The sequence below is a fragment of the Micromys minutus genome, assembly GCF_963924665.1.
Source record: "Micromys minutus genome assembly, chromosome: 16".
Classification (NCBI taxonomy): domain Eukaryota; kingdom Metazoa; phylum Chordata; class Mammalia; order Rodentia; family Muridae; genus Micromys; species Micromys minutus.
The window spans coordinates 44,966,770-45,038,858 of NC_137985.1; the positions used below are offsets into that span (position 1 = coordinate 44,966,770).

Consider the following 72,089-nt stretch of genomic DNA (forward strand, 5'->3'; position numbering starts at 1 on the left):
AGTCAGGACTGGAACTCAAGCAGGTCAGGAAACAAGAGCTGATGCAGAGGCCATGGAGGGATGTCACTTACTGGCTTGCTTCCCCTGGCTTGCTCAGCCTGCTTTCTTATAGAACCCAGGTCTACCAGCCCAGGGATGGCACCACCCACAATGGGCTGGGCCCTCCCCCCTTGATCACTAGTTGATAAAATGCCTTACAGCTGGATCTCATGGAGGCATTTCCTCATCTGAGGCTCCTTTCTCTGTGATGGCTCCAGCTTGTGTCAAGTTGACACAAAACCAGCCAGTACAGAAGAGGGTTTAACTTTTTTTTTTTTCTTTTTAAGTGCATGTGTGTTTGTGCACATGGAATATATGCTCACATGAGTGAGTGTGCAGGTGTGTGTGCTTGTGTGGAAACCTGTAGAACCCAGGACAGGATGCCAGATGTCTTCATCTTTGCTCTCTGTGCTGCTGCTTTGAGGCAGGGTCTCTTGCTGAAACCAGGAGCTTACCATTCAGCTAGGATAGCTGGCCAGTGAGTCCTTGGGATCCACCTGTCTCCAACCACTGATGCTGGGTTACCAACATGCATATGGCTTTTTATGTGGGTTCTGGGTGTTCAAACTCACATCCTTACACTGTGGAACCCGATCAGCCATCTCTGTGTCCCCCCCCTTTTCCCTCTTCTGAATTTAATCTTAGTTTCTTTTATCTTTGCTATACTTCCCAAATTGTCATGAATTTTCATCTACGGCTTGTCCCGAAAGCATAACACAGTCTTAGGTATCTAGATCCAAAAATAGATTTGATCTGTGATCTTTCTCTGACTTCTTTCCTTACCATGTCTGCTGGGTCTCTGTGAAGCCTTCCAGGGATATAAACGGGTGACATAATGCCCACTAGTGTGTCTGTAAGCTGCAGCATCCCGGAGGCTGTGCCGGATCAGCGGGGCAGGACGAGCGCATTATTAATGAAGAGAGCACAGTGCTGATGGTCTCCCATGTTTCTTTGTTTACGGATATTCCCTGTAGCATCTGACCTGAGCACGACCCAGCCAACACTCTGCAAGCCCCTCCTGCTCAGGCTTCCCACCAGGAAGCAGGAAGAAAGAAGGCAGCTTCCTTCCCCAGGGAGAGGGAGGTCAGGAGAAAAGAGCTTAGGATGCTGTCACCACTGTTTCCAAATCAAAGCAGCGAATTTCCCAACTTTGATTCCCAGGTGAATACTGAGAAAATGAAACTCTATTTGTAGGGATGAATTTACCTTGTAGGGATCTGACTGAGGAACATTAACATTCTACAAGGCCTGAGCATCTATGCGTGTTTACGATTCACCAGAACCCCAGGGCAGCAGGGTAGAGTTTTAAGTGGAGGGTATAGAAGCTAGAAGTCTTGACTTAGAGCCTTGGAGTTGAAGGTTTAGCTTAACCTTCTTCATCCTCATCCCCTTTCTCCTCTTCCCTTCCTTCTCTTCCTCTTCTCTTTCCAATTTTAGATCCTGAGATATAGGATATCACTCTGTAACCCAGGCTGGCCTGGAACTTGGGATTCTCTTACATCACCCTTCTCAGGTATCAGGGTTACGGGTGTTCACCACCATGCCTCGCTCATTTCCTTCCCTTTCTTGAGTCCTTTGGCACTTTGTTGAAATATTATAAGCCTGCCTGTCAGGAAAAGCAGTGGAGGCAGTGATGGAGAGTTAGCTCAGAGATTAAACCATATGATAATTGACGGCGCTCTGATACCTTTTCCTGACATCCGCAGGCACCAAGCGTGTACGTGGCACACATACATTCATGCAGGCAGGACACATATAAAATAAAATAAATAAAGTTAGTAATTTTGAAAAGGAAGGGAAGAAAAGCAAGCAAGGTAGCAAACAAAAGCCACCCGACTTCAGATGCTCGCTAGGAGCTGCAGCCATACAGGATCAAGGCTAGCAGGGTCCTGTAGTAGGGTCTGGACTATTGACACTGGAGCTCACCAAATGCTAGCATTAGAAATGGAATGCATTTCTAATAATGGTAGAACCTTTCTCCAGGGCTTGATGTTGCACTTGGTTCTGCTTTTCTGCCCCGTCTCTGAATTAGAGCATTGACTGATGGTGCTCCCAGGAGAGCTGCAGGCAGTGGTTTAGCAGAGTATGTATTACTGCACCTCGGGTTCTTCCATGATGCTCTGGACTCACTGGGCTAAGACTTTCTGCTTTCCATCTTCTCTACCTTTTCCCTGTTTTCTCCAGAACCCTCTATTTCTTCCACCCACACCCAACCAACTCTGGTCCCATCTTCACACCTATTCAGTCAGGCCTCTTATGTTTGCAGATTAGTAGAGCTTGTGCCATGGAGTTTGATTTTCAGATTTCATTTCCCATCATGCTTTGGGCCCAGTCATTGGAATTGAAATTCTCAACTAAGACAAAACCCATACCTCTGATGGGCACGCAGGATCCCATGATGCACTTCTGTTCAAGCAAGGAAACAAAGAGATGATGGACTTGTATCTGCAGCACTGAGCTATGAGTAGGGAACTTTTATTTCTATTTGTCTTTTGGTCTACTTTGGTCATGTAACACCTCTGTTTCCTTAAACTGCCTTAGTTTAGCCTGTCATACTAAAGAAGTCAACAGCATCCTCCCTACCTTCCTCTCTCTCCCTCTCTGTTCCCCTCCCCCTCTCTGCCTCTCTCTGTCTCTGTCTGTCTCTGATTCCCCCTTCCTCCCTCCCCCCTTGCTCCCCCACCCTCCATTCTCTGATTTGAAGGATATATTGTAAAACCACCCTGCCCTGTCTTTGGAATGATGCCTATCTAAGCTTCTTTTCAGATATAGACAAGATGATGGATAACCAGGCAAATGGTTTTCACTACGGCATGATAACAAGAACTGTGAGAAAAAAAAAAAAAATCCAGCCCGAGGCTCAAGTTTCAGGAACGATACTTCAAGGAGTATTTTTCATGGCCCTCCTGTAGTGCAAACCAGAGTGTTGTAAAAATCATATATCAAGCAGTGTTTTGGAAACCTTGAAAGAAGTATGCTACACAATTTACATTTTATGCGGTCAGGGCTTGCTCGGCGGAATAAACATGAACACGCTAAAAATACTCTAGGGAAACACATCCACACATAGCATCACAAGTCTCTGCTGCTTTTGAAGCCTCCTTTTCTTTTTCTCACCTTGCTCTGGGTTACTGGGTAGAATGCATCTCCCACAATGAGGTGTGAACAAGAAAGCTAATACATTGAGGGAGCTGGCAGAGACTGCTCATCCTAAAACCATGCAGCCATATTTAGAAAGGATTGGAATGCTACCAAGGAACCAGGAGGGAATGTCTTAGCTTTGTAACATCAGCTGTCTCTACCAGAGCAGAAGAACTTGAGCTAAGTATCACATGCTGTCAAAGTACACTGCTGATATAGTCCTACACTAGATAGGAAGAGGCAGTGACCAGATGTAGTTGGCAAAGTCTGCCCAGCAGTGGAGCCATCTGCAGGTGCAAGAATTGTGTTGCTCCAGGACGCAGAGAGAAAGGATGGCACGGTCCTAGAATGGGGAAATCCCACTAAGCAACCCCAGGCAGCTGAGGGGATTTAAATAGCAGATGCCTTGCAGTAATCAAGTCAGATTTTATAGGAAGTAACGAAGAACCGAAGTAAGATGTAAGGCATGGTGATACACGCCTTAATCCTGGTGCTTTGGTGTTGGAGACAGGTTATTATATGAATTCCAGACATTATATGAATAGACAATGTAGTCTACACAGTGAGTCACAGGTCAGGCAGGGCTACATAATGGGATGCATTCAAGTTAAAGAAAGTTTAAAAATAGTTTATTCATTAAAGTACCATCACGTGGATTGCTGTCCATATGCAGATGAGGGCAGACACAAGATAAGGTGAGATCCTGTTATCCGGCAGTGGGTTGAGAGTTTTAGAGTCAGGAGAGACAGGAACACACATAGAGGAGAAAGATGGAGAAGGAGAAGGGATGGAATAATATAGAACAGTTTGTCCAATCTAGGTGGGCAGCTCACATCAGTATCAATTGGCTCTGAGTTCATCGTGTGGGCATTGTGTGGGTTGAGAATTTACTGATCTAAATCTAACTGATATATTGCAAGCCTCTAGAATTTTGATTTTACCGGGCTACGGGGATTTGTGACAGCTAAGTGCAGGGGGCAGAGAGCTGGGAATGAGTACAGGATCCACAACAAGAGAAGGGCAAGTTGGTTGGCCACCGCCACATGGAGAGCATGGGGACCTTGGGTGCGGGGAAACCGCGTTACTGGAGCATAGCTAGCACCAGCGTGGGTGTGTTTTTAATGTTTCACACAACAACATCCGACCTAAAGATTAAGGAAATCTCTCAGCCGTAACACATTTTGAATTACACCTGGCTGCTCCGAAAGGCAGTAATTTATAAACGGTTCCTTGTCTTTGCATATCTACAGAGGACAAAGACATTAGAATGAAGCCCACTCTCCATTACTGTAGAATGATGTGCAATTTATTCATATACTGACAGTTAGGCAGTACTCAAATTTTATTTAAATAAGCAAGTGATTACACAAACATCTAATAATACTAAAATCGATAGTCCCAAAGTATAAAATACCACGGGTATGAAATACCATGGTAAATACTATTCAACAGACTACAATCATAATTCCAAACTAAATCATATGTTGAAGGAGATGATTCCCAGTAGTTTGAGGATGAGTTTTGTTTTTCTTCTTCCAAGCAACTTCTTCTGTTGATAGAAGGATGCCAATTTCAAGAAATATTGCATGATACCAGTGCTTAGGGTCCTGTGTTGTAACACATCTTCTTGCAAAATTTTAAAAATATTTCCCCTCAAGATAGAAACAAACCAGTCATCAATCAATCCCTTAAGCCAGGATAGTCAGATCTGGGGAGTGCTAAGAACTAAGTCTGGGTTCAGCAGGAGTCAGGTAGTGAGAAACCCTTTGCAGCCTTGGAAAGATATGGCTTCTTTTCTGGGACTCTGAGCATCACAGACATATTTAGACATCCAAGCCATGAAGTGATGGGAAGATAATAGTTTTCTATCCTGATGACTACGACACAGTTGGAACTGTGGATAAGCTAGGCTACAGTTCTGCAGGATTTCACACAAGGATGGCTCCTATCTAAGCTAATTTCTTAGAGCCTCATTACATTCTGGTGAAGTGCAGTTATATGTGCAAGGAAGAGTTTGGCTTATCATGTGTCTGTATTATTTTAAAGTCTTATACTTTACCCGAATGAGGTCCAAGCATGAGCCCAGCATGAGCAGCTAGCAGCAGCCTTCATGAAACATTTTAATAAATATGAACACGGAACGAGATTCAGCTAACTCTCTTACATACAAATTACAGCTAGAGATTATTACACATCTTTAATATTGAATGATGAGGGGGGAGAAAAAAATCTAAAAAAATAGAAAAGTTTCTTCATACCTGGGTGCCAAGGACAGATGTTAACACTGCACAATGCCACAATATGAGCAGTCACTGGAGGGTAGATACTCCAGAAATAGTGATATTTGGGGGGGAAATCTTGGAATAATGACCAAGAGATGAAAATACTGTACCAAAAGGCATGCATATATATAGACATATATGTATATATACATATATATGTCTATATATGTATGTATATATGTATATGTCTATATATGTATGTATGTATGTATATATATATATATATATATATATATATATATATATATATATATATATAAATCACTTATGTGCATTAGGTGTGTGAGCTGTCACCTAAGCAGAGATCTAAGATGACAATGAGGCAGTGTTCTGGGGTATCCATTGAGAACAGTGTGGGCACTACATGTTGATTAAACCTTCAGATGCAGCAAAATGTGGGCACAGCGCCATATCTGGGTTCTGCAGCTGTTTTATGATCCTCTTGCGGAATTTCTCCCGCACACGATTAAATTCCATTATGTCCATGGGGTCCTCTTCAATCCAAAACTTGTGAAACTCGTGCATCAAATAGCCTGTTAGGGACAAGACAGTGATAAGTCTTTAGCCACATTCCAAACCACAGTGGATGAATTAGACCAGAGCAACAGTCTCCACGGAGGTCACAGAGAACTCTAAGTTTTAGTAAGATCAGTGGAGTGGAAGCTACCAAGATGCCTATAAGTTTCTTCTTTTGCAGCTAGTATTAGAGAAAAGTTTTACCCCACAAAGCAGGAGAATAAAACAATTTTGTTACCTCTTAAATATGAATCACATTGGAAACATTCTCTTTGCTTAATTAAAAAAATCTTTAAATGTTTATGGATATTTGCCTATTATGTGTGTGCACTACCTGGTGTGGTGTTCCTTGGAGGCTGGAAGAGGGCATTGCATCCCCTGGAACTGGAGTTATGTCTGTGAGCTGCTATGTGGGTGCTGGAAAATGAAATGAGATCCTCTGGAAGGGCAGACAGAACTCTTAACCCCTGAGCAGTCTTTCTAGCTCAACCTTGATTTTTGGTGTTCTGTTTCTCATTCTCTGGGTCTGTGTCTGTGTCTGTCTGTCTGTCTGTCTGTCTGTCTGTCTGTCTGTCTCTCTCTCTCTCTCTCTCTCTCTCTCTCTCTCATAGCAAGGTCTCTGGCTGGCCTGGAACTTGTCTGTCTGTCTGTCTGTCTGTCTGTCTGTCTCTCTCTCTCTCTCTCTCTCTCTCTCTCTCTCTCTCTCATAGCAAGGTCTCTGGCTGGCCTGGAACTTGCTCTATAAATCAGGTTGACCTCAACTCACAGAGTTCCACTTGCCCCTGCCTCCCCCCATGTGCTTGGATTAAAGGCATGCACTACCATTACATTTATTTGTATATGTGTGTTTCCAGGCACGTGTGCATGTGTGTGTGTGTGTGTGTGTGTGTGTGTGTGCGCATGTGTGTGCATGTTCATGTTTGTGTGTGCTTGTGGAGGCCAGGGGACAATAGGTGTCTTCTCCATCTTCTATGTCAAGGTGAAGACTCTCATTTGAACCCAGAGATTGCCACTTCAGTCGGTCTAGCTGGCTCATTCTGGGGATGCCACACTCTATGTCTTCTGAGCACTGGGGCAGCAAATGGGTCACTATGCCCACCCTGTGTTTATATGGGTTCTGGGGATCTGAACTCTGGTCTTTGTGTTGGCAAGGCAAGTGATCTATGCACTAATCCACCTCCCTAAACCCCAAGTACTCCAAAAGGTGGACAGCAACTCCTTCATCCTTCTCATTCCAACTAAACTAACACAGCGGGTCAGCCTTTCAGAATTACTCCACTCTGCCTTTCTTTTTCCCTCTCCATATTCGATTCAACCGCAGTATCAAATTACTCAGACACATCAAACAGGGCTATGTAACCACATTAAGGCAGTAAGGATTGTAAATCAAGTCTGAGCTGCAGAGTCCTTATTCGATTCCAAATTCAAATGCTTTTGTCTTTCAAAGCTCTTATCTATGAACACTCTGGGATGGAAACTTCTGGGGGAATAAAGTCCAAGTATTTGAATCTGTTTATTGTTTCTTTCTCACCCTTCTTTCTGTCCCATTGCATGCTTTCATATGCATCTAGAACACTAAAATGTGAATACTTCCTTTAAAAGTCAATATTATATATTTGTATGTATGGAACCCAAATGCAACTGTAGGCTTTTCTCTAAAATAATAAATACATAGTAAATAGAAAATAATAAGAAAGTAATCTCAGTTCAAAAAAAGAGAAAGTAGACACTATAAAGTTGTTCTTGGTTTTAATTTTAGAAGGTACAAAGAAACAGAATCAGAACCCTGGAGAGGAAGCTGGTTGGAATCCCCATTCTTTTACATCTACATAGAAAAAGAAACTGGGAGGAAGGAGCAGGGGAGGGAGTGGGGGAATAGGAAGAGAACACAGAACAAACATACTCAACTGAATACCAGAGGGAAATCAATAGCCCTTCCCAAGTAACTGACAATGCTTACAGATACTCTCAACATAATCCTACAAACAGTTTTAAAACTCCATTGATTCCAGTCTCACCGCACAGCATTTGAGGTGTCCTTCTCTAATATACATCTTGATGGCGACTCGCTGCGTGTCTAGGCACATTCACACATTTTAAAGAACTCGTTCACTAAAGCGTAGGAGAGATGGTTGAGGGAGAAATTATTTTATACTTATTTTGAGTTGCTTATTCTGTTCCATTTCTTCTTCCTTTTTCTTTCTTTCTTTCTTTTGGCAAGGTCTCTTGCAGGTCCGCCTGACCCTGAACTCACTAAGTTGCAGAAGATCTTGGATGCTTGCTTGATTCTCCTGTCTGCACCTTCCCAGTGCATTATCACGCCTGGGTTTATGTAGTACTGAGGATCGAACCTAGGGTCATGTGTTCTAGGAGAACACTCTATCAGGCAAACTACATCTCCAGCCCCATTCCACTTCCTACAGGCCAGTGGAAACTACTGTTTATTAACGTTTCTAAGGGACCTTGAGGCTACACCTAAGCTGACTACCAGGAAAACGGTGAACCAAGTCCACCATCTTGCATCGGACTCATCCCAGGATTTGTCTTATATGATCTGGCCCAAGGCTGCTTCCAGGTTTGGGCATCTCTAGGAACAACACTGACAGTCACACAGACGAGGGGATCATTTGGTTTTTCTATTTCCTTAAAAGGCCCCAGCTAGACTTTAATTTGTAATCCTCCTGCTTCATCCCAAGATTCCTAGAGGGCTGTTGGCCTGTGCTTCACGGAACAAATCTAGCCCCTTGCTGACCCTTGCAGTGTGCTTTGTGCTGGGCGTTCACGCATCTCTCAGGTTCTGGCCCTCCCATCATGGCGCATGCGCGGTGAGTGGGTGATGAAGACGCTCCCATCATGGCGCATGTGTGGTGAGTGGGCGATGGAGACTCTGTCCCATTTGTTTCAGCACTGCTCCTTCTGATTCTTGCATCTTACCCATCCCAGAGAACTCAATCCTTCTTCCACTCCAGCGAGTGGCAAAGGCCCTCAAATATCTCACGAATCGCCTGGAGCAATTTGTTAAACGTGTAGCTCTGTCCAGATTCAGACTGATGAGTCACCTGTCACTGAAGTTTAAAAACTTTAGGTCTGGAAGATCTTTTTACATCCCCCACCCAGACATCTTTCTAGGAATGTTTCAATGGATATGGTTAAAAAAGAAATGAACGGGAATTCAAAATTTCTTCTTTCCTTAATATATTAAAAAGCACATGTACTTTCCCCAGGATCTTTGAGCTCAAATAAACATACTTGAGCCATTCTCGCTAGGAGAGTCGGGTTGCTTTCTCTTCCTGTTTATTTATTTTTTCTCATCTATAACAACCAACCACAGTTTGCCCCCTCCTCTTCTCCCAGCCCCTCCCCACAGCCCCCCTTCTCTCATATCCACTTCTTCTCTGTTTCTCTTTAGATAAGAGTAGGCTTCTCAGGGATGCCAACCAAACAGCATCGCACCTTGCAATAAACCCAGGCATAGGGCTAGATGACGCAACCCGGTAGGAGGGAATGGTCCCGAATGCAGTCAAAAGAGTCCGAGACAGCCCCCACTCCCACTGTTGGGAGTCCCACAATAACACCAATACACAACCGAAACATATGTGCAGAGGACCTGGTGCTGATCTATACGAGCTCCCTGATTGTAGGCCCCGTCTCTGTGAGCCCCTATGAGCCTGCTTAGGCGATTCTGCAGGCACTGTCCTTGTGGTGTCCTTGTTCCCTCTGGCATCTACAATCCTCCCCCACCCCCAAGATTCCTCACGTTCCGTCTGCCTAATGTTCAGCTGTGGCTGAGAGTCAGACCTCTAATACTGAAAATTAAAATCACCCATGACGAATCCACTTCATTAGCATACTCAAGTTGACAGTGATAAAAACAAATATTGCAAAAAAGCAACTTTTTAATTTGATTTTTTTTTTTACTCTATTTATATGGTACAATGTGATAATTTGATGCCCGAGTATGATGCGGGCTATCAAATCAGAATATGTAGCATCTCTATCTCCTTTTAATGACTAATTTACTTTTTCTATAGTGCACATAAGGATGCCCACTTTTCTACACTGTGCAGACACCCATCTTACTCTTAAGGGGATGAAATACACTGTGTAGTTCTAGAAGAACTCAAACACGGTTGTTTCTCCCATTTTTCTCTTACGCACAGAACTAGAGAAGACCATCTCCGAGAATGATGGTGCCTCATAGTCTGACACCATTTTCATAATACTTTCTCCATAAGTACAAATGTGAACTGTAAACCCTCTAGAAAGATTCCCCGAGACTTTCCCTATGTTACTAGGAGAATGAAGAGAGACCACAGAACACAATCATAAGAAGAGACAGGGATGGTGACCCGGCTCCCAAAGTGCACATCACTCTACTCCTGTATCATTACACAGCATTCAAAGATGGTCTGGCCAATTGTCTGTACCAGTTATGCATGTAACATATATACTATTAGGCACTGAAGATGAAGAGAAAGGTAGAGTTCTCATGTTTCCTGATTCTCTGTCTTTTGGAGCGAAAGAGATGGGTATTCCATTTCTGACAATGATTTGTTGTTACCTGAGAAAGCTAACAAAGGAGTGTGGAAAGGGGGTGGGGAGAAAACAGAGTCAATCTTGTGGCTTCTAGTTTTCAATTTCAGCCGGGAGTTGTCCTAGAAGATTATATATCCCTGTCTTACAGATGTGGGCACTGGGTTCAGTCAGGAGGCTGAACAGTGTATAGTCACACCGTGACCAGCAGGACGCTGGGGCTGACGCAGGCTTGTCATCCCCTCAGCACAGGCTGCCTCTCCCGGTGTCTCCTGGTCCTCAGGCTCTTATTTCTGTGGAACAGTTCCTTCTCATGAAGGTCAGAGAAAAGATAATCCCCTTCCTCCTCTGCGCTTGTCCTTTCCCCAGATCACCACACCTAGCCTAACCCCATTAGAGTCGGGCTCTGTGTTCAGTGGAGCTTTAGATTGGGTGTCACTTTTACAACACAGCGCCTCGGCAGCGCAGCTTTCGCCAAGGCTCCAAAGTCAGGACGGTAGAGCCATTACATTCTTATTTCCCTTCCTCTAGATGAAATACTTGTTGTGAATCCTAATTTGCCTCGCCATCTGAAGCCTGCTGCATATTTATTGCCACTTAAGTGTGTCTTGGCTTTACTTCGCTGCATCCTTCCTGTTAGTAGAAAGCAAAGGCACGTGCAAGGACACAGATAACTGGAGGGATATGACAGAGGAGATGTGCACAAGCCACCATGCCCGATGTAGGGGCAATGAATCCAGGGCACGGTGTGCCTCTTCGAACGATGCCAATTCTCTCTGTCCATAGCCCAGTCTGTTAGGGACAGCTGCTCTTTCTACAACCCGAAGAGCATCCTGGAAAATCAGATTCTGCTTTATGCTTACTTGTCTGGGCTAGGATTCTTTTGAAACAAAACGAAACAAAACAAACCAAAACCAAAAACAAAACCTATCAATTGGGTAATGCTAATACAGTTCCATATCAGTTACACCCTCTTTTCCCCTGAAAAGAGGATCATTCACTATTGTAGAATATTATCTGTCTGTCCATCCATCCATCCATCCATCCACCCACCTATATAGTTACCAAACATTCTACTAGGCTGATCATATACCAATGAACAAAACATCTGCTTCTACCCTTAAATGCAAGTTTTCCCCCAGGAGATGTTTGCTGTGTGGCTCTGATTTTTAACTCCAAACAGATGAATTAAAAGTCTGTAGGCAGATCCCATCAAACCCATCAGGGCTCTGCGGAATCTCATAGAAATGTCCATTTCCTATCCCTGAATAGAATTCCCCAGAGGAACTTGCCTTCGGTTTGCCTCGATTAAACTCATGTTATTTTCCCTTACAAGAGCTTCCACTATTTCCCGAAGAAAGATGGAGAGTATAGAATAGGGGAACTTACAAAAAGCTAAGGAAACACAGTGCAAGACTTTTTTTTTTTAAATCATTAGTAGCTATGCTTATGTGCCCCAACATGGCTCAAAGTTCGTTAGAGTCCACTTTGAATTCTTTTACATTTCATGTATCATATCTAATCAATACTGCCTTTTCTACTATACTGCTTAGTCCTGCTATTCCTTCCCACTTTGTGGCCCGAGTCCTTGGCACCGTTCTGGGTGGACCACTCAGCATCCATCACATTACTTTAGGGAGCACTCTCCACCTCTCAGACTGGGTGGGAGATGGCAGTACTATACCCTTGCAATGCTTTAAAACAGTATCTTAACTTCCCTGGTCAAGCAAAAATACTGAAGACCTACATGATGCACTGACCTGTGTGTTAGTGCATATGTAGAAAGCACAACTTGTAAGAGTTGGTTCTCACCTTCTATCATGTTGGTCTTGGGGATCAAACTCAGATCTTCAGGCTTAGCAGCAAGTGTCTTCACCCACAAAGCTGCCCTGATTTTTTTTTCCTTCTTCTTTTTTTTTAACTTCTCATAAAAAACTCCTTTCTATCTACATTCTAGGCAAGTCTTTAAAGATTACTTTCTAATCTTGTCTATTTCCTTTCTGTCAAAACATAGGACCTGGTAGTCGACTCAGGTTGTTTTTGGAGTTGCATTCTTCTGAAGCCATGTTAGATCAGAGGGAGACAGACAAAAGTCAGACCCAAAGTTGACACATTGTATATCATATAAGAGCTGAGGAGAAAGAAACACCCAGGATGCCCAGAAGTATAAGCAGAGTTGTTTCAAAGAGGGCCTAAGGTAGCTCCTCCACAGCGACCTCTCAGCTTTGACCCTTGTCTGGAGTGCTCTATAGAAAGCCACACTCACAATTAAACGATAGATACTTACAGAATGTTTGTTGGAAGTGAGACAGTGTTGGAGCTTCGGGGGCGATGTTGTAGAAATGTGTTTTTAGAGCGCCGCTCACGAGCAGGTTGTATGCTAGGTCCGTGATATTGATGCCCACAATTGCAAAGGAGTACCTGCAGGTAGGATCCACAGAATCCAAAAGTGTTGCAACATGGGTAGAAGCACTTCAGAAACTGATACCTGAGATCTAAATCTTCAGAGTGGCAAACCACCCGGTCTTCTCTGCTGTTTCCAGTCCTGTCTTTTAAACTCTATCACAAAGTTTCAGTAGCATGTGCTAAAAACATAGAGAGTTTACATGCCTTGACTTGGTAGTTCCATTTCCAAACTTGTGGTAGGTCAGTGTCCAAAGTTGTCAAACCTTTAGATATAAGACTATTTATTATAGCACCTATATTATATATTATAGATAATATAGATTATATATTATCATGGTGGGACACAGACACCACTCAAATATGCTAAAAAAAGAGTCCTCAAGATATTTTTAGTGCTAACTAAATTATGATATTTTACAGTAAGCCAAAATTGGATTTTTAGAGACTTTAAAGCAAGACACGTGCGTGAAATGTGGAGATTTAGTGTCGGTGCACATTTGTGGATGGATAAATGGCTAAGTACTATGGATATGCGAAAGTGATAAGATAGGCTGAGTTCTGGTCAATATACCTCTGTTTTTTTAAATGTAAAGTTTTATGTGAGAAAGATTTAACTTATCTGTCCCCCTTCTACAGGAAGGGAAGAGAAGACAAATTCTCTCTGTTGTTATAAATCCAGCATAAAAATAATCCTAATGAAATAGGCCATTAATAAGAGTGATTAATTTGTTTGTGTGAACATGTGATCCTATGTGCCATGGTGTGTGTGTGTGTGTGTGTGTGTGTGTGTGTGTGTGTGTGTGTAGGTCAGGAGACAATTTGAGTGTCCTTTCCTTCTACTTATAGGTTCCAGGAATCAAACTGAGATTATCAGGCTCAGTGGCAAATACCTTTGCTGTTAAGCCATATTGCTAGGTACCTAAAGTACAAATTTAAGATAATTTTCAAAATTTGCTTTATTATTTTTATTACCATTAGTGTTGTCTGTATGTATATCTGTAAGCCATGTGAATGCCTTTTCCCAAGGGGCCAAGTATAGGGCATAAGGTCTCCTGGAAGTGGAGTTATAGACAGTTGTGAATTACTATGTGGATGCTGTCTCTGGGCCTGGGCTGAAGGTTTTCATGTACAATCCCACACTTACCCGATTGCTTTATCCATCTTTTTCTTTTCCCATTCTGTTTTGCTGAATTTGCTGAAAGAAAGAACAAATAAACAAATTGACATTTAATATATTTAATTTATTCTTGCTCCCTTTAAGTGCTCATATTAAAATGTTAACTACACATAGAGATATATGTAACCCTATTATCACACTGTCTGAATATATCACTGCTAAGAGCAACAGTATAAGCTATGTATGGTGACACACACATCTGTAATCCCATTTACCTTCATTTACATTGTTGCTTTTAGAGTTGATATATTCAAACTGACCAGTTTTAGCTAATGCAGAGTTTTAATGTCAACATAACATAACATAGAAGGATTTAGAATTCTAGGTTGGTCTGGGCTACATAGTAAGACCTTGTTCCCAAAACAAACTTTAGTATTAGAGTTACATGCAATTTTTAAATCCATCCAAGCAGGAAAAGGGAGAATTTTCTAGAGCAAATGGCACACTGCAAACACTCGTGTAATAACATAACACACAAAGTGTGTGGGAGAGAGAGAGAAAGAGAGAGAGAGAGAGAGAGAGAGAGAGAGAGAGAGAGAGAGAGAGAGAGAGAGAGAGAGAGAGAGAGAGATGTGTTTTCTACTCTGAATGTTTAGGTATGATGCCAAATCACTGCTGGAATTTATGTTAAAATATTCCTAATTTAAAAGTATGGTTTCTAACCAACAAACTAAAGAGGCACCAGTAAAGTTTTAGTTCTAAAAAAGATTCATCGTCAAACTGAATTGAATTGCATGTGAGATTTAAAAAATTGCTAACTATCCACTTTCTCTTCAACAAAGTTTTCAAAGTCCACAGTGCATCTATAAATCTTGTCTCTACATTTGTTAAATGAAATCTTTGCATTTGAAATGCAAGAAAAAGTTAAGTAGCTCCCACTTATTTGACTACTCAGAAGGTATTTCTCAGATAAACAAATAAAAATCAACTGGCATAATTCTCCTCTTAAAATTGTATCTACCTTTACCCATCAAGTTACTTTAAGACTCTAGGAATAGTCCCAAAGGCAACAATGTATCATGCTTCCTGAAGGGGATCTTGGAACATATTCTTAGTACATATATTTCTGTTTTACTCTTGAATACCTGAAATATTTAGGGTCTGATAGATGCTATGATGCCATAATTGGTCAAAATATACCTTTCAGGCAACTATATAAGAAATATATTAGCATTTTCAGACCCTTCAGATTCACATTTGGTGACCTTCATCATCAGCTTGAAGCAACGGATACAAAAGCCTCTTTCTCTTTGGATTGTAGCTTGAGGGATAAACTAAGTTCCTACATAGCACATATACAGTCTTAAGAGTTGTCCACAGTTTCTCCAGCCACAAAGAGCCACACTGTGGAGCCCCTGTCTACCCTCCCCTTGCTTGAGGATGGCTCACTGATGAAGTTAATCTCCCTCCAATGGTTTTTCAAAAAAAAAAAAAAAAAAAAAAATTAAGTTTATTATTACTTCCCCAGATCACAGACCATCTGTGGCTTCTGGTTCTGATCCAGAAACACTACTTGGAAAGACACACAGACTCTCGGCCAACTTTAATTACAGGGAGTTCAGAGGCTCCACAATGTAGAACTATGCAGTCCATAAGATATAGTTTAAAAGCCAAAATAGCATGAGTTTGATCATGTCATCTCTCAAGAAACAGCTAGCTGATGTTAATGTTTCTCTAAAAACAAATAAAAGTACAGAAAATAAATATTTAATCTTATCAAAGGCTATAAATGTAAGTTTGGGAAAGTAATGTAATTTTTAATGAACCTTAGCCAAATGGAGCCAGGAGGAAAATAATAGTAACATCAGGGAAATAAACCCAAGTCAACCGGTTCCTGAATTTCCAGACTGCTATAATAAAACCTTGTTTAGTCAGTATTAAGTGATATCAGGTGGAGGACAAAATAAAACCTTATGGGACCTGGTAAAATAGAAGGATCTCTTATGAGAAGAGCTACTCTTCAGAATGATCGGAATGATCAAGGCCAGGAGTGGTGGGGCACACCCTTAATCCCAGCACTCGGGAGACAAAGACAGGTGGATTTCTGTGTGTTTGAGGCTAGCCTGGTCTACACAGTTTTTCACTATGCAAATAATTTTCCAAGTAAAATGTCTCTTGAGGGGATTAGGCCATGTGTGTGGGCTGTTCATCTTTTCAAAAGAAGGGATTAAATGTCCTTCTGGCCAGTTTTAGTTCTGGCTTCTTGACCCTTTCCTTAGGTTAGATCAGTTTGGCTTTTAGCTTATAAAAATGCAGTCCACAAATTATAAACTACATCAGAGTGAAAGTTGGTAACGTTTGCCTTTGTTTTCCATGAATCTACTTATCTTAGAAATCCTCAATGCATTCGCTCTAAAGTAGAATAAAAACAAAACACAAAAACAAAGAAAAATACCTTAATTCTTCCTTAGTGATATCCCTTCACGTATTCAGTCAAAGAAAAAAGAAGTCAAGTAAATGAAATGAAAATACAGTTCCGAACTTTAAAACAGAACAGCCGTTGTAAATCCTTTCTCTGCTGGTCTTTGACCTCACGATTCCCATTTCCCTGGATGTCCACACCACACTCCCTTGTCTCTGAATTCTTTCCTCTGTGCATGTTCCTCCATGCTCACCTTTGACTTTTCCTAGACACCCTTGACACACACTTCCCTGAGGGACACCACGCTACATTCTAAATTCTGAAATGTGCATCTGAAGTATTAACCTTCTTGTTTAATACCTGTCAAAGGGGCTATCGAGGGCACTTTAAGCTTGGCTTCCAGTGAGCTGGCTCTTCTGATACTCTTCTCTACAGATCCATGTGAGAAATGATATTTACTAACCCCAAAGCCCTAATCCATCTTTTATTTTGAACAATTACCTGCATTTTGGATGGACAGAGTCGGAGAGAACCTGCTGGGCCACGGTGGCATCCCGTTCTGCGAAATATCTGCAGGCAGAGAGGAAGGAACGCCATGACTGCACTGTGTGAGGTAGCCACTTTCACATGGGACTGCTGAGGGGCACTTGGCACTCACAGATAGACATTGGCATGAGACTACCACTCTTCTGGAGCCAACAGACTGGAAAACTTAGTCATGAACTTCGTTCCTACCCTGGGAGCCCCGTGGATAGCTGAACGGTATAGTTCAGGTGACTGAACAGAGTGAAGACCCCCCCCCCCAGACAAAAGATGGAGAGAAGCAACATGACAAAGGGTCCATGGTCCCTTGGTCCCTTTCTTCCCCTTCTCTCTCCTTCTCTCTCCTTCCCTTTCCTTTCCTTTCCTTTCCTTCCCTTTCCTTTCTTTCCCTTCCCTTCCCTTCCCTTTCCTTTCCTTTCCTTCCTTCTCCTCCTGCCCCTTCCCTTCCCTTTCCCCTCCCCTTTCTGCTCTCCCCCCATTCCCCTTCCTTCCCCTTCCTCCTCCCCTCCTGTCTCTCTCCCCTCCCACACCTCTCCTCCTCTCCCCTCCCTTTCCCCTCCCCTTCCCTTCCCCTTTTCTTATCCTTCTGTACACACTCTCTCTTTCTCTCTCTGCCTTCCTTTCTCCTTCTGTCCTTTCTTTGTTTTGCTTTTTGTTTCCTTACACAGTGCCTGTGCAGCTCAGGTTGGCACTGACCCATTAGACAGCCAAGGATGAGCCCCGAACCCCTCCATCCTTCTCCCAAGAGTTCGGATTACAGGTGGGAGCCATGGTGCCCAGATGAAATGCATCTTTCTTAGAAAGCAGTCACACTGTATTTGAATTCTTGACGACTAGAAAACATCTCATAGGACTTAGGGATGTTAATCAACAACTAAATTTTTGCCTCGGGGAGGAAAATCAGCCACGAGCTTTCATAAGACACACAGAAACCTCGAAAGTACTACATAAAGTATTTAACAAGGCAATAATAAAGCTTTAGCAAAATTACTAATGCAAACCTATATAATCTATTATAGAAATCTAAAGGGGTACAGGGAAATTCAAAGCAACCATTTGACATTTATTTATTTGTTTTGAATGTCTGTGCACATGTGGAAGTCAGAGGGCAACTTAATGGTCAGCTCTCTCCTGCCATGTAGGGTCCCAGTTTCAAGCTCAGGTCACTGGATAAGGCAGCCTGCAATTTCCCCTGCTGAAGCATTTCAAGGCCCAGGATTGATATTTTTAGAGGTTTGTATTGAAATATGAGATGTGAAATGACAAATGGTCTAGGACTTTCATTAACTTTTTTTTTTTTTGGGTCTAAAACTAATGTTGCAATTTTTGAATTTAGATCATAACGTAAGAGGTTGTGTTTTTGCATGTGGTTTAACATTTTTCATAATAAAAAATTCTAAAAGTACATGTCTAAGAGCAGCTTTAAGCATTTCTATGAGGTCTGCTGAGAGACAGGCAAGGTGCTGGCAAGTTTGAAAATTGTAGGGACCCTATTCTCTCTTCAGAGGCTACGCATATTCTTCTGACATCTCCTGGGACTCGACTTTTGAAAGTGACAACCCCTCTTTGCAATGTCAGCCCCAGCAGACCAGCACATTGCTTTAATGCTCAACTATTCTTTATTTTACTCACTGCAAATTGTAAAGTCCCAGCAGACCCATTCCTCGAAAATCTGTCTTCGGGTCATCACCTTGGAAGCCAATCTCACACCACTGCTTAGAAATCCGAGACTCCAGTGGAGTGTTGGGTTTCAGGAACTCCCACAGCTGGAGAGAGAAGAAAGAGAACCATCCTGAGATGTGCACACACAGGCGCCCTGTCTTATTGGCGCAGATGCTGTGACCTGTATTCAGGCTAGGAGATCTTTAAAGGTGGATATATGCACATATATTATGATAGCAGCTCTCAAAGGTGACTCAACACCTATCTGGGTTGGATAATTAAAAAAGAAAGCAAAAAATGTTATTTCACAAGAAGAGCAAGACGGTATAGGCCTTCACTCTCATCCCAAGAGTGAGCTGTAAAATGCTGTTGTGGAGTTGTTGCTTCGAAGACAACAGAATGCCTACACGTATAGTCTAGTGTTTTAAACCTTTATATTTTTGGTCCTAATTACATGAGGTGAAGAGACAAGCAATAGCTCACAGAAATGCTTTTCGGGGCGGGGCCTCTGAGATGAAATCTACAAGGAGAAAGGAGATTGGAAAGTGATGAGGTCACCTGCTGTCAGATCCAAAGGATCCTTTTTCTAACTTTACACCAGTATGCTTAGCACGAGTACCATCAGTGCAAACAGTAGTGGACTGGCTTGCAGTCTTAGGTCTCACTCTGACATGTGTAAAAGCAAATATCACACAGCCAGATAAAGAAACATCAGCATCGTTTGTTCGTGAGCCTCAAAACACATTAACATCTTGAAGAGTTGGCTAAAATAACTCCATTCAAAATCGACTATATTTTCCAGTGGAAAATCCAAATTTGGAACATTACACTCTTCACTGCATTTTAAATTTATTTTCCTGGTTTTCTGTGGAAAACTAGGTTTAGCAGACACATCATGGTGATAGAGATAGGTCAGCGGAGAACGGCCATATTGACGTTCACAGTTCTCTATAAGTGTGTAATGCTCAGACGTGAATGCAGCTCTGAGACTCCTGTTGTAGGTGCTGGGAATTGAGTTTGGGTCCTGTGGAAGAGCAAGGAGTGCTCTTAACTGCTGAGCAATCTCTCCAGTTCCACAAATACTATATAAATTAAAATTATTATATTTTATTTCTTTGTGCGTGTATGTGATGGTTATGTGTTAGTGTGTGGTGTGTGTGTTAGTGTATACACATCACACACAGCTGTTCACTTGAGTGGGGTCAGAAGTTGGTATTGTCTTCCTCAATTAGTCTTTACTAATTGTTGTTTTGATACAAGGACTCTCAGTGAACCTGGTGCTCACCGATTCAGCTACACTAGATGGCCAATGAGCTTCAAGGAGCTTTTGCAGGCTGCAGATGTAAGTTGCAGATCCTCATTCTTGTACAATGAACACCTTGCTGAGTACAGTAAACTCTTTCTCCAGTCTGAGATCGATTCCCAAAATTCTGTTCAAAAGCTTGGGGCGATGGCTCAGGCTTATAATTCTAATTCTGGGGAGGTGGCACTCCGGAATTTGCTAGAAACACTGTCTGGAAAAGCAAAGTGAGTGACTTCTGAGGAGTGACATCCAAGGTTGATCTCTCAACTCCATGATCACAAATTGATGACCACAAATGTTCACATGCACTCACAGTTGTGTATGAGCACACACACACACACACACACACACACACACACACACACACTGCAGTTCACTTCCATGTGCAGTGGTTTTTATAGAAGCAATGCTAATATTAATTTGTCGTAGTAAGATACAACATTTACGCTGGTGTCACAGCACAGCAGTTCAACTTATCCAAAGGCACAGAAATATCAGGTATGGTGGTGCATGGCAGGTAGAGGCAGGAGGGTGGATCAGAGTTCAAGGTCAGTCTTGGTTTCACAGAGAATTAAAGGCCAGTCCTGGGTTAGCTGAGCTCTAAACTGGGTGAGCAAACCCTGTACATGATCTTGATAGTAACTTCGGGCAAGGAGCTGTGTGGACCCTGCTGTAACTGCTCTCTTTTGTCTTTGTAGTAGAATAGCAACGACAACAGAAACACTCCCACATGACCTAACATGAAGTAGGAAGTAGGAAGTAGGAAGTGAAGTAGGAAGCAGGGGTGTCATGGCCCATTTTAAAAACCAAACTTGAACTAGGGCAATTATATGCCAACATCGGCCAGGTTCTGCAGATACAAGAGTAGAGCAGGCATGGTTTCCTCTGAAGAAACAGTGTATAGCTGGGAGCATTTCTAATGGTGTGAGCTCGCACAGCTACTAACTGCTCAACCTTAGTTTCCTCTGCCCCATCTCCAAATGATGATAAGAACAGCATACCAGTACAGAACCATTGTGAGAATTAACATGGAGCCCAAAGCTGTTACACGGAGAACTTGGTGCAGAATTTACTGCAGTGATCGTAACTCAGCAAACATTCAACGATTGTTTCAATATTATGACTTTGTCGCCTTTATACTTGGAATTCAAAAACCCAGAAGGGCAGAACAAAGAGCCCACTGGCAGGTGTGTTGGGGGGGGGAAAAGACTCTTTCAAATTCTAGTAAGATAAGAGTATTAAAAGCCCGGTGGTTCCTTCTTGAGAATAATGAATATAATGTAGGAACAATGAACAGATTCCCGGCCTCTTGGTATGCTATGGTAAAAGGCTCTGTGTCCTATGGGTGAGGATGCAGAAGATGGAGCTCAGAGAGATATTGGGGAGGAGCTGAAGGACGGCTCTGAGAATAAGGCCTCTCTACAACAGTACATAGGAAGTCTGAAGATGATTTATTTTGTTTTGTTTGAGAAAGAATCCTTCATGCAGCCCTGACTGAACTTCAAGCCCTGGTCGTCTTTGGCCTCCCCACTGCTGTAGAGGTGTGTAGAGATTAAGATGTCTCACAAAAGCCTCTCTGTCAGTATTTAGAAGATGGAAGGAAAGAGTCCAGTGGCCAGAGTGTCTCACGCTTATAACCTCAGCATTTTGGAAGTGTAGGCAGGAGGATTGCCACGAATTCAAGGACAGACTTGGCCATAGTTGGTAAGCCACACTAATGAACATCTATATATTCATTGTTAGTTCTGCTAGTTAATAGAATCCTGACTAATACTCCAAGGAACTACAGTAAGTCATGCATTCATCCGTTCATTTCTCTCTCTCTCTCTCTCTCTCTCTCTCTCTCTCTCTCTCTCTCTCTCTCTCTCTTTCTCAGCCCACATCAGCAGACACACACATGCCATTAGCTAATATCTCAACCATTGAGAAGCATTTTAGACACGGATAACCAGGCAGTTAATTACGGTGACTCATTTCATTTTCATTCACCTTGATTCTGGCTGTCACACCATTTTGTCGAGCTTGACAACCTCCATCAGAAAACGGTCAGGAGGATGGGCAATAGGAGAAGGTAGCTACAATGAACAGGGGAGAGAGTGGAGAAGGAATGCTATCGCCAGGAATGAAGTCTCTTCAGTAGAGATGAATGGATCACCAGCCTGAGGGCTTACATGCAGAAAAACATGTACTCTTCCACACAAAAATACAGGGTACATTAAAAAAGGTCACATTTGTTGATATTTTCTAAGCACGATGAAAATGCTTCCTTCTAGTTTTCTTTTGAGATTCGGTTTTGATTGCGTCCATGTGTGCATCTGTGTATGACTACACACACGCATGAGTGTAGTGCCTGAAGAGGCCAGAAGAGGGCACCGGTTCCCCCTGGAGCTCGAGCCACCCTGCTGTGGGTACAGGGAACCCAACTTTAAGCCCCAAACTCTCTTGACTGCTAAGCAGTCTCTCTGGTCCCTCCCTACGCTTTGTCACTTCCTGTTTGAATTTGAGGAAAAGACAGAGAAGCACTCCTTGACAGAAGAGCGTCTATTTTTAGAAGTTCATGTCTAAAACATTTAAATCTAATCAGTAGTTCCAAGTGTTGCTAGGAATGTTCTTGTTTGGACTTTGATTACCTTGCATTTCGGTGTTTTGTGGAAAGTTTTACTGCAGGCTGATGAGGCTGCAGTTCCGGCCCCCGTGCGATTTTGCAAGGGGTACTTACAAGTCCACACTACTTCGCTTGGCAGTTTTAATGTACCAAGCATAAACCTTCACCTCCTCTTTGAATATTTGCCAAGCCACATGAATAAATAATCAGCACAAGGATCTTGGGTAATTTCCCCAGAGGGCTATTGGTAAAGCCGAAATCAACCTCATTGTCTTTGATGTGTATTAAAGTCGTAAGTAAAATCCCCATGACACTTGGACAAATGCCTCCTCATTTTTTTTTTCTACAGCTTTCAACACATTTGAAACAATCCACACTTGAGCCAAGTGTGAGACGCCCCTCCCCCATAAAAACACCTCAGATGTTTGCTCTGGTTATAAAAGTCGACTGACAGGCATTAAGGCTGATTTCTCATATGAATTTTCTGACGAAAACTATAGGTCCAACCAGGAAGAGAACTCAGCCCCGCCCATCTGTTACGACACCCACGTCCTATTTATTTTTTGTGCTTCCAATGCACAGATGAATGGCTGGTCTGCGTTCTTGGCAGCCATTTGCAGATAGTAGCAAAGGACTCACCTTCAGAAGCATCTCTTCATGCTGGGGGTTGTCGGAATCATAGGGTTCTCTGCGCAGTTTTTCCACATCCGCAATGAGGTTTCTGTAACCCACAATTTGCAGAAGGCAAGCCTGGAGAGAGATTCCCAACCTAAAGTATAGAAGAACCAAGCATAAGGGGGGGGGGGGAATGAACCCATATGCTTTTGGCATCTGTTCACTCGATACTTATATAATAGAACTTTTAATGTAAATATCTTTATGTATATATTCATGTAAATATATAAATATATATTTACTATCCCTTTTCAAAATTATTTTTGTTTATTTTCTCCAGGCAGGATCTCATGCTGCAGTCGAGGCTGGCCTAGAACTCACTCCATAGGCTAGGCTAGCCTAGAACTCACTCCATAGGCTAGGCTGGCCTAGAACTCACTCCATAGGCTAGGCTGGCCTAGAACTCACTCCATAGGCTAGGCTAGCCTAGAACTCACTCCATAGGCTAGGCTGGCCTAGAACTCACTTCATAGGCTAGGCTGGCCTAGAACTCACTTCATAGGCTAGGCTGGCCTCACAGTCATAGCAATCTTCCTGTCTCAGCTTCCAGTCAGGCCTGCCTAGAAGCACAATTCTTGCTGGACTGTGAAAATCTTTTCCCCCTCATTTTAGCTTTTTTGTAAGTTCAACTGTTGGGGAAAAACAAAAACAAACAAACAAACAAAACCAAACCAAACAACAACAACAACAAAACCCCAGAACTCAAAAACCAAACCAAACCCCAAGGGAGGCTTTCAGGAAGGTGGTTTGCAGTAAGATCTGAAGGCAGAGCAGACAGGAGATTCTGAGGAACCATTTAGGTATGGGGTATGGCTTTTGATGCTGTATAATGGTACACATTCTGCTGCGAATGCACAGCAGATTGGATTTATATATTTATGCATACATATATGTGACAATAATAATTTTTTAAAAAAGGAGCCATGAATTTGAGGGAGAAGAGGGGACAGGGCATGGGAAGGGTGGGAGGGTAAGGGGGACATGATGTAATTATATTTTTAATTGAAGTGTTCTCTAAAATTAATAAAGATTTAGAGTGTGTGTGCAAATGAATTTTTTATGTGCACCATGTGTATTCAGAAGCCAGAAGGGGGTGTCAGATACTTTGGAGTTGGAGTTATAAGTGGCTATGAGACCCTATGTGAGTCCTGGGAACCAAACTCAGGTTTTCTCTGCAAGGCATTAAGTGTTCCTAACTGTGAGGTCATCTCTCCAGCCCAAGAGAAGATTTTAAAACTAGTTACTATGTAGTTAAACCAACTTTAAGGTCTGAATGAGGGAAAGGTACAGCTTACTAGCTCACAGGACTACAGAGAGATTGTAGAGACTAGGAGGGGATGGAGTTTTTCTGGTTGAACATCCAGACAAATCAAGACACTGCCTAGCATACTCTACATTTTCTTCAGCTCTGTCTCCTTCTTGGTTAATTAATAGTCTTTCTCAGCAGTGACAGCTGAAGTCATGTACACAGATCTAAGAGACAGTTTGATTGTTACCTACCTCAAAGTATCTCTAAATATACCTGCCTTTAGAATTTATTCAATCTAATGCCTTTAAGGTCGACATTTTACTGAAAAGAAATTGCTGCACCCAATGGAAAATATAAAGCTAAATTCAAATGTCACGAACATTGCCAAGTGCATTTTAATACTTCCAAGATGAGAGGAATAAATTACAAAGTTCTAAAATATTCATATAAAAACCATCTCTTCCTCCCACACGTGCCTGTCTTCTTGACAAGCAGGTAGGAACTGTCTCTAAGATTATCAGCCCAGTATGATGGAATATTCATGAGGGAACTGGAGGAACATTTTAGATGGAACAGAATCAGCTTAAGCGCATTATGATTTGAACATGTGCAATGTGAATCAGGGACACCAAGCAGTGGCCTGCTGATTTATAGGCTTCCTTAATCTCATATTTTAATATCAGCTTGCACACTCCCTTTTTCCATTCATGGTAACAGACCGTAAGCTCACAAACCAGAAGCCTACAGCTACTGCCCTTTAAGAATAGGAAAAGCCCCTCCCATTTTTATTCATAATTCATCTGAAAGGCAAGACACTACAGATAATTATTTTAAAGAGAAAGGGGAGAGGGAGAGGGAAAGGAGTAGCCACGTTCTGTATGTCTCACACATAGGTCCAATTCTTACTGTGGATTGATGTCTGGGTTGATTTTCTTCAATTCCATGATGTCATCGATCGTCTTTTCGATAGCATCAGGATGAACACTCACTGACGTCTGCAACAGCTGAGAAACATCTTTCGGTCATTTCATTAGCGCCAATGGCTTCATTAATACCACTTGGGGTGGAGGCTTCAAGTGCTACAGTTCTGTGTGAAAGCAGGCGCTTGAATCCCAATGCTTCCCGGCTTCCACAGTTGGGGGAGCGCCATTTTCCTGGTTACACTACTTGGCTTACAGAAGGCACATAGGTTTGTATTTTGCTTCATTTTTCACCATTATCGATTGTGTAAAGCTATATATATATTACACCAATCTGTGTCCCTTTTCATCTGATAAACGAAGGGCTCTGGGGACATTGTCTAAAGCAGCAGTTCTCAGCCTCTCTAGGGCTGCGACCCTTAATACACAGTTCCTCATGTGCTGACCCCAACCATAAAATTATTTTATTGCTACTTCATAACTATAATTTTGCCACTGTTATGAATCATAATGTAAATATCTGTGCTTTCTGATGGTCTGAGGTCACCCCTGTGAAAGGGTCATTTAACCCCATGCAGGACGAGAACCACTGGTCTAAAGATTGCCAACGTTCAAGAAGATAAGATGAAATTACCAAAATTCTTGCAAAATAAAGCACCCCCTGTAGATAGTCCATTGTGTGATTGTTTTTTTTAAATATGTATTTTATATGTATGAGTGTTTTGCCTGAGTATGTCTGTGCACCATGTGTGTGAAGTGCGCTTGAAAGTCCAAAGACAGTGACTGGCAGCTTTGAGCCCTCTGGGTGCTGGGAATCCACCTTGGGTCCTCCGAAGAGCTTCTAATCAATGAGCTCTGTCTCCAGCCCTGTGTGTTATTTTTATAATCGATATAGTGGCTTCTCTGATTTCACTGAAAAACCTCAAGTGTAAAGTTAAGTGGTTCGATTACTGTGGAAATATTAGATAGCTAATGTCGTCATTACGTTCTTATGATTTAAGAGGGAGTATCACATAGAGTTAATTCAATCCTAAATTAAGCTTTACAAGTCTGCCTAGAAAGTGTCATATATATAAAAGTGTGTGTTAGCAATGAGCCAACCACTTTGCTTACATTAGCTTTAAGTCAGAGATAACGTTTTTTGCTCTTAAAATTTTTATTTTAGTTTTTGTTGTTTTTAAAGATTTTTTTTAAAATTACATTGTGTATATGTCTGTGTGAGGTGCACACTCTACACAGTATGAATAGAAGTCGGAGGACAAACTCTTCCATGTGGGACCTGGGCATCGAAGGACCTTCACAGGCTGAGCCATCTCACCATTCCACAATTTTTATGTTTTATGATAGATGTAAGCCACTCAGTGAAAAGTTATTGAAAAGCAAAAAAAAAAAAAAAATTTACCTTGCTTTTTGAATCTCTCAGTGACGTTTCTGTTAAGGCAATTACACAACAAAATGTCATTAGAAATGATGCTTTATGAGTGTGTGAATATTACTTAGTGAAATATACATTACAGCCTCAATCCCGCCAACTCAGAATCCCGCCCTCCCCTCTGCTCGGAGCTCACCAATTTTCATGGTTCTCGAAGCTCCAGGTTTGGTGCCGTAGCAAATCCTTTGCAGCTCACACCTTCCTGTGAGCTTCCGCATCATAAACTTCATGCAGCGCCACAAAAATTTACAGTAAAAATATAGGCACACCTGGATCAGCATCCTGTGGGGAACAAAAGACAGCACCCTTCCGATAGAAAGCTGGGAGAGAAAAGAAGCAGCCGCCACCAGCAGGAAAAGAAGCCGGGAAGAAAACCAGCCATTAGATTTTCATGTCCACGGGTGTTCATGACTCCACTCCGGAGAGTGACAGTTACTATGGCTACACGAAGCCAAGAAGCTGAGAGCAAAACCCTGAGATTCTTCTACCATCTCTGTCTAAAGTCTTTTGGAACTCGGTCGGTGCTAATATTGCCTCTGCCTGATTCATGGGGTGGGGTGTGCCTCCTATTGCTTAGATGAAGGGTTGTTGAGCTCCCCAAACTGGCCCCACCCCACCCCTACCACCCTCTCCAGCCATTCCTTAAGGCCCTGTATTTACTGCTGGCAATCTCTCCTTTCCCCTCTCTCTCTCACCCTTTCCTGTCTCCCCGTGTCCCCTCTGGTGATTTCCTTTGGCTGCATGGTACTGACCCATCCGATCCCAGCATTCACTGCTCCTGCCCTAGAGCTTCCCCATCCCCATCAGTTTGTGGAGGAGGGGGAGGGGGAGGGGGGGAAGGAGGAGGAGGAGGAGGGGGAGGAGGAGGAGGAGGGGGGGGAGGAGGAGGCACTTTTGATCTAGTACTACTCTTCCTCCCCCAGGACAGTGTTCTCTGGTTTAAACTTTCCAGAGACACCTCAGCGAACCATCTCCAAGCATACAAGTATTAAATGAACTTGGGACTTTGGTTTTTATGTAGATTTTCTATTTAAAAATGGAAGTGCCGGTTCGGTTCCTTTGTGCTATTGTCCCAAATCTCACAGTACCTCTTGCTTTAGAGACAATGACAACCTGTCACTCAGACTGTTATGTTCAGCCCATCTTGTCACATTGTGTTCCTAGGAGACAGAATTATTTCTATTACTCCCCACTGGTGTCGTTTCTAAAAGATTTGGATGTTCTCTGATTTTCTCTAGTTCCAAAATGAGATGTTTAGGGTTATTCAGATACGTTACAGTGGTTAACATTCTTAACAATGATTAATTAGTCAACCAATTACTTGGTGATAATCATGCATTTGAATTGTTCAGGTCCAAATATCATCAACAACCTTGTATTAAAAGTTTAAAGCCTAATGTGTACAAAGGCACAGGCTTTTGAGCTTATAAACACACACACGCACACTCACGAGCACACACACACACACAATGGTGACAAGAAAGAGCCAGTATCCAAGCTGCTCCACAAAAGGAAATAATGGAAGAAAATCACACCCTAGGAAGCTAGTAACATGAAAATGCTCACAATATTTACTAGATTTCACAAAAATTCACATGCAACGACTTACGTTTTCTCTAAGAAATAAAACCATTTTAATAGTGATTTATTGTTAATTATTGGAGTCATCAGCAGTGATTTATTTTCTTGATTTACTAAGTGCATTTTCTTTTTTCTATATTTTATTTTAAAAACCTCTAGAATGATAAATACCCTAAGGTATATAAAATGATCACCAAAAGTCATAATAGAATATGCTTTTTCCGTGCACAGCCAGTTACTATGAAACCAATTGGACGCTACACTTACTACATTCCAAAGTCTGACATTTCAGTGTTCAAGTCAAATATATTCTAAGCTCTGGTAGGATTCGGATTAACAGGTTTCAAAAAAAAGTTATCCTAAAAATAAATTTAGTAGAACATTTTGATTAGGCAAGTGAAAAGGTTATAAAAACCTCAATGTGTTCATTCGGAAAAGGAATGTTATTTTGTAACTATTGAATGACTATTGGGGTAGGGGGGTGGGGGGGAGATTGAGTTACATTTGTTGACTGGTCACAAGCCAACAGGGATAGAAATCCTGCGAAGTATTACTTGCATTATAATGTAAGGGAGGGAAGTTAGCACATCTGTTGTGTTTTGGCTTACTATCACAAATGGCCTCAGCCTGAGGTGTCCAAACACAGCCCCCTTTCAAGTCTGTCTGTTTATCAGGACTCCAGACCACACATCTCTGGGTCTTTGTAGCACCAAATCCCGAGAGAGCCAAAAGGCTCTGAAAATCGCTCACGGACTGCTAATGTTTAGAACTTGAATGTCCTCCATGTGTCAAAGACTTGCTCCCTAGGAAGATACCACTGGGAAGTGGTGAGACCTAGCAGGAGGAGGTCTTCAGGTCACTGGGGGCCTGTCAGTGAAGGGGACTGTGGGGTCCTGTCCCCTTCCTCTCCCTTTGCTGCGTGGTCACAGGTGAGCAGCTTTGCTCCCTGGGTACTTCCGACCTGAATGGCCACCTTACCACAGGTTCAGGGCAGCAGTGACTTCAAAATTATGAGTTAAATGGATCTTTCTATTTGAAGTTGCTCTCGGGTGTTGACTACAGCAAGAGAAGCTTTTTAACACACGGAGCTTCTCCACAGTCACTCCTCTAGAGCAACATCAACAGCTACTTTATAGCTTAAATTAGGCTCTGAGACGTCACCCTCTGTGACTGCCATATAAGGCCTGCACACAGGTGTGTCTTAAGAGTTACAAGTGTCATCAAGGTGTCAGGAAGTAACTTATAGCCTGGGTATCCTGCCCTCCCCAAATCTCCTTGTATTTCAGAAGAAAAAAACCCACATGGCTTTTGTAAGTAGATAATTTTATATAAAAAGGGGGAAAAAAGACATCGGATTCTGTTTATTTCTCTCTCTCCCTTTTTATACCCCTCAAAGAGGTTTACATGATCAAGAGTGGTGAAATGCAGTAGAAATTGTATGGTGGGCTTAGGATAAAAGCATCACTCTGAAGATGTGACAAGACTGCAGCATCCCTGTCTCAGTCACATAAATCACCCAGCAAACCACGAATGACAAACTCGGTGAGCTGGCACTCACGTGCTACCTACGCTGCTGTGAGCTTCACGCCTGCAGTCTCTGTAATATTTGTTATCCAAGATAAATTTAAATTTCCACTTCTCTCTCTCTTTTAAAGAAGGGAAGTTTGTCTTAGAGACATGTATTTTATGTGTATAAGTGTGCTGGAGTGTATGTATGTATACAACATATGTGTCTGTGTATGTATGTGTACAGCATGTGTGCCTGTGTATGTATGTATACAGCATGTGTGCCTGTGTATGTATGTGTACAGCATGTGTGCCTGGTACCTGAAAGTTCAGAAGAGAGAGTTGGAGCCTCTGGAACTGGAGTTAGGGATGTTTGTTGGCTGCAGTGTGGGTGCTGGGAGCCGGGCTGCAGTCTTCTTCGAGAGCTACAAGTGTTTGTAACTGCTGAGACAACTCTTTAGTTGTTTTTCTAATTAGCCAGCATGCACTTCATTTAAAGAACAGCTTGCCATTCTAAATACTATATTAAAAAATATCCAGATCCTCAGATCAATCAGAATTTTGACAGATATTATCTATCTTGTGCCTACTGCACAGACTAGTCTAGGCAAGGCGTGCTTGAACGTAGACGATCCAAGTCCTTTCTATGTCGACACTGTAGGACGGTAACGATGCCCAACTTTCCACCTCATGGAAGGATCAAATCAACACAATTGCATATGCGTTGATTTCATTATCAAAACTATGAAGTTCATGGGGGAAATTCTTGATCAAAAGAACAAAATTTTACATGGTAGAATGTTTTATGAGATTGTTAACTGTATTGACATATTACTCAGAGGAGGAGGAAATTAAGAAACACACATAAATATGTCTTTCCTTTTTGATTGAGGAAGGGGGGGAAGGGAGAGGATAGAGGGAGAGGGAGAGGGAGAGGGAGAGGGAGAGGGAGAGGGAGAGAAAGAAGGGGAAGAGGGAGGCAAGGTTTGTCTAGTTCTTCTCAGGGTTGAGGAAATTCTTAGGGCTCATTCTTGTCCCTTTCCCATTGTGCTCTATGCCCTTGGGTTTGAGAGGGGACATTGCAAATGCGGCCCTGGGAGAGACCTCCCTCTGTCTCTCACCCCTTCCACTGATGACACTGAGGTATGGGGAGCTTCTCCACACCTGAATCAGCTCCTGATAAAAGTTTTAAGGACATTGCTTTTCTCCATTCACTACTGATAAGTCCATTACATTTTGTAGGCATTGTCAGGACTAGAAGGCGAAGGCTGTGACAGTCACCCGTGAGCAGGCAGTAGAGTTTTGCCCTTGTTTCTGGCTTTTAATCATGTATTTCTTATAATGTTCCAGAATGAGGTGCTTAAGAACAGGGAGATTCAGACCCAATAACAAGACCTACTATATGTCTCCCATCTCCAATGTTTTCTGCTACTGCTGTGGGTTTTTCTTGGCTGATTCCACAGCAATGTTCTTCCATAAAACAATTACGACTATAATTAGTATTGAAATTCACTCTCTAGCCTCAATAGGAGTAAATTATTGAAAATGAATCATATCCTTGTCACCAAATAAAAGTGAATTCCTGACTAGGCTGCTTCATGAGAAGAGAGCTGACGACCGAACGGAGACTCAGGAAGAGGAGATTCAGCTAGAGCCCTGTGGTGCTTTGCTTGAGGATTAGGGGTGGGTACCTGTGTCACATACTATGCCATCATCTAAAATATGGGTATTTGATGTCTTCATTCAAAATGATAAGAGAAAACAGGTTTAGAAAATAGTTTCATTGAATGTGCTACTGAGAGTCAGTTCTTGCTTGAAGAGATCCTGTAATAAACAAGAAGTAGACTCTTGGTGAGAAACTAGAATATTCAAAAGGAGAACCAGTGGTTGGCTCAAATCACAGTTGCCCGATCACAGCCTAAAACAGCCTGAGAAACTTCGAGTGTTCGCCTAAGGTTCTTGTTTAAGGGGATTTGCAATTGGAATAGAATTAACTTGTCAATGGTGTTTGACCGAGTGAAGCAGAACTTCTCCTTCACACACTTTCAAAAGGGAAGAGTCAGAAAATTGGATATGTGAACCGCAGTGTAAAATTACATGTGGGAGAAAGAAAACACCCACGAGTCTCTAAAAAAATGTTTCTCTCCTCCAGAGAGGGGAGAGTCCTGAGGTCCTGTCACCAGTGGAGTGGGGCTCCCAGTCCTTCCTAACATTCTTTCTCTGAAGAGACCATACTGCCTTCTGAAGAATAAAAATTAAAGGGGTTGGTGGGTAACTATTTTCCACGGTTTGATGCTGTCTCTAATCTGTTGCCATGGTGATGGGCGTTGTGTTTACATCCAGGGAGATTTTATCTGTGGGTTTAGAGAATACACAGGGATCACGAGGTCAGTGAAATAATTAATTAATTAATGTCTCATCCTCTCCTATTCAAGGAGAAGAAGATGGGGGATTAATTCAATTTATTAATGCTATCATTACTCAAATTAAAAATCTGATACTTAAAAGCATTCCTTTTACGAGATTCATGTTTTTTAAAGTCACATTTTTTTGCTTTGTGAATTTTATTCACGAGGAAACCAGCAAACACTATATACTGACCTTTAGGACATACTTAAATGTCATATTAACTATAAACTTTTATTGGCAAATAAAAGAACTTTTTAAACTAGGGTTTGAGGAGGTGACTCTATCAGTGCTCTCTTCACAAGCAGGAGGACCTCAGTTCAATCCCGAGCACACACATAAAGAGCCAGGGCAACACTAGTGATGGGGAGGCGGAGACAGGAGGGCCTCTTGGTGGCTCTTCTGCAACTCTAGGTGAATCAGTGAGGTCCAGGGTTAATGGGAGACCCTGTCACAGAAAACAAGGTGGAGAATGACTGAGGACAACACCTAACACTGGGACCTTTGCCCCCACATACATGTATATATACATGCTTTTGCACTTGGCCACACACTTGCACATAGATACACACACAAGAATAAAAAATAAAAATTTAAAGATGAAATATTGTAAATTAGTATGATAATTCCAGAGGAAAATATGTGGTTCTGTCCTCTGAAACGGTACAGAAAAGCTTAGTCATTTAAAGATGAGATTGATTTTTGTCTTTAATTATGTGCTTGTGTGTGTCTGCATGTGGTGTGTGTGTGTGTGTGTGTGTGAGATATAAGTGTATATGTGTGAGTGTTCACACCTGTATGTGAGTCTGTGTGCATGTTTGTATGTTGGTGTGCGTCTCTCTCTCTCTCTCTCTCTCTCTCTCTCTCTCTGTGTGTGTGTGTGTGTGTGTGCATGCACACACCTGAGTGCACGTGCCTGCCTGCAAAGGCTAGAATTTCACATAAGATGAAGTTACTGGTGGTTGTAGGTTGACAGAGGTTGACTTTGAGAACTCAACTATTTTTCAAGAGCAGATGTGCTTGCTGTTTAACACACATCTACTCTTAGGAGCATCTCCTAGGCGATAGGAAAGCCAACCTTGTTTGTCTCACAGGGAGGTAAGAAGATGCCTTGGAGTAATGGTGGTGGTTTTTTTTTTTTTTTTTTTTTTTTTGCTTTGTTTTGTTTTGTTTTGTTTTGTTTTCTGTTTTTGACAGAAGAAGAGGGAAATTCCAACTGATAAATAACTAGAATCCAGAGCAGCTTTTATGGGGTGCCCCTGGCTTTCATTGATCTTGCCTCTGTAGGAAAGGGGTTTAATAAGTAGTCACACTGGCAAAGAGTGAGCCCCCGAAAAGCTGAGGGAAAACAGAGCACAGGACTGGCAGTAACCCACTCCACAGACAGCACCCGGAGGGAATATGGGGGAAAAAGATTCGAGTTAATAGATTTTTACAAGAGTGAACAAAAAACAGTTGTTCATTTCAGTGAATGAAAACATAAAATGTGTGCACACAGATATATGTAGATTTATCATTTATATGTGTGCACATGTACACTTATGGTTTGTGTAGATGTATGCATTTGTTTTATATACACATATAAACATATTTGTGAAGATAGGTACATATGTATGTGTCCTCTAAAAGAGAAAATTATGAGAATGGATTAAAATACCAACTTCTGTGAGAGGAATTGGCTGAGTGGGTCATTCATGTACTTTTCTGGGTTTTGTTTTTATTTATTTATTTATTTATTTATTTATTTATTTATTTATTTATTTAGGCAGCTTCTCTATCTAATAAACTCTATCAATGCTTCAAGTGATACTAAGCAAATTCAGACATAACCACACCCCCTACATGGTTTCCCCTCAAAAGCTCAGGAACTCAGTTGGTATCGGGTGGGACACTTGCCTGGATAGTCTAGAAGCCAGACTACAAATGCATTTGTAATTTGCCCAAATGAGCTGAGTGGTTTCAGGCAAGCTACTTTGCCTCTCTGGGACCCCGATTTTACATGTGTGTTAAGGGAAGGGCTTAGACTGGGCTTTTACTTAATGGGAGATAAGCAAGCAGAGAAAAGAATTCTCTTTGAAGCCTGCCTTGAAGCGGGGTAGAAATATGGCCATGCTTCTGGGCTGTTTGATGCTGCAGTTGCGACTGCCGGATTATCTCTACATCCCTCTATTTGCCTTCTGCTCACTCTGTGGCATCCACGTCTCTCGAAGTGGCCACTGGTGCTACAGCAGTCACTTGACTCACAGAAGCTTTTCCATCTCTCACATCTGCTGTCCTTATTCTAAACCACTAATGTCCTAGGTTCTGGAGATGTTCAGTGACCAACGACATGCTTAGGATGTGAGGGTCCGAAGTTTGACTCCCAGCACCAAACCACGTTCTAACCACCCAGTTCCTTCGGTGTTACCACACCGAATACATCGGTGAACGTCCCAGAAAGCATGCAATGGCCACAGACCACACTCTCTCCTGTCTTAGTGTGGTATCACCTTTCCAGTAGCTCTGTTACTTGGGAGCAGAGACCATCTCTCAACCACGCATCTCACTCACAAAGACACAGGGTGGCACACAGCAAGGGGGTTACAAAATGCAGAAGCTACTGGAAATAGGTCTGCGTTCAAATGCTAAGCAACCTTCCTGGTCTTCCTCTATAAGACACCCACCCAGTCCTTTGTTACAGTGGCTCTAAGAAAGACGCTATAATATGGTGTCATCTCAGTAAGTGCTTACTGGGAAGATTCAGAGTACCTAACTGTTAGCTACGTGTGAATGACTTACAAGGCCCCATACAGTTGTGTTTGCGAGTGATGAGGCTTCAGTTAGCCAATCAGAACAGTAAAATGTTTTCCCCCCTAATTACTTCAAAGCTTGGAGGGATGGGCAGGTCTGCTGTGTTGCTCAGTTTCTCATGGAGGTTAGCAAAAATTGAGCTTAGCACATTTTTCTCCCTTCTTTTCTAGCTTCAGGAATGAACATACACAGGAAGGTTCACAATGGAGGAATGAGATACTGGGACTGGAACCATCAGTGGCAACTGTTTATGAGGGGTGACTTCAGAATTCCCTATATCCGAATCTTCCAAAATAATGTTCTGGTGACCTAAAAAAAAAGCCAATTTCAAAATAACGAAATTCTAATCTGAGTACAAGTCTTGAGCCCCATTACCAATCTTTCAATTGGATTAAAATAAATGCAGTATCTTATAAAACCGAAACCCTAAGCCTTAGTGCCACGTGGGGTGTAAAACATGCTGACCTCCTTTTTCTCATTCACTGTATTTTTTTTGCTTTCTTTTTATGTAGTGGTGTCTAGTGTCAGATTGGCTGCCCGTGGACAGTTAGCCAACATCCCACGACTGTGTTTCTCTCCAGACATATCCTTTCCTGTAGCAATTACTGGTTCCATCTGATGTGTTTAAAGAGACACACATGAAACGTTTTCTTTTCCCCTTTGTTCTCTGAAGAGCTCCACTATCACTCTATGCGATGGCAGCAGCAGCTGAGGGAGGCTTCCGCTGTGATTTGATTGGCCCATTCAAAACCTGATCTCCATTGTGAAGTGTTAAGGGGGTTGGGCCAGTGACACCTTTTAGAAATGATGGGGCCATGAATGCACCACCCTCGTGACTGAGTTCACTAATGGGTTAGCGGATCAATCCATTTATGATCTTGAGAGTAGGGCTCTTATGTAGTCTAGTTTGGGCATCTGTCATAGGCCCCTCTCACCACGTAGAGCCTTGTGAAGTCTTGGGGTTCTTTGGGGTGGCAGCAAGAAGGTCCTCTTCGGATGCAGTCCGTCTACCTTGGACCTTCCAGGTTCAAGAATCATAAACTGAATACATTTTTCCTTTTTAAATAAATTGTTTGGATTGAGGCATTTAGGGGGAAAAAGACTAACACAGACATTGTATAGTTTAAATGTGAGTTAAAACACATTCTTTCTTAAATCTGGATCCCTCAAAGTGAATCTAGCTTCTTATGGTATTCATCCAGGACATTTCCTTTGACAGATTAATCTCCTTGTGGTCTTTTAAGTAAAGTTAAAATTCTGCACAGTAAAAGTCAGCTCCTCATTTTACCTAATGCAAGGAATCACATTCTTGGGCCTGTCATCTCTAAGCGTTTTCTCAACATCGAAGGGTGGACAAGAGTCAGAGAGGAGCCTCACGCACAGGCTAGCCTCCTTCAGGATGCAGTGCCAACAGACCTGTCTTGGGGCCACAACAGAGGAACAGAGGACACAGCTCTCTGACTGGCAAGGGGGTGTCAGTTTCAGAGGGGTTACCGAGGGCGCTGAGGTCACTCACCTCAGGAAGTGCTTCATTGTGCAGGCGTTCACTCTCCCGTTGCTATGCCAACTGTCTTCCAGCAACTGCTTCCAGATTTGCTCTTGCAAAGTAAGTGTGGGCTACAGGGGAAAAGTAGATGAGTTACTGGGATTTCCAAACCAAGTCCTCCTGTCTTGCTGGGGTAAGACAGTATGCTCCACGCCCAGGGACTATCACTCCAACTGCCCAGCAGAGGAATCCAAAGGCTGGGGAGGAAAGCGGCAGCCTTTTGCCTTACAACTGTCCAGTTAACTTTCCATTTCAACTCACTTGCTGGGGATGGTTTTATGAGCTTCAGTAATAAGCCTTTTTCTCTTTGGGAGGCATTTTCCCCAGTATTTTAAGGAATAGCATGTATAAGAAAACAATAAAATATCATTATGATTTCCAGATGCTCCAGGACCCCAGCACTCTTAACTTTCCAAAAGCACAATTCAAAAAGAACCTCAAGGAACTGATACTATTGTTAAGCTCAGAATCAGCACAATTAGTATATGTTAACAGACGATTTTAAATAGTTGTTCAAGTGCCAGGTGCTCCTAACAAATAGATAAATGTGCCAAGTTCAAGGTCTTATTAATTAATTTAGCACAATGAACAGAGGAGTAAGGTCTTACATTTGTACATTTCCTTGCAGTTCAAATAAGAGATACAGAAAAATCATAGAAGAGGGAGTTAAGACTCTCAGGGCAGACGCCAGGGAAGGGGGCTGTGCAGCGCCATCTTCTGGATGTGTCATGGCATTACAGTCTTCCCGCAGTTGTGGTTATCCACCATTGGCCTGCACAAGACTGGTCCTGTCAACATGGCCTCCCCTACCCTTTGCTCAACTGGCGGCTATTGATAGATTCTGGGAGGGGAGAAGTCGCTGTCTGTAGTTGTGTATCCATTGGCGAGGCCACCAAGATCCAGTACACAACCCTGGTGAAAGTCAGTGTGTCACAAAATAAAGCAGGCAGGGAAGACTGAGGAAAGAGATCTGTAGAGAGGGGAAAAGTTGGAAGGGGAGGAAGAGAGCGAGGACGGAAGAGATTAGAAGACATTATAGACGTGTATGAAACTGTCAAACAACTAAGTCTTAATAATGTTTGCTTTCACGAAGCCTATGGTTTCTGGCCCATCTGCTCTCTTGGCTTCCAAAAGAACAGAGAGAAGATGCTCTTGAAAGAAGGAAAAGGGCAGCGTCAGGAGAGCAGAGTGGAACAGAGTGGCTGCACACACCGCAGAGGGCAGCGCCACAGACACCACCTGGAGCCACTCACAAGTCAGGGGACACACTCAGCCAGAGGTGTCTTTTCCTTAACACATGTGCATCTGCAAACATTCTCTCCAATGTAGAGTCTACATGTTTGAAAAAAAAAAATCTGCACATGGAGATCTGTGGTAGGTGGCTTCTGGCAAGACGGAGAGGGGAGGACTGACCTTTGACATTATAAGTTCTCTTAAAATATGTTAGAAGCAAAATTAAAAATAATACTTGTCCGGCTGGAGAGATGGCTCAGCGGTTTAAGAGCACTGGCTGCTCTTCCAGAGGTCCTGAGTTCAAATCCCAGCAACCACATGGTGGCTCACAACCATCTATAATGGGATCGGATGCCCTCTTCTGGTGTGTCTGAAGACAGTGACACTGTACTCACACACATAATAAATAAAAAAATCTAAATGCAAAATTGTAAGTTATTTTAGAAAAAAATACTTGTTCCTTTTGGGCGGTAGAAGCATTGCATCATTCTTTGTTTATCTGTGGCTTCCAAATGAATTCAATTATGAATCCAAATTTTAATTTAATTATGTAATGCTTCCAGAGAGCTTATGGTTTCTCATATATTCACCTTTGCAAGGAGCCGGGGAGTCTTTGGAGAAATGGTCAACTTATAATTGGGTCATGCTGAGAAACATTGTTCCAGAAAGGGATGTGCTCAAGACAAAAAAGGGGGGGTTATTTAAAATAAACACAAATAAACATGGAATGAGACCCCAATGCCCAGAGAAGGAACAATCTGGACAACAAGATAAAGCAATATTGAATTAGAACCTATGCGTAATGAAGAACCATGGTTCTGTATCCGTGCAAACAGGAGACTGGATCAGCAAACACAGGGTGAAGGCTACATAAGTCTCTCCCACTCAAGAATGCCAATTAAGTAGGTTGACCCTTCACCTTCAGGGGAGCTGTGCAAAACTTCTGACCCCTTAAAGGAAGGACAGGTCTAGTGTCTTTCTGAATACCCTAAGGTGAGAGAAGTAAGGTAAGTGACATGTGACAAGCACTTGCCCTAGTCAGGTGCTAAAGGCAAATGTCACCAGAAAGATGTCTCATGGACAGTGAATAGCAATATGTAGATGATACTTGCTTCTGTGGCTTCCTCTCAGTCCTATCCTTCCAGTCTAATGCAAGAGAAACATCCGACAGATCCCAGAGGGAGGACACACTACCCAGTATATGACTCAAAATGCTCAAGGTAATCAAAAACAAGGAAAGTCCAGCAAAGTCCAGAAGCCAATGGCTATTTTCCTAAGGAGACAGGTCCACTAAATGATGTATCCTAGGCAGGGTCCCGAAAGCAGAAAAGGAGGTATAAGATCACAGCTAAGGAAATGTTAATAAAGGTAGGTTCAGAGTGCCAAAGCTCATTCGGTGGGTAGAAGCGCTCACTGTGTAAACCTAATAACCTCAGTTCAGTTATCACAATGGAAGAAGAGACCAGACTCCTGAAAGGTGACCTCTGACCTACACACACACACACACACACACACACACACACATGGGTGGCATGTTTGTACTTGCACTTATACACACACATTATGCACATACACACAGAGTAATGATAATAAAACAAACCTGAAGATACTTATAATGTGAACTTGGATTAATAATGAGATCCTAATTAATAATGAGAACCTGCTAGTTGTGGTAGGTTTACTGTGTCAGTGCAAGATAAGGGTACTGGAAATTGGGAGATATAGTATAAAGGAACTGTATTACTATGGTAACTTCTCTGTAAATGAATATCATTCTGAACTTGTGTTTTAAAGAATTAATGCCTCTTATGCCTTACACCCAGGGTTACACAGTAAAGATACCGGGTGAATTAAAGGGATGTGGCTTCATTCTTCATATCTAATCTTCTTGAGTGACAGCCCTATACAGGATAGCATTCAGGCTCCGTTTACCTGCCCATTGTGGAGGGGAAGTGGGGGCAATAATGCACGCACAAAAGAGAGAAATAGAGAGAGAGAGAGAGAGAGAGAGAGAGAGAGAGAGAGAGAGAGAGAGAGACAGACAGACGACAGAGAGAAAGAGAGAGGAGGGAGAAGGAGGGGGAAAGAAAGAGAGACAGAGAGAGAGAGGGAGAGAGAGACAGAGAGAGTCAGAGAGAGAGAGAGAGAGAGAGAGAGAGAGAGAGAGAGAGAGAGAGGAGACAAACAGACAGATGGATGAATGCATGATTTACCGTGTAGTTCCTTGGGTAGGGTCTATTGGGATGAGTGTAAATCATTGGCCCTGGCCAGGGTGCTGGGGATGTGTCATCTGCATAAGGAGAAATTCCAGACACTGCCAGACATGACCTTATAAGAGGAGAGGAAATTAAACTGGCTACCAGGTTAGGAAACCTCCTGCATGGAGGGCAAAGCTGGGGCCAAAGGGCTACCTTAGCTGGGACATGCAGGCCCGGGGTGGGGGAGGGATGTTCTGGGGTTTGGACATACCTTGACACCCACTCCCCCATCCCAGGGTCCCATAGCTCCCAGGTCCCATAACAGGAAAGCAGATAGGTACTTACACACAGAAATACAAGTAGAATGGTGTCACGAGACACCAAGTAAGAGAGACTACCATCTTAAATACAGGGGGTTGGGGGGGATCCCTAAAAAGCACATACCAAACCCCAGAAGTGAAAGAAAGCACAGTGTGTATAGAGAAGCTGTTCCTATGCCTCAAGGTGGCTCTCAGTGAGAAGGCAGTAAGATGTGGAAGGCCTATCAGAAGGCTTTGTAAACGATGTTTGTAAAAGAGTTTTAAACATCTCCCATGGGTAGTGAGAACTACAGCAAATTTTCAGGTTTCAAAGTAACATAATTTGATTATTGGGGCTGGAGAGATGGCTCATGGTTAAGAGCACTGGCTGCTCTTCCAGAGGACCTGGTTCGATTCCCAGCAACCACATGGCGGTTTAGAACCACCTGTAACTCAGTTCTAGGGGATCTGATGCCCTCTTCTGGCTTCAGAGTACATAAGGCATGCAAATGGTGCACAGACATTTGTGCAGGCAAAATGTCCACACACATAAGACAACAGTGAATTTTTAAAAACATACTCTGATTATAGTACAAAGAATGCATTGTACTGGGGTGAAACTGCAGGTAGTTGATACCATTTGGAAGCTTTCGGTGACGCTCCTGGTAGGGATAATGGTATAGAAAGGCAGTGGTTAGAGAGACATCATGATGATTTTGAGAGATGCTTAGTGAGAGTTGATGGTGGGTTTGGCGAAGGAAAAGGAGGAGCCAACACAGGCCTCTGTCTGTGGACGGCAGCTGGACGGCAGATGATACAGGGCCCTTGGTAAATGGGCTTTCTCAGCGTGCAGTTAGGATCACAGTCCAGATGGAGTTACTAAACAAACCGATCACGGCAATTCTTCCTTGTGAGGATGAGACTAAATTCGAGTTCTCATAAAGCAGAGGTGGTAAAGGCTGCGTCACACCCAGGGATACATGGTCAGACTCAGCGGGCCATTTCCCCCTCAAGTGGTTCCATTTCCTACAGCTACAGAAACTGGTTTAGTTTAGAACTCTTTTATGCCAATTACCAAAAAGATAGTACTAAGTTCTCTTCTAGGGAGCACGGCCTCTCTAGTCGCAGGTCCTTGGCCAGACATCAAGATGTAAATTTATGGGGGGGGGGGAGTCATGGCTGCAATGTAATTTGTAACTGAGGAAGGCTTGCTATCTCTGGGGAAAGTCGCCATGTGGTAGAGATGGGTGGTTATGAGACAAAGTTCAGGAGAGAAAATTCAGAGCTGGAACCTACCGCTGATCATCCGGTAGCTTTAGTCAAGCTGCCCTGTGTGTCTAGGGGCCAGTGGGAGGGGTAGTTATACCTACCTTCCAAAGACTGGATGGACCACAGTGTCTAGGTGCTTAGTGTCCTTAAAGTACACAGCGGGGACCCAGGGCCTGAGTGGCCATGGCAAATCACTTTGTCATTGTCATTATGTCCCCACCTAAAGTAAAAGATCATTTTGCTAACAGCCACTGAAGAAGTTGGGAATAAGAGACTCCGGCCAGCTTTTGTGACCTGAACTGGTACAATGGTGGCAGTTTGAGCAAGAAGCCAACGGGTGATGAGTATTTACCAGAGAGCATCAACCAGGTTTGCTTATTGGGAGAAAACAGTGATCAGTTGTGATAATCTGCCTCTCAGCAGGAGGCACCAGTAACGATGCTAACAACTTAGACCTACTTTATTTTGTTCCCTCCCATGACACATCAAAAATGCCTTGTTGTTAAACAGTAAGTGGAATGCCACTTAGCCCATTTCCTGTTGGCAGATGATTATGTAAGTCAGCCTAAATTTATAGGAAAAAAATGCTAAGCTCACGCTATGGCCTGTCTGTTTATGTTTCAGATGGGGCGCTGTCCACTGCAATCTTTGTGGTAAGAACTGAGAGTGTGCAATCTATGGTGCTTTGAGTTGCTATTGCTAGGAGACATTCTTTGAGTTGCTTTGCAGCGAGGGTGCCTAGAACCACGGTCCTCCTTTGTGGTCAATTTAGCGCTTTGTAGGTTTCCCTTTATTTCCATCACCACAGTGTGGCTACAGTAGACACCTGGAGTGTCTGCACACGCTGGTCTATTAACTTCGATGATTACATGGAAATTACTTAGTTGGTTATAACTAGTTCACTCATTGACAAATGCAGATGTCCACCCTTTTTGTTCAGTTCAGAAAAAGTTTATCAATTTTTCCTGGCTAGACAATCTTTTGCTACCTCTTTCATGGGAATTAAGGAAAACGCAAAACCCATTCTGTGAACTGTTTCTACCCCATGACTTGCTATCTAGAAGGAGGTTATTCTAGGGTGGACACCATAAGTTTCTGTTGTATTCTGCATTCTTAATATAAATTGTGTGTGTGTGTTTGAGAGAGAAGGGAAAGAGAGAGAGAAGAGAGAAGCGAGAGGAGAGAGAGAGAGAGAAGAGAGAAGTGAGAGGGGAAAGAGAAAGAGAGAGAGAGAGAGAGAGAGAGAGAGAGAGAGAGAGAGAGAGAAGAGAAGAGAAGAGAAGAGAAGAGAAGAGAAGAGAAGAGAAGAGAAGAGAAGAGAAGAGAGAGACCCCCATGTTGCTTAGAGGCCAAAGGAGAATGTCAAATGTTCTATGACCCTCCTGCTTATTCCCCTAAAACAAGGCCTATCTCTGAGTCTGGAGCTTGCTTTTTTGGGCAGCTGGGGCATTAAGTTCCAGAAATCCTCCTGTCTCTGCCCCTACCACTGTTGGGGTTCCAGGTACTCACATCTATGTTCAGTTTTTACATAGGTATTAGGTATGGACTCAGGTCTTCAGACTTGTGCAGCAAGCATTCTTATCTACAAATCCATCTTCTTACCCCCTACAAATGATATTTTTTATATTTCTTTCCTACCCAGGCTCCTAAACTTTTTGGTGCCTGGTGTGCTGTGCTCTCTCTGTAGTATTTGTCAGAATGAATGCTGTATCTTTCTCAGGACAACGAATGTTAAAAGCATCAATTGATAATAACACCAGTAAGACAAACTCTAAATTTCACACCTGGAAGAGAAAAAAACCCCCAAAAAACAACAAAAAAACCAAACAAAAAACAAACAAACAAATAACAAGAAGAACAACAAAAACCAAAACTAAAAACCAAAAAACCCTAGTCCTTATTTTTCCTACGATAATGAATCCGATTATAAACTAGGCCTGTGAAGCTTGGCAGGGCCCTGCAGTGACTTGTCTCCCTGTGTACAGAGATGAGCAGATCCAAAGAGAAAGATCAAATGACTGAGCTTGCTGATCAAACACCCAGAGATGAGTTGGCACTTCACTATGGGGCTGGGCTGTTATCTGCCTCTTCTCTCTTTTTCCAGCAGGGAGGGAAGGGACAGTGATCACTGGTCCATGGCTTCTGAAAGGCTCCTGGCCCCCCAAACATCAGGGGACTCAGCTGCCTTCTTTGAGCATGAAGTTCCCTGCAGTTCTTTGTAAAGTACCACAGAGTAAACCCATCTTTTCCATCCAGTCATTGAACACACCAGGGAAGGAGTCAGAGACTCCACTAGAGGCAGCAGAGCTCCTTTCTTCAAAATCTTAATCCCTACCCGTGGGGTGGGGCAGAAAAGCAAGAAAAAAAAAAAAAAACTACCTTTTGTGCAGTCTTCAAATTTTAACTGATTGTATTCTCTAACAACCAAAATGTTTGTGAGCTCATGATGCTTACACACACACACACACACACACTCACTCACATACACCCCACAAAGCAAGTACTATTTTATTCTAACATCTGCCCAATATGATTATCCCACTATTTAAAAAACTTGTATAGAGTACATTTAAAAATAAAATGCAATTCTCTGCTCTTCCCAAGTGCTGGGACTTAAGGTATGTGCCACCAACACCTGGTATAACATCCAATCTTAAAAATTAGATCTTAGTTTAAGGTTTTGCAGAATTAATAACGACTGTAAACACCACTTGCTAAAAGTTGGGCAACAACCAATGGGTTTTGCTTGTATGAACTCAACTCTAGCCACTTTGTGAAGTGAACTGTAATGATTGTGTCCATTTTGAGCTGGGGAAGTTAGAGAGGTTCGGACCTTCCAAGGAAGGGCTGTGGTTTAGCAGAGGCAGAGTTGAGATTCAGAGGCGGTGGCACTCAGCTCTTTTCTGCAATGCCTCTAGAAGCCACTGGGACAGTATTCCAGGTAGATATGGAAAATGAATAAAAACTGCGTTTAATTTACACTAAAGTGCAAAGCCAGGAAGTGTTGCTGTAAATATTAAATAAGTGGTAACCACATGGCACTTGCAGGGCATCTCTGTCTTAGCCACTCCACACCACGGTGGAGTACTCACAGCACTGGACTTCTTTTGGCCCAGGTGCGGTCCACTCTGCCCACCCCGGCTGCTTCCGTCCCGGGTGGTCCACGACCGCCCAGCGTGTTGTTTTCTCTCACTTTCCCTTGGCGTGTTGTTGCCAAGCCTTGCACACACACAACCCAATGCCATGGCAGGCTTTGAGCTTCCCGCCACTACACACTCTTTGAACTCAATTAAGTCGTCACATCAAAGAACACACCAAAATACTCTGATCCAATTGGTATGATATAATTTGCCCACCTAGATAAGTCAAATGATCCTGTACAGTTCCATCCCTCATAAAATATTCATAACGACCTTATCCATACAGAGATGCGCTGGGAGAAACATCCGAGTCTGCTTCCATGTTGTCTCCTCTTGAATCTACAGCTTTCTCCTCCTCCCTTCTCTTTTTCCTAGACTTTCCCCGCCTACCTTTCCTTCTCATCCAATGATAGGCTCGACCCACCTTGTTGTATAATGACGTCATCCTACAAGGAAGCCATCAAGGTCTGGGTCTCATGTGTATTCTGAGCCTCACAACGTCCAGGGGGAGCTACTGGGAGATCAGCTTCCAGGAATGGCTGACTTTTTGTGTTTATGGTCTTTTAAGAATGTGATGCAATAACAAATAGCGATGGTATTTCTCAGTCAGATAGAGATTTAGGAATCTACTAAAAACAGACATATAGTCGTCCTGGAGAGATGGCTCAGTGGTTAAGAGCACTGGCTACTCTTCCAGAGGACCAGGGTTTGATTAGCCTTCCCTAATGCCAGCCCCAGGGCATCCTACGCCCTCTTTTGGCGTCCTCAGGTACTGCATGCATGTGGTGCATAGATATACAATGCAAGTAAAACACCCTCACATAAAGTAAATGTAAAATAAACATTGCTTTAAGAAAAAGAGACAGATGTGTTTTTTTTTGACCCGCCCCCTCTTCAGCATGTTTAGGCGGAGAAGACAAAATGGAGGGAAAACGTGAATGCTCTTGAAAAGGCTCATGCTAACAAATGCCTGAGGCTGATGTAGTTTAAAGACAAGATGACCTCAGCTCACATGAATTCTTTATTATGCTCGGCATGTGTGCTTGTCGATAGATGGTTTCCAAAAAAAAAAAAAAAATCCCTCTCTAAAATGAGCATGCCAGCAGGGAACACATCTGCATGGATGCCAAGAAAGGACACAGATTGTGGGTGAGGAGTCTGGGCAAAAATAACCCTGCCTGAACTGCTGTGGCAGGCAGAGCCACAAACCAAACAAGAGCACCATCAGTCTCTTCAGACCAAATGGACCTAGTGTCAGATTCAGGTTGGGTGAGATCTAAATTAGCAAATTCAGACGATGTCTATGTTTTCAGCCTACTTCAAGTCCTGAAAAGTAACCAATCTCTACAAGGAAAGACGAGAGACTCATGACTTTAAACACAAACAACACAACACATTCGACAAAAAAAAATTAGAAGGAATTAGTAAGGCAACGGAGGACAAAGAGGAATGGAAAAGAAGAAAACCCTAGGGCTGAGTACATTCGGAGTACGGGTGGAATGCAATCTGGGGTTTAAGGTGTTCACACAAGGACTGAAAACTAGCAATATGAAAAATCACCACCCCGGGGAGTGGAGAAAGTCCTTGTGATCACACAGTGACTGTTCACACATGGCACCGAACACACCCCACTGGAGGTATAATGCTCACACATAACCGTCTCCCGAGGCCAAGTTCCAGAGCCTTTCTCTCCTCCTTGAGCAGTCAGCTTCAGAATTGCCCTGCTGACATTCATGGATGTGACACCTAGGGAGGCTTCTCCCTTCCTCAGACGGAAACACTCATCTGGAGTTTATTCTGTGATTTATAGCAACGGCAGCCCACGATCACTGTACAAGTCAAGGCCTCGCATAACATGTAAATTTACCGATGACCGGCTTCAACAGCATATACTGGTCTGTCTTTCAAGGTGGTGAAGATTTGTCCAGCACAGCTGGTGAAATCTGTCTCTGACTTTTCAAAGACCCCGGAAGCCTAAAAATATAATAGCACACTTGACACAAAATATTCTCAGTGTTTTCGTTTTGAAAATTAAAATTCTAAATCAAGTTCACAATAACGGACGGTAAATATGTGGACACAGCTTTTTTTTTTTTCTTTTCACATTAAAAGTAAAATGTCCTTTCTTGATAAATACAGATTTGGAGTGTAGAAGGACTGGAGACTGTATTACCAAGTCTGACTATTATGATGTTTTAAGTAATATAAAAGCATCACCCTGGTAGAAATAAAAACCCCTTTCCTGTATTTATTTTCTTAGTTCTAGTTTTGTGTAAGTGTGGGTATCTGTGGCTGGATGTGTCCACATGAGTGTAGGTGGCCATGAGAACCAGAGGCTTCTTCAACTGCTTGTTGCCTTTTTTTTTTTTTTTTTTTTTTTTTTTTAAGATAGAGTCTCTCTCTCCCATCTCCACCTCCTCTGCTCTGGGACAGCAGGTACTGCCCGGGGAATTTTACATGGAGATCCAGACTCGGGCCCTCACATTTGTGTGGTGAGCACTTCACAGACTGAGCCATCTCCCCAGCTCCTTACTGAGCTTTTTAACTCAGACTGTGGTAGTGTATTTCAGTGACATCCTAGGTTCAGCGAACTATGGACAGGGAGACCTCTGGGAACAGATTGGTGGTGATCAAGTTGTGACACGCTGGAGGAACTTCCAAACTTTAATATCCTTTCTTATACCAACCTCCAACTTTCAAACGCAAACAGTCTTTAAAATCACCATGCTCACAGATTCGTGTCTCCACCTTCAGTTTGCTATCAGGCTTCCTACCTTTTATTTCCTTGTCCCCAGACCACTAGCTTATGCTCAGCAAGTTGACTTCTCTCATGAACTTGTAGAGAAAGGATAAACATCTCCCCCACGCCGAGCCTCTCAGAATGCCTTGTACTCCGTGCAGAAACAGAAACTAGTGGGCCAAGATGGAGCTTACCTATAGCCCCCCACTGCTCAAGAAGTTAAGACAGGAAGATTAACAAGAGTCAAAGCCAGTCTGGGCTACTGTCTCAAAAACCCAAATCCAAACAAAACAAACACTCTCTCTCTCTCTCTCTCTCTCTCTCTCTCTCTCTCTCTCTCTCTCTCTTATCTAAGCAGAATTTTTTTTTTTTTGCCATGAAATAATCCCCAGAGAAATAAGATTTGGAGACTGTATAGTCAATCAATCAATCAGTCAATCAGTCAATAAATAATAAATAATGTTTAACACATGACATAGAAGCAGCCTACTAAAGAAACCTGTACTGCCACCAGCAGGCTGGTGCTGCCTCCACACCGTCTAGCATTGTTGGGGGGCTTTAATGGCCGCAACCCCTGGAATGGATGTCAGAAATAGATCTAAGGTTCAAATGTGTGTGGGAAAGGAAACATTTGGCATTTTTCAGCCCCTGTTGTGAAAAGTGGGATCTGTTTTGTAATGCAGGAGAGTCCCGCTGTGGTTAATTTCATGTGTCAACTTGATTGGGGCAAGGTGTTCCAATTACATTATTTCTGGGTATAGCTATGAATGTAGCTTCTGCAGAACATCAGTATTTGAATCCCAATACTCAATAAAGCACATTCCTCTTCACTCGATATTATCCAGTCTATGATGGGACTGAATGGAAGATGGAGGAAGGAGGAATTTGTCTCTCGCATGGTGGGCTGAGGAGGGTCTTCTTGCACTTGTCTTGCACTTGGGTAGAGTTACAACAGTTTTCCGGGTCTCTGGTTTGCAGACAACAGATTGTGGACTTTTCAGCTGCTCCAATCAAAACAGCCTATTCTTCATAATAGATCTACACACACACACACACACACACACACACACACACACACAGACACAGAGAGAGAGAAGAGAGAGAGAGAGAGAGAGAGAGAGAGAGAGAGAGAGAGAGAGAGAGAGAGAATGTGTCTATCTCCCGTTGGTTCTGTACAGCAGTGGTTACAGTTCTCAGTATAAGACAGGATTCTGAAGCTCCTGTTTAAAAAGAGTAACAAGTGTCCATTCTACAGTATAAACAAATGTCTCTGAAAGTCAAATAGTGATGCAGAGGGATGCCTGTGAATACACACCCACTATCATGCTCAATTAGATGTACAACTTAAGACACATGCCTAATTGTCCTTTTGTCTTTTTCCCCCCTGGAGCTAAGGACTGAACCCAGGGCCTTGCACTTGCTAGGCAAGCACTCTACCACTAAGCTAAATCCCCAACCCCGACACATGCCTAATTGTATGGCTGCTGAAAAACATAATCCTTCAGAATGAACAATTTCAAATATGAGTTACATAACTAAAGAATACTCTGGAAGTAACCCAGTGGTAGTCACAGAAAATACACACTTATATAATTGCTGATTGATTTATGATTGTTAGTTGTCTAGGTAATAATTAAGTATAAAGTAATAAAGTTAAATATTAATTTAAGAACAAAGGGCAGAGGTACAATAGTTATCTGTTACATATAGTTTGTTAAGATGAATTAGACACTGGCAGATTCATGTGCAAACACTTAAGAACTCAATTTGATTATCAGGTCATCTGAGCCCTAGTCCTACTCAGGGGGATTATTCTTTCTTTTTACACCTCCTGAGCTGTCCCAAGTGAGTCACTACAGTGTGCTGAACATTTTCTTTCTGACACTCTTTGGTTTGGGCTTGGATCGTTTATGAACCCAATCAAAAGTTCTGCTCATATTCAGTGAACCAAAGCTGTCTCCACAGTTCAGCAGTAGCTGAACTGGTACTTCCACACTCGGCCTTGGAACTGATTTTACATCCTAAGCGAACTTCATATCCATCCTTTTAATAACATAATCTTAGTCTTGATTTTTTTTTCTGGGCCAAGGAATATCAAGTTGGATCCTGATTATTACCCAAATCTACCTATTCTTTGAGAATCTCATGACGACCTATGCAGATCTGGAGCATTGATAAGGTAAAAATATTATGACCAGTACGGAATCCTAAAGTAAACCATTTCCATGTTTTGTTAACATAGTTCATCAGCATGAAACCACATGTCAGATTTAAATTCTGTGGCTCACTCTCAGATGGTTCAAGAGACTGGAAGACAAGCTTGGTGTCCCGAGGATTCCATGTATATGGTTTTTTTTTTTTTTTTTTTTTTTTTGATTTATCATATACATTTCTAGATGAACTGCCATTTAAAACAACAGTGGAGGAAATTCCTGGTACACTATAGAAAGGCAACTAAGCTGCGACCTCCTGTCTTGTTAAATCTTGGTTGGTACTTATTGGTTTCACACATTGGGCCATGCACACACTGTACACAGAACAGATACGAAGGCGTTGTATGTTAGGCACTTTAATAAAGGGCTTTTAAATTATGGCATGTGATATACATCTCAATTAACACAGTTCTAACGAGTGTCTACCATTTCAAGAGACCCTGTGATTTAAGTTTCACAACCCAAAGTAATTGCTTACATTTTTAAAGAAAGCTTTAAAACGCTGATGGATCTTCAGTCTAAAGACACTTTAAAATTAAAACCTAAGTGTCCCACTTTGGCTGCAGGATTTAGAGAAATCCATCTGGAACTGATGAGGAAAATTCTTTCCTGCTGGTCAGCTTTCATAGTGCTAGGCTGTGTTATGTAAGCCACTGGTCTTGCCGAGCCCTAGATCCTGCATAATACAAAACGGACCTGCCAGGCAAGCTATGCTGCTGGTACAAGAGTGGAGTGACTGTTCTGGAGGTAACCGACTGTTTTCTAATTGGCTGTTAGACGTGCTCCACGAGGGGCAGTGCCTGCCAGATCCCCTAAGCCTGTCTCTGAGAGGGCTATAGGCCGCAGAGGAACCAGCCCATCATGGCTGTTTTGCCCAGTGGTCATGTGGTGTGGTCAAATTGCGTTCTAAATATCTGTGTGACACCCACAGATTAGTTCTGTTCCCAACCTTGGTCAGAGAAGCTTCTTTTTGTAATGGGCAGCAGTAAATACAGAGACTCAAAATTGGTCCAAGCGCCGAGAATAAACGGCTGCTGTGTGCCTAGGCCTAATCGGATATCCGTAACAACTGCTTCCTTCCCAAGAGTCGGGGAAGCATCATGGGAGAGGGAGCAGAAAGAACGCAGTCACCGGGGCATGGGAAGAGTGGCATAGAATGCTGTCTGGACATGACATCATCACTGCATTCCTGAACTCACAGCAGCTCATGACTACAGCAGATCAGGATAGTCAAAATTCCATACGGATATGGGCAGGGCTCGGATATGGGTGGGGCCTCGGATATGGTAAGGCCTCGGATATGGGCAGAGCTCGGATATGGGTGGGGCCTCGGATATGGGCAGGGCTCGGGTATGGGTGGGGCTCTGAAGAGATCATCTTTAGCTAAGGCACTACTGGCAGTTAATGACCACCAGAAGAGAGAGAATCGTTTTTCTTTTGGGGTGTGGCTGCTGATAGGCTACCCACGGCCCCAGAACCACAGGCAGGTGGATAGCACTAATTTGACTCAGTGAAGTATTAAAAAAGAAAAAGGAAAAGGAAGAATGAAAGAGAGAAAGGAACACAGAAAGTTAGACATAAAATAATGTGAATTTGAGAGAATGTGTTGGTAGGGTTTGGTAAGAGTTGGAGGAGGGTGGAAAGGTGGATCATTAAAATTCCTTGTATAATTATATAAAATTCCCCAAAATTAAATAAAAATATTATATTTAAAAAGTTAGACATCAAAGTACAGCATCGTGGTGCCCACCTTTAATTCCAGCACTTGGGAAGCAGAGGCAGAAAGATCTCTGTGAGTTCAAGGCCAGCCAGAGCTCCATGATAGGGAAATCCTGTCTCAAAAAACCAAAACAAATAAACAAAAACAAAACAAGAAAATAAAGGATCTACTACACTGTATAAGTTTTTAGAATATTTGCCTTTCAGATTCTGAATAGGACATCTCTCTGCTTTAAAAGAAATTGAATATGTATCCAATAAATGTGCTCACTGCAATGACTGATTTACACTTTAAATATTTACAACGCCAACTGGTGGGTAAAAAAAAAAAAAAAAGATGTAGGGAACAGAGTTTCCTGTCTTTAATAATATCTGTTAGACTAATGCTCCAAATCAAAACATCTATGGGGTAAATAAATGATTGCTTTCATCATGAACAAAACCTTTAAAGCACATGGCAGAAGCTGGAGAGATGGTCCAGTGGTCCTGGCACACACTGCTGTTTCAGAGGACCCATGGCAACTGTCTGTAACTCTACCGATAGGGGAGTGGATGTCCTCTCTTGGCTTCTGAGGACACTGGCACCTTTACACAGACACAAATATTTGTAAAGAGTTACCTTTTTCACCAACTAGTTGCACAAGAAAAACCAGGGAGGAGAGTGGATTAACTAAGTGCTATGTCAGGCGTTTTAATTAGTAAGTTCAGCCTAATAATTAAAACAGAGACGTCATTGCAAGAGTATGTGAAGAACCCTGGATTTGCGTCATTAAGAAGTACTCTTATTTCTCTAGTTTTCTTTAGTTTGGTGTGTGTGTGTGTGTGTGTGTGTGTGTGTGTGTGTTTGAGTGCACACTGCCATGCATCATAGTGTTTGTGGAGATCAGAAGACAGTCTGCTGGAATTGGTTCTTGTCTTCCAATATGTGAAGCCCAGTGATCAAAGTCAGATCATTAGACTTGACATTGTCTTTTCTGTCTGTTCCATCTTTATTACAAGAGACTAATTTTTGTGGCATTTTTGTTTGTTTGTTTGTTTGTTTGTTTGTTTGTTTTGTTTTGAGATAGGGTTCCTGCCTAGCCAAAAAGTCATTATGTGTACCAGGCTGGTCTTGAACGAATAGAGATCTACCTGCCTTTGCCTCCTAAATGCTGGGACTAAATGTGTGTACCACTATCTTCTGCCGAGACTGATTTTTAAGAGGAACTTAGTAAATTTTAGTTAGGTATTAAGCAAACTGCTCTACCTCTAAAGTGTAAAACTTCAAAAAAAAAAAAAAAAAACCAATCTGTGTTACCATTTCAATGCCATGGAAAACACCCTATAGAGTATAGTCTCTTAATATAAGTTTTCTAATTTATTTGAGAACAAGACTACTCAGCTACTGAAACCACAGCAAAGCCTCAAGTTTATTTTATAAATACAGATATGATATCATTATTTATAACTTTCATACCTTCTGTTTTATGCTATTTGCCCATGGTCAGCACAAGGACTGGAAGGTTGCATACTCATAGGATGCAAGAACATTCTGTATATAAAGTGTTTGGATTCAGGATGTTTACAAAGGACTTAGACTGAATGAGCATCGGATATCACCTGAGGCTCTCTGGGTGATAGTCCACATCAGCTGTCTCTGAGGACCACTGCAGTAAATTTTCTTATAGTAAGTTACGTGTGTCCACAAGAAATGTGGTTGAAAATATGTCCTAGTCTCTAATTGCCTTGAACTTGAATAATTTCAGTATGTCCGTTGGTCACAGTCTTTTTTTCCTCACATAATCTTAGAATTATGGCAGGGAATTAAGGCAGGAAAATGTTTGACTTTCTGCACAGAGGACTGGTGTAAGTTCCTAAATTCAGTCATTTTGTGTTCCATCCTATAGGATGGTCATTTATTCAATAAGACTATTTCATGGTATGTTCAAGTGTAGGGTAATTCTTAGGATTTTGAGAATTTGCATTACAATCCAAGCTGGACCTGTTAATCCCAGTTATTCAAGACCAAGGGAGAGGAATCACATGTTCAGGACCTTCCTTGTCCACAGAGAAAGTTCAAGGCCACCCTGAGTACTTAGTGAAACTGTCTCAAAATAAAGATATGTTTTTTTTTTTTTTTTTTTTTTTTTTTTTTTTTTTTTTCACTTAGGGATGTAATGCAGCTCAGTAATGAAGTGTTTGCTTGGCACAAAACTCCAGATGTCCTCCTCAGCACCATTTAAAAAAAATAACAGTGAAAATTAGCCACACATTTGAGGCTCTTCTAAGTGGAGATTGCTAACTACCTAGGTTTCTTGACGGAAGGGTTATCTGCTTTGGCATCCTATTCCTGGGCATTGGCGTTCTGCCAGTTAGAATCCTGAAGAAGTGAGTAGCTGGTCTCTACATGAACTGCATGGGGCTATCCTTCAACTCCATGCCGTATTGTATGCTGAGGCTCAGAAGCAGTACACGCTCAGTGTCTTTACAGACACAACTGTGTTTGCTGTGGCATTGTTTAGGAATTAATTTCACTGGGAACACTAAGTAGGTACTCCCTGATACTACAAGCATATGGTCATTTTCACATGGTGCTATTTTTATAAAATATACTTTCTTTCCATCACTGGCATCTGCTTCCTCAAAGATAATTCAACAGAAACAGAAGATGATAGCAATTTAATGTCTTCTTTCTTTTCACTTAGAGCAACAGATTTTCTAAAACGCAAACATATGCTTATCTTATTTCAAGAAATTGTGGCAAAAGATACTGAATATTGATTGGCATCTTGTAGGATACGTTTAAATATCTACATGTACATAAAAGTAAAAATGTAAAGGAACGATGAATTTCAATACTGGGTGGTGGTCTTTTTGTTTGTTTGTTTGGTTTAATCTGAAGAGATCAGGACAGCAGAGGAATAATGAAAGAGGACCCAACGATGTCAGACAAAGGGCGGGTCACCTGCTTTGTGAGAGTCGTCAAAGAGATGGCTCACTGCTTAGGAGCACACTGGCTACCTTTCAAGAGGACCCAGGTTCAGATCCCAGCACCCACATGGCAGCTCACAACCAACTGTAATATCAGTTCCAGATGACCCATTGTCCCCAGTTGGCTCCAAGGGCACCAGGCACACACTTGGTATATAGACTTATGTGTACCGTCATACATGTACCGTCATACCTGTAGGCAAACACTCACACACATTAAAAAAGAAATTAACACTTTTTTTTAATGCAGTGAGATACCTTTGCCCAGACTGCCATTTGTTTCTTCTCAGTTCCTTCTTCTTTCCCACTAAGAACTATTTAAAACTCTTTCCTGGGGGGGGGGGGGAGAAAATAATGTAAAAGCCAGAAGATGGGGAGGAGTGTTGCTATGAGACACCATATTCAGGACATCAGAAGGCCATTTTGTTTTTCTAGCTGAGGCCAGTGGGTAAAATCCTGTAACTTGTAGCTCCATTTGGGTCCTATGATATTCTCTTTACTCCTTTCTCCCGTGATAAGAACTCAATCTCATATCTGAGGTTGTCCCTGTCAATACCGCTGGACAGCTGAAGATGCCATCCCCTACCTGGAGTGAAGATGTCTGGCAGAATTCTGTGTCTTCCCACAGGTTCTTACATTACACAAACACTTGCACACGCCTACACACACACACACACACACACACACACACACACATCTCACACTTCTGGCAAAGCAACTCCTACATAAGTTGATGTAAATCCATCTCTGGCCCCTGTTTCTCCTCATCTTTGGATCCTTTGCAACTGCTACAGAACCCAACAAGAAGTATCCGGTGAATATGTGCAGAACAGAGAATTCCCACTTCCAGGCATGAGTTCCTCTCAATAGCTCAAGCACTGAACTTGCCCCAGATTGTCTGCAGAGCAGCATATGACTTCTGCTCCACTTTGTTTTTTTCAACCCATAAGTGACCCACAAAAAAGGGAGGAAAGAAATGTCTTCATTATAGGCTTGCCAGGAAAAAAGAAATATCTGCCCAATCCAAACCAAATTCCAGAGAAACGACTAATGATTTTAAAAAGTACAATTTCAAGTACCATAATGACATATTTCAATTAAAACAGTATCTGCTAATGACTTGAAATTCAAATTCAGTGAAGCAACCTAGATTTTATTTGCTATATCTAATAACCCTAAAAAATAATTTTTTAAAAAAATCCTTGGAGGATGCAGGGTCTGCTTCCTTGACATACCTGCAAGTTTGTGTGTGAACTTTGAAAACTTCCCATTTAGCCAGACTTTTACATCTGGGTTTATTTCTGAGCAATCTGGTGACATGCTCTAAGAAATGTTGCCTGTTACATAACAGTTCCTTTATTTTGTTAATTCTATAGAATTCCTTTACAACACCACAGATCAATGATTTTTAGCACAGTGGGCAGACACTGTGATGTTGGCTTCAGTCTCTTGAAAGGCTACGATTCATTTATTTTTCAGTTAAATCAGCAAGACACAATAGAGAAAAGGAGCAAATTTTCATTTCAGCTCCCCATTAATTGAACACAGCAACACACACACTGTCCTTCGACTGGGGGAAGCAGCCTGCCAGGCGGAGGTGGAGGTGGAGGTCATGATGTAATTGCAAATTGCAGTAGGTCTTTGTGGGAAGAGCCTCCCCTAAATGTGAAACATACATATGCAAACTGAAGCCCCTTCAGCCTCCTCCTCGTATATGTGGGACCTACAAGAGAGAATTTTTGCCTCTCACTCTTCACAAGAAGACTTGAGCTTTTGGTCAACAAAAGAATTCCTTCTAGGTGGGTCAAGATTACCTGTCTGTCTCCCACATACCTGGAGGCTGACTGTTTGTAAATGAGTACCATCTTAGGATACTGACAACTATGTCATACGTCAGTGTACTAATTCTGATGGCACAGCAGGGGTCATATAGCTCAACGTTTAAGTCTGCGGCAATCCTGAAAGTTGCCTGAAATAAAAGGTTATTTTACGGTTCTTGATGGGAATGTCTTAGAGAGAAAGCATTCGTTGTTTGTTTGTTTGTTTGTTTTTGTTATCCCTCATAAGAGAGGTTCAGAAAAAATATCTCCTAAGGGTGAGTAATAACATGAATGTGTGCCTTTGGCAAAACTTCAACCAGATTGGTCTCAAAAGGAAACTTTTAGGGAGGAAATGACCAAGACCGTCGTTACTCCGTGTTGTGATAAGACAGCAAGGAGTTATAACGTTCATCCCCAGTGTAGGCATGCTACCTGCTTTCCACCACATTGACAATAGCAGTTAAGGACGGTTGTCAAGAGACTGACAACAGGCACACGCTGCTGAGATGCAGAACAAAGCCTGGACTGTTGCCTAAAAAATCGTCTCTCCAAACGACAGCCCCAATTTATGACACCAGTCTAAGGCTTGAAGGGATTTGCTACGTCTTTTTCTCCGTTGTTGGTGGTGGTGGTGGGAAAGAGATGAAATTTGGAAAGCTCCAAGCAGTGGCCAGGGCTTCCATCTGTGCGGGGCAGAAAGGCTTACACACATATTCATTAAACTTGATCTGAAGCAAGCGAGTCTGTGAGGTCGTTTGTGAAATATTCATGAGGTCTGTTACCGGACTCGCCACTTAGAGGTTGAGCAGAAACACTAAGGGGGGGGGAGCAGTCGGTGCCCACACTAGGAAATAAAGGCACTTGGGAAAAATAGCACACCTCGCTCCAACGTTCCTGTTTTTAACAGCTCTCATAGCTGTTCTCCGCCAGGCCTGTTCAGCTGCACCTGCCTGGGAGATGCTCCAAGAGTGGAGTTTCCCAGAGTGGGAGGAGATGCGCTTGCCAGCCTCGCAGACCTGGCTCAGGGTGGAGGCTCAGAGACCTCCAGTCTACAGCTCTGCCACTCTGCCGCTTGGCACCGCCCTGGGCCCTCACTAGCAGGACAGAAGGCTCCCCAGGGGCCAGGACCCTCCAATGGTCCCAACCAGGCCGCCCTTTGTCATCGCTTGGGATCCCTCCCTAGGCGCCCGCAGTGGCGTTCAGTCGCTAGGCTACCCGTGCCCCGGGGGATGCAAACCGCTTCTAGCGCTGACCCGCAGCGCCACGGGTGTTAATTTCACGGCTCAGGGTGAGAAAGAGGATTTATAGTCTTGGTTGACCCCGACGCTCTTGCACCCAGGTAGTGTGCACTTTCATCCACGCCTCTTCACTGTCCCCATTTCTTTTGTACCCCACACAGGTCAGCCACCACCTCTGTTTTCTCCAAGGGCATTCACCCTTGGCTCCTCTGGGGTCGCGACTCACCGGGGCAGGGGCAGCGTTGGGCTCAGCAGCTCTGGGATCGCGACAGTGTGGTCTCCATCTCCGCCTTCGCTTCTGCTACGCACTGGCGACCGTGATCGCCGCGGCTGGTCCCCGCGCGGGAGCTGGACGGAGACGGGCCGCGGTTGCCGCACTGGCTGCAGGCACCGGAGGGGCGGGGGCGGGGCGGGAATCTGGGTCGCGTGGAGCCCTGCAAGCCGGGATGCACCCTGGGCAGCGGGCAGAGAGGAGGCGGCCAAGAGCTGCTGCGGAGGGCGTGCAGAGGTTTCCCTGGGAGCAAGACACGGGTGGCGACTGAGCATGCTCAGTCACAGAACCCCCGGGGCGCGGGCGCGGCGGGGAGGAGGGAGCGGAGCCTCCCCGCACCCCCCCCCCCAGCTCCCCGCGCCAGAATGTGGGAAGAAAGGGTTAAAACTGCGCACTTGCCCGCAGTGGCCTAGTTTAATAGTTTAATTGTGCACGAGGTGAGAGTCGACCACCCCTAAAGAAGTCCAGGGCTGTGAACCAGGGAGACCTGTCAGTGGGATTCCTCAAGACTCTGTTCTCCAGTTCCTCCCTGGTGGATTGTCCAGAAGTCAAAGTTTGTCTTTAGTTTATCTCCGACCTCCTCCCCATCCCAATGCCCAACCCTCCCTTGCTTTCCTCTGTGTTCTGACTCCCAGGTTATCCCCTTCATCCCGATTCTCTGACAGGTCAGGTCAAGTTGTCAGGTCAGCTAGCTCTTTAATTGGGTGTAACTGAGAGCTCCGGTTGGTCTTCCCAGGTCCACACTTGTGTTTCAGGGCTTCATACACAACAGCTCATTACAGGTTTAAATAGAATGGGATGAATTATGGATATTCGGTTTGCATTATTGGGGGGGAGGGAACACTGCCTCGCATTGGAGTGGCCTAACTCCTGAACACCCACCCTTTTTCTCTCAGTCCTATTCTCGGTTTTATGTAGAACATCTTCATAAATGAGAGTTTCCGGACAACACAGGGAAATTGACTGTTCTTCAGAAGGCTTTGATTTTGCTCATAGCGTTCGATTATTTCTGGTTTATTTTTCCCCTTCCATTCTTCTTCATGATGACCTATATATTTCCTGAGGGTTAGTGCTTTCTTCTCCGATACAAGGTGATGCCTGGCTCCCAGAGATCACCCAGGCACACTGCTGTCACATAGTTGAGTTGGTTACTGCTGTATGAGAAGGTAAAACCACCAAGCCAACTGTTTTGTGCAGGCACTGAACAATGTGCTGAGAGAACAACAGGGGGCTGGAGAGATGGCTCAGTGGTTAAGAGCACTGACTGCTCTTCCAGAGGTTCTGAGTTCAATTCCCAGCAACCACATGGTGGCTCACAACCATCTGTAATGGGATCTGGTGTGTCTGAAGACAGCTATAGTGTACTCATGTACATAAAATAAATAAATACTAAGAAGAAACAAAAACAACAAACGAGGCAGACAGGGCTTTCCTCCTCAGAGAACTTACAATCGCTTGAAAAGAACAGGCAAGCCAGTATGGTGGCAGAAACAGGTGGGTTTCCTGAATGTGAGGGCAGCCTGGTCTACATTGGGAGTTCAACCTCGAAACCAGAAACATGCAATAAAAACCTGAAGTAGAGATTATCGTCAAGGACAAAGGTCAAGTTGTTTTTGACTTTGTGTTACTCATCAAAGGGCTCAACAGAGACCTGACTTATCTCTCTGAAACAATGAATAAAAGTATTAATAATGAGCCCAGGCTAACCAAAATGGGTCCTTGCTAGTCTGTTGTTAAACTATTGATTTTTTTTCTCCTTTCATTTGATTCCATCAGCTAAAACTGTTCTAATCTCAAATTACTTGTAGAAAGAACCTGCCCTCCCAAGTAAAGAGTCGAGACATGTGTTGGGGAGACAGAGCATCTGGAATCCATATTACTGTATCTCTTATCTTGTTTAAGAAACAGTGTTTGTCAAATGGCCAGAGTCAACCTAGGTTAGATTACCAGATTCCATGAGTCCTACATAATCTCTTACCACCTATACCTGTATTTACGGAAGTAGTTTCTCTCCAAAATATATCACCTGACTCTTCATACCTTCCTGCTGTCTGGATGATGTAAGAATTTCACTCTGATCCTGTTGTTGTCTGAGCCTAAGAACTAGCTCTCCCTGAAGCTTGTTTGTATCTGGGTGTCCATGATGATTAATAACCAACCTCGTTGACACTGTATAATGTGGACACCTCTGGGGTTAGCTCTTATTCATCTTTTTATCAAAGACCTTAGCAGATGACTAATAGGTAGGGGATCCTCAGCGAGTTTACCAACTACAGGAAGGTTGGTCCCTCAGACCACAGTTCTTTTTGATGTTCTTTCTACTAACTGAGGAATAAATTCCACATCGTAAAACTTAACTTGGCCCTTGCCTGGTCTACGAAGTTCTCATTAGCCACAAATCGACTTTTTTCTGGGTTATGAGTTGCTTTTGGATTTAGAAAGAAGAAAAGAAGAAGAAGGAGGAGGAGGAGGAGGAGGAGAAGAGGAAGAAGAAGAAGAAGAAGAAGAAGAAGAAGAAGAAGAAGAAGAAGAAGAAGAAGAAGAAGAAGAAGAAGAAGAAGAAAAGAGGAGGAGGAGAAGAATAAGAAGAGGAGGGGGAGGAGGAACAGGAGGAGGAAGAGAAGAAGGAGAAGAAGAAGGAGAAGAAGAAGAAGAAGAAAAGAGGAGGAGGAGGAGGAGTAGTAGCAGCAGCAGCAGCCAAGTGTGGTGATGTACACCTTTATGCCTATCGCCTGGGAGACTGAAGCAGACATATCTTTATGAGTTTGTGGCCAGCCTCTTCTACATCGAAAGTTCCAGGCCAGACAGGGTTACATAGTTAGACCTCATCTCAGGAAAAGCAAGCAACAAACAAACAAAAAGGCAAAACCTAAAAACCCAAACTTGACCAAAAGATTAACATGCAATCAACAGCAAAGGGATTGAGACCATATGAATTATCTTTTTACAAATAATGCATAAAGAATCCACAAAGGAGAACCTTGTACCCAGAGTCACAGCAGGAAGCAGCTGAAGAGGAAGGAAGAGAATCAGAAGCTGTTGTCCTCTGTCCTCTCCTCAGGCTAGGTGCTGACTCACCCTTTGTAACAGAACTCAGGTCTTTCTGGGATAGTGACATACTCTTTGGTGTCATCATGCATTAAACATTCTCTTTAGGAATTTATTTGACTAAGAATTTCTCCACCCAAAGGTTTCCTTCTTTAGCAAGATTAGATTGGGCAACTAGCAAACAGGAATGTCTCATCTAGATCATTTTGTGGGCGGGGTGGAAGCTGGGGCCCATCTGCTTATTCTCAGTCTAGCCTGAGCGCTGAGTGTTGTGATTTGGAGAGCTAGGAATTGAGAGAGAATTCTCAGATGATTTTTCTTATTACAAAGGAAATCCATGGACATCAAATGTTTTAGGCCTTGTGTAAGTTTGCTCAGCTGTGTAAAGTTGAGAAGTGAATAGAAATTCACCATGCTCTGTGGAAAAATAGATTTTATAGACTGGCTGGGTTCTAGGAGCAAGGCTGGACTCAGTGTGACTATTGATGTCTGTAAGTATCATCAGCAAGAGTCCTGGATCTTCAGAGGGTCAGGCTTAAAGGACTTGACTCTGTTTACTCCTGACATTGACTTGGAGAAGATTCAAGCAAGATATTGCCAATGTGGCAAAAAAAAAAAAAAAAAAAAAAAAGTAAAAAAGTCCCCTTTTAATCCTTTGGGGAGGAACTCTCCACCCTAGAGAAAAGACAGATCTTATACCTGGGAAGAAAATAGTTATCCATTTGGGAGAAGAGAAAACAAAAAGTTATGGAAGAGAGTCTTTAATCAATAATCAATAATGTAAAATATCAAACTGGTCATTTTTCAGGAATGGGTACCCGCGTAATCGTGACAATTCTGCTATTGCATGCTATCTTCCTGAATACTGTGGTCTTTTCCTCCCTGTTGTGTTTTCTGTCACAATAAACTTTGTTGGCTTTGGAGAGAGATAAATAAGGTTCTACCATGTGGATATAATGAAAAAATTGAGTTAGTTTAATTGGGAGAATTCTGGTGGACATTCAGTTCAGAACAAAAAAATGTATAAGCAAAAAACTCGTATAAATTACACTTAAAACAGATGGCTTGGCCACATAAAATTACTGGCAGAGCATCCCTGAAGGAGGCCAACATATACACATTCTCTTACTGAGACTTTATTCTAAACCATGTTATGATTTTTTTGGGGGTGGGAGATCTTTCTAAATATTTTCAAATGTAAGATTAATACTTTTACATTTTTAACATTTTGTACAGATATTGAACAAAGACAGTACGCCAAAGTAATTGATGATTCAGTATCATATCATGTGACCTAATGTCAAAGGCCTTCTTTACTCCCCAGTAAAGGAAGAAAACCCGCAGGTTTATTTGTGCTCCTGTTTGGTTCATACAAGTTGTCACTCTGGGGCCAGCCCTGGCCTGGAACTCATGATGTAGCCTCACAGGCTGGACTTGAGCACAAAGCTTTTCTCCTGACTTGGCAGGAACAGTGGGTACCATTGTGCCCAGCTTGTTTATTTTTGAGATGAAGTCTCCCTCTGCAGTCCAAGCTGGCCTCAAATGCTCCATCACCTTAACCCTACCTTCCCATAACTGGGATCACAGTTGCGAGCCTCAGGACTTAGCCAGAACAAGGAACTTTTTAGTTTTAGAAGCTGAAGATTTCTGATTCTTTTGAATATCTAGACAATTAATTTCCTTTTAGACGAGGCAACATTGAAAGTCAAATTTGTTGTAGATACTGATTGGGGCTGTCTGTGAACTTCTTTTTTCTTAACCGCTTGTGGTAGAAAGACATGAAGTTGGATACAAGGCAGACATTCTTGTCCACGGTAGTTGCTTAGCTGGAAAGAAAAGTTTGATTTCTGTTTCTGTTCAAAAATTTGTAAAGGTTTAAAATATATCCACAAATTTAATTAAAATGCCACATCTTATGAACTACAAAATATTGTACGAAGAGTAGAAAGATACATTTTTTGCCTCTATAATTATTTTTAAATGCTAAGTCTTACTTTATTTATGACGATTATGATAATGCTGCTGCTGCTGCTGCTGCTGCTGTGTGTGTGTGTGTGTGTGTGTGTGTGTGTGTGTGTGTCTGTGTGTGTGTGTTGCATGGGCCATGGCTCCTATGTAGAAGTAAAAAGACACCTTGCTTCGGGAATCAAACTTTATAGCAGATGCCTTTACCTGTTAAGCCATCGTGCTGGCCTTGAATAGATATGTGTATATACATATATATTCAAGTAATGATAAATCATATAGATACATATATGATTTATTTTAGTTCCGGTGTATGGGCATTTTGCCTGTATGTATGCATATGTGCTATACACATGCTAGGCACCCAAGGAGGCCAGAAAAAAGGTACCTGATCTACTGGGACTGGAATTAGCAATGGTTGCAAGTCACCATTCTGTGCTGGGAAGCAAACCAGGGTCCTCTGAGAGACAAGCAAGTGCTTTTAATCACGGAATGATCTCCATCCCAGTCTTACTCATTTAAATAAGTCAAAGCAACATATGTATGAATGTTTTGAAATTATGGGCTGTAAATGTACACTGACTAAGTGAGTATTAGATGCATGTGTGTGTGTGTCTGTGTGTGTGTGTGAGAGAGGGAGAAAGAGAGAGAGAGAGAGAGAGAGAGAGAGAGAGAGAGAGAGAGAGAGAGAGAGAGAATGAGAGAGGATGGGTGAGTGAATAACATAGCAGATAAGTAGACAAACACTCATCTTTCTAGAATTTTCTGAGACTATTTAAGTTTCAGATATCTTGTTCATTGTCTGTATTCCATATGACATATCTCTATTTATTTATTTATTGCCAGGATCTTGCTGTATAACATTGGCTGGTCTATAACTCTCTATAGGCCTACAGGTATCTGCCTGTCTTTGCTTCATGAGTACTAGGTTGGATCCCTAGAAACACACACACACACACACACACACACACACTACTATATACTATATATATGGGGACGTTTCTTCTACTAACTTAATTCTGGAACCAAACAAGAGAAAGTTACTTCAGCATCCTGTTGCTATTCAACATTTTGGGGTGCTATATGTTTGGTTCTGCCAGACACTGAGAACACGCAGATGAACACATGGGGTGTGATTTCAAAAAGGTTCACAATCTAATAGAAAAGGATAAGCAGAATCAGTTCAACCTCAACCAAAAGAGAAAGCTGTGCACTATAGATTAGGCAATTTTCTGATGGGGATCTCTTGGAGGGAATGCCTACGCCCTTCAGTACAGACAGGCATTTCCTACCCACAGTGGCAATACTCCACTCGAAAGCAGGTCAACTCCAGCTTCCTATCTGCTATGGTAGTGACCTGTGCTTCACATGGCACAGCCCTGTAGCTCCTTTAAAAGCCAGTGGCTTTGCATCTTATTTAAGTGTATTAATTACAACATGGAATGACCTGGAATGAGGCAGTTTTGAAAATCTGTTCTTTCAGCTCTTAGAATTCCGCATAAAAGCTGAGCTAAGAGCAGAGTACCCTTTCTTTCCTTTCTATGAGCTGAGAGTACCTTTTCTTTTCCTTTGTTCTGTAGAAAGAGCATGTCTTCTATGAAGCATCTCTGAAGTGTAGCGTTGGGAGCTTAGCACTGTTAACTTCTTTTACTTCAATTCAACAAGCAGTTCTCAAGTGCCTGCTATAAATGAGACTTGCTTCCAGGGAAGAGTTCTACTCAGTTTCAGAGCAGTTGGACATATATGTATGTATGTATGTATATATATATATATATATATATGTATATATATATATATATATATATATAATTTTTCATTTTAACTTGATAAATCATTTCAGCCATGACTTCCTTAGAGCACATATAGAAAGGACAACAGATTGCAGAATCAGCAAGACTTTATTTTTATCTATGATCATGATTATTATTTGTAGTTCTGGGATTGAGTCCAGAGCCTTGAACACAGTATGTAACCGCTTTACCCGTGAGTTAAATTTCCAGACTAATCAACAGTGTTTAATGGCAGGAAAATATCCAGTGAATGCACAGAGAGCTTTGGAGACTTAGAAGGCATCAGCTGAAACCTAATGTATGTTGTTTGTTTGTTTGTTTGTTCATTTGTTTGATAACCTCTATTCTTTTATGGACCTGAAAAGCATGATTTATGGCTGAAGAGGTGACTCAGTGGTTTAAGAACTCATACTGTTTCTCTAGAGGATCTGAGGTCGGTTTCCATCCACATCAGGGAACTGACTGTAAATTCAGCTTCCAAGAACTTGACACCTTTTTCTGCCCTCTGTGGGTACCTACACACATACATACAAGTAAACACGTATAAAATGAATCTTAAAAAAAAGTAAAGGAGATTAAAAGCATGCTTTATTTAAAGGGAAGAATTTAATTGTATTTTCCTGTTCACTGTTACCCTTTTAAAAAATCTTTTCTTTGATATTTTATTTATCTACATTTCAAATGTTATCCCTTTCCCCCCCTTCCCCCTCTCCTTGCTTCCATAAAGATGCTCCCACTGTCAACCACCCACTCCTACCTCATCACCATGGCATTCCCCTACACTGGGGAAACAAGCATTCATAGGCTTCTCCTCCTATTGATGCCAGACAATGCTATCCTCTGCTACATATACAGCTGGAGCCATGGGTCTCTCCATGTGTACTCAATGGTTGGTGTTTTAGTCCCTGAGAGCTCTTGGGGGGGGGGAGGAGGGTTGGTTGGTTGATATTGCTTTTCTTCCCATGAGGTTGCAAACCCTTTCAAATCCTTCAGTCCTTTCTCTAACTATTCCATTGGGCTTCCCGTGCTCATTCTGATGGTTAGCTACAAGCATCTTAATCTGTATCAGTTAAGTTAATCTGGCAGAGCCTCTCAGGAGACATCCATATCAGACTCCTGTCAGCAAGTATTTCTTGGCATTAGCAATTGTGACTGGGTTTGGTGGCTGCATATGGGATGGATCCCTAGGTGAGGCAGTCTCTGGATGGCCTTTCCTTCAGTCCCTACTCTATTCTTTGTCTCCGTATTTCCTCTCATGAGTATTTTGTTCTCCCTTCTAAGAAGAACTGAAGCATCCACATTTTGGTCTTCCTTCTTTTTGAGCTTCATATGGTCTGCGAATTGTTTCCTGGGTATTCGAGCTTTTGGGTTAGTATCAGTTTATCAGTGAGTGCATACCGTGTGTGCGATTTGCTCTCCCACTTTTATCCCCCAGTCAAAGTTTTGAGGGCAGACAATGATCCTAAAATTTCAAAGTTGTGAACAAGCACCAAAGAGAAAGCTAGGTATTGCAGCAACAATGCCACCACATGTTCAGCACACCAGTGCAGTGTCAGCCTACTGTCAAAGGAAAACAACCCAAAGGATTGTGGTGCTGTTCCCCTTCAAAGTGCAGAAGATTCACTAGGAAATCTGCTAGTCACTCAGTCCTCGTGGAACGTTCATCATAGTCCCAGGGGGTATTCAAATAGAGGAACTGTCCATCAATACTAAGAGTTATGTGAAGAGTGCCGTCAAAACTGTGGAGAGGATGTATTCTGGTTGAGGCAGTCTTTTGTTGAATGGGTAGAAAGGAAGTGGAAAAGTTGGTCTAGAAGATCTGATTCAGAGTTATCTGGATAAATGACTTCCAAATAAACAACACTACCTGGTTCCCTCAAATCAGAATCCTTAGGGTAAGGACCCAGGCCTGAGTACTGTGAACACTCCCCTAGGTGATTCTGGTGCATATAGATAATTAAGAAACACACAGGATGAAAGTCCAGTTCTCTGAAAGTATTAACCAGGGCTCTATTGCTTCATATCCCATTCCATATTGAAATGAAATGATAAAATGTCTATGTTGCTCCAGGTAGAACCCTCTGAGCAGGCCTTCTCCAGATTGGCCTCATTGGGCTGGTTCCTTCCTTTGCCCAAGTGAAGCCCATTCAGTTTTAGCACAATGGTGAGAGTATTTAATAGACACACTGCAGAGAGAAGCCAGCATGTCACCTGTCCCCAAAATGCTTGCCATCTTGTACCGTTAATGTTTATTAGGCTGTGATAAGCATGGTAATATTATAAGGGACAAAGGCACTTTATTTACGAGGGAATGTGATGTAGCTGACAGATGGGGGAAGAGCCTTATAAGTCTTAAAGAGAAGCATTTAAAGAATTGCATCTCATACCAATAATCTTACTTTATGGCAGGCCTTATTCAAAACATTATAGAGATATTATATATTTCATCCTCACAACAGCCTTAAAGATAAATCTATTATTATTCCAATTTACATCTAGATGAGGAACAGAGGCAGAGAGAAGTCAAGACTGCCAGTCTAGTAATGACGGAAGAGGCCAGATTTCAGGTTGTCTGAATGGAAGCCTACACATGGGAACCCTCCCCCCACACATATATAAATGCAAACACATTCATATGTTCCTATGACCGTGCACATATATAATCACAGCACATGTAAACATAGTTAAGCACATATGACTACACACATACATATATATATGAACACAAACATACACATATGAATGCACACATGTACACATGAATATGAATTTATACAGGTATATATGTGTGCACACATATACATATACATCATATACATATATATATACATACACATACACATACACACACATACACATACACATACACACACACATACACATACACATACGCACACATACACATACACACACATACACATATACATATGAACACACAAACACACACACACACACGTGGACATGCACATAGGAAACTACACTTGCACCTTGTGGTAGTTTGAATAGGAATGGTTCCCATAGATTTATGTGTTTGAATGTTTAGCCCATAAAAAGTGGCACTATTAGGAAGTGGGGGCTTGTTGGAGTAGGTGTGGCCCTATTGGAAGAAGCGTGTCACTATGGAGTCAGGCTTTGAGATCTTATGTGCTCAAGCTGGGCTTAGTGTGTCCACTTGCCTGTGGTTCAAGATGTAGAACTTTCAGCGCCTTCTCCAGAACCATTTCTGCCAGGATTCTTCTCTCCATGGTGATACTGGACTAAACCTCTGAAACTGTAAGCCAGCCCCAATTAAATGTTTTTAAAATAAGATCTGCTGTAGTCATGGTGTCTCTTCACAGCAATAAAACTCTAAGACACCTGAACATATGAACACATGGGTACATTTATATCTGAATACACACATGTACATATGTACACACACATAAACATAAACCTCTATGCAAATACATGGACACATAAGCACAGACATACACATGCATATACAAATACACAATGCACATATGAACACATACATGCACTTGTTAACACATTCATATGCAAGGATGAACACAAATGCACATATACACATGTACACGCATATAAAACACACACATGAGCATATGAAAACAAATATACACATGAAAAGATGAACATAGGAATAAACATATGATTACAAATACATATATAAAAATGTACATATAAATGTACACATACATATATGAACAGAAGAACAATAATATCAACCAAATAAATCTCCCAGAGCTCCCAGGAACTGAACCATCATCCAAAGAGTACACATGGAGGGACCCATGGCTCCAGCTACATATTTATCAGAGGATGGTATTGTCTGGTTTCAATAGGAGGAGAGGCCCTTGGTCCTGTCAAGGTTCAATGCTCCATGCTCCATTGTTGGGGAATGTCAGGGCAGGGAGGTGAGAGGGAGTATGTGGGTGGGGGAGCACCCTCATAGAAGCAGGGGGAGTGGGGATGGGATAGGGGGTTTCTGAAGGGGAAACCAGAAAAGGGGATAACACTTGAAATGTAAATAAAAAAAACCAATGAAAAAGAAGGTACACATACACATATAAATGTACATATACATATATGAACATATGCACATGCAGCTATGATACACATGTACATGGTCACATATGAATACAGATATACACATGTACAAATGATTGGCAACCAATAACCATCTAGAAGAAAAGGTGATTGGAATCTTACTTCATAATATGCACAGGAATAAACTTCAGAGAATCAAGCATTTCCACGTGGAAAACTAAGGACGTAGAGTGGTTTTGAAAAACATCCAGTTTTATGGGGCTGGAGAGATGGCTCCGGGGTTTAGAGCTTTAGCTGCACTTCCAGAGGATCTAAGTGTTCCCAGACCCTAAGCAGCATCTGACAATGAATGGTCTGTAACTGACGTTCCAGGGGATCCAGTGCCCTCGTCTGGCCTCCGAGGGAACTGCAAGCATGTACACAGACCATACATGTAAAAGAAAATTAAACCAATCTTTAAAAAAGAGACTATCATCTTTTGTTCTATTATCTTCTTAGCTGCACAGAACCTTTTCCTTTTATAAATTTCCTTTTCCCCATCTGTAAAGCCTTGATCTGTAGGACGGGGTGGTTGAAGCACGCGGCGGCAGAAGATTTTTTTTCCCCATGCTTACATACTGTGGGTATTGCCTGTTTCCTTCAATTTTCACATCTATGTTTTGTTGGGTTTTTAGATTAATCATTCCATTCTTTTACATCATAAATGATATACCACTTCCAGGTGCCCCCTCCACCAACCCTCTCCCCATCCCACATCTGCCCTCCCCTTTCCCTGTTTGAGGGTTCTCCCCCACCCACCCACGCTCTCCCTCTCTGTTGCTCCAGCATCTCCCTATGCTGGAAACCTTCCAAGAATCCAGGGCCTCCCCTCCCATTGCTGTCAGGGAAGGCCCTCCTTTGCTACATATGTATCTGGGGCCATGGGTCCCTCCAGGTACACTTGGTGGTTGGTGGTTTAGACTCTGGAAGAACTGGGTGGTCAGGCCAGCCTATATTGTTCTCCCAATGGGGTTGCAATCCCTCTGTTCCTCCAGTCCTTCCACCAGCTCTCCAACTAGGTTCCCTGAGCTCAGTCTTAGGGTTGGTCAGTTGCTGGCTGGACCTCCCAAGAAACCACCACACTAGGTTCCTGTCAACAAGCACCTCTTGACCACAGCAACAGGGTTTGGTGCCTTCAGACGTGATGGGTCCCCAGGTGGGGCAGTTCCTGGTTGGCCCTCCCTTCAGTCTCTGTTCCATCTTTGTCCCTGTTCTTCCTTTGGACAGGAACATTTCTGGGTTAAAAACTTTGGGAGATGGGCTGAAGAGATGGCCCAGTGGTTAAAAGTACTGACTGCTCTCTAGAGGTCCTGAGTTTAATTCCCAGCAACCACATGGTGGCTCACAATCACCTGTAATGGGATCTGACGCCCTCTTCTGGTCAGACAGCTACAGTGTATTCATATACATAAAAAAAAAATCACAACAACTTTGAGATGGGCAGGTGGCCCCATCCCTTGACCAGGGGCCATGTCTATCTACTGGATGTGGTCTCAACAGGTTCTATCTCCCCCTTCTCTGTGCATTTCAGCTAAAGTCATCCCTGTTGGGTCCTGGGAGCCTCAGGTTTCCCTCGTGTCTGGGACCCTCCAGTGGCTATCCCTAGTTCCTCATCCTTCCTGTTACATATTTTTGTTGGATTTCCTGACTCTCTGTACCTCTCTTACATCTCCAGCCCCTGACACTGCTTCCTTATTTACCCTCTCCCTCCCAGGTCCCCTCTCCATTTAGAATTAGTTTTTGTGCCTGGTAATCAATAGGAATCCAATTTCATTCCTCTACACGTGGGCATCTAGTTTCCCCAACATCACTGTAAAAAGTGGTCTTTTTTTCCCAGTGTGTGTTGTGGATGGAATAACTTATACATGTTCGTGTTGGGGGCTTGGATATGGTTCTACTAGTCTCTATATCTATTTCCAAGCCAGTGACATATTGTTTTAATGACTAAGGCTCTGCACTATAATTAGAAGTTTGGAGTGGTACTGGTATTGTTTTGACTAACTGAGGTCTTTTGCGGTTCCATAAACATTTTAGGCTGATATTCTTTCTTTCTTCTCCATTTTGTAAAGAATGTGGCGGGGCTTTTGATTTGCATTACACTGAATCCGGTTACACCTTCAGATAGACTTGTCATGTCTAAGCTAGTGATTCTACTGACCCAAGAGCAGGGTCTACCTCTCCTACTTTCCTTTTCATCTCTCCCTCTTCTGAAATTTAAAGTTTCCCTTGTAGAGGTCTTCCACCTGCTGGGCTAGAGGTATTCCTAAATATTTAAATTTTTTTCAGGTTATTGCAAAAGGGAGTCTGTTCGCCATTTCCTCTCTATGTTTTCATTGGAGCACAGGGAAGCTATGGGCTGGTGCAAGCTGACTCTCTATCCCAGCACCTTGCTGACAAGGTGTTTCATTTCTAGATGGTCTCGGGCAGAATGTCGAGGATCTCTTCCAGATAGTATCATGTCATCCACAAACAGGGAAGTGCCATTTCTTCCTTCCCTATTGGTGTCTCTTCACTCCCCTTCTCCTGTCTTTGTGCTCCCTCTAGTGCTCTGAGCACAGAAAAGGAACTGGGACAGCAGCAACCCTGCCTTATTCCTGATTTTAGTGAGATGGCTTCAAGCTTTTTTTTTTTTTTTTTTTTTTTTTTTTTTTTTTTTTTCATTTAGGCTGATGATGGGCTTAGGTTTTTTTATCTACAGCTTTTAATATATAGAAAAAGGTTCCTAAGGCCCCTCTGGCCCTGCTATCTCCAGGACATAGAAGATTTCATGGTAGGGTTTTTTTTCTTTCTTCTGCATTTATGGAGATGATCAGATTGGTTTTTTAGACCATTATGTGGTTCACTGCATTTAGTGACTGGAGTGTGGTGAGCCATCTTTGGAATAAAGCCAACTCAGTCATGGTGGATGGTGAATACTCTGATGCATGTCTATATTTGTTTTTTGAGTGAGCGTTTTTTATTCTATGACCATCAGAACCATCTCTCTGTCTCCCTGTCTTGATCCTTCCTTCTCTCCCTCTTTCTTTCTCTCCCTCCTTCCCTCTCTCCTTCCTTCCTTCTTTTCTTTCAACGCTGTGTCTTTACCTGGTTTTTAATTGCCGAACACTGGCTAATAAAAAACTTTATAGAAGGAGTTTGTAAGTTCCCCTTCCATATCTGTATTTTTATTTTCTATTGACCTGTTCACTTTGCAGTAACGAATGAGCTTCTTACTCTCCTGTTGTAGGGGACCTGATGTCCACTTACGTCCCATGAGGGCACCCACATGGTGCTCAGACACAGGTGCAGACAGAACAACCGTCTCTGTAAAATTAAGAATAATAAAAAAAAGAGTGAACGACTAAACCTCACGGATAGTCTCAATTGTTAGTAAAATTATCTTTATTCCTTTAGAATATTTTGTTGATTCTTTGTGAGTT

The 72,089-nt window shown here is 42.5% G+C and overlaps 1 protein-coding gene across 2 annotated transcripts; it reads right to left on the reverse strand.

Moving 5' to 3' along the window:
• Positions 1-5,822: 5,822 nt before the first annotated feature.
• ELMOD1 (ELMO domain containing 1) lies at positions 5,823-36,661 on the reverse strand (the record flags this gene model as incomplete). 2 transcript variants are annotated; one of them, XM_080930532.1, is made up of 11 exons in its annotated part: positions 5,823-5,995; positions 12,799-12,932; positions 14,062-14,112; positions 16,490-16,513; positions 16,958-17,026; positions 18,632-18,765; positions 23,209-23,338; positions 25,400-25,497; positions 26,816-26,844; positions 26,982-27,127; positions 36,645-36,661. In XM_080930532.1, 11 exons carry the CDS (start codon positions 36,659-36,661, stop codon positions 5,823-5,825), a joined length of 1,005 nt encoding a protein of 334 aa, XP_080786658.1. The 2 variants fall into 2 exon arrangements, with proteins under 2 accessions (XP_080786658.1, XP_080786659.1); XM_080930533.1 differs by lacking the exon at positions 16,490-16,513.
• Between the last annotated feature and the right edge of the window lie 35,428 nt (positions 36,662-72,089).